Source organism: Candoia aspera, chromosome 6 (assembly GCF_035149785.1).
Source record: "Candoia aspera isolate rCanAsp1 chromosome 6, rCanAsp1.hap2, whole genome shotgun sequence".
Classification (NCBI taxonomy): domain Eukaryota; kingdom Metazoa; phylum Chordata; class Lepidosauria; order Squamata; family Boidae; genus Candoia; species Candoia aspera.
Window position 1 is genome coordinate 53,095,036 of NC_086158.1, and position 72,089 is coordinate 53,167,124.

The 72,089-nt window shown below is 38.1% G+C and overlaps 1 protein-coding gene across 2 annotated transcripts; it reads right to left on the reverse strand.

Moving 5' to 3' along the window:
* Positions 1-6,659: 6,659 nt before the first annotated feature.
* XPNPEP1 (X-prolyl aminopeptidase 1) lies at positions 6,660-41,044 on the reverse strand. 2 transcript variants are annotated; one of them, XM_063307140.1, is made up of 20 exons: positions 40,945-41,044; positions 37,151-37,271; positions 36,265-36,328; positions 33,570-33,674; positions 32,778-32,870; positions 31,430-31,573; positions 30,954-31,049; positions 29,186-29,267; positions 28,133-28,343; positions 26,413-26,502; positions 26,151-26,201; positions 25,120-25,178; positions 24,343-24,420; positions 21,826-21,897; positions 17,669-17,729; positions 12,982-13,051; positions 11,943-12,116; positions 10,996-11,072; positions 10,109-10,207; positions 6,660-8,287 (listed from the first exon to the last, which is right to left on the reverse strand). In XM_063307140.1, exons 2-20 carry the CDS (start codon positions 37,265-37,267, stop codon positions 8,159-8,161), a joined length of 1,872 nt encoding a protein of 623 aa, XP_063163210.1. In that variant the 5' UTR covers positions 37,268-37,271; positions 40,945-41,044; the 3' UTR covers positions 6,660-8,158. The 2 variants fall into 2 exon arrangements, with proteins under 2 accessions (XP_063163210.1, XP_063163211.1); XM_063307141.1 differs by lacking the exon at positions 24,343-24,420.
* Between the last annotated feature and the right edge of the window lie 31,045 nt (positions 41,045-72,089).

A 72,089-nucleotide genomic window follows, 5' to 3' on the forward strand; every position in this document is an offset into this window, starting at 1 on the left:
CAAAAAAGGGAAACACTAAAGAATGTTCAAACTATCGAACAGTGGCACTCATCTCACATGCCAGTAAGGTAATGCTCAAGATCCTGCAAGGTAGACTTCAGCAGTTCATGGAGCGAGAATTGCCAGATGTACAAGCTGGGTTTAGAAAAGGCAGAGGAACTAGAGACCAAATTGCCAATATCCGCTGGATAATGGAAAAAGCCAGGGAGTTTCAGAAAAACATCTATTTCTGTTTTATTGACTATTCTAAAGCCTTTGACTGTGTGGACCATAACAAATTGTGGCAAGTTCTTAGTGGTATGGGGATACCAAGTCATCTTGTATGCCTCCTGAAGAATCTGTATAACGACCAAGTAGCAACAGTAAGAACAGACCACGGAACAACAGACTGGTTTAAGATTGGGAAAGGAGTACGGCAGGGCTGTATCCTCTCACCCTACCTATTCAACTTGTACGCAGAACACATCATGCGACAAGCTGGCCTTGAGGAATCCAAGGCTGGAGTTAAAATCTCTGGAAGAAACATTAACAATCTCAGATATGCAGATGATACCACTTTGATGGCTGAAAGTGAAGAGGAACTGAGGAGCCTTATGATGAAGGTGAAAGAAGAAAGTGCAAAAGCTGGTTTGCAGCTAAACCTCAAAAAAACCAAGATTATGGCAACCAGCTTGATTGATAACTGGCAAATAGAGGGAGAAAATGTAGAAGCAGTGAAAGACTTTGTATTCCTAGGTGCGAAGATTACTGCAGATGCTGACTGCAGTCAGGAAATCAGAAGACGCTTAATCCTTGGAAGAAGAGCAATGAAAAATCTCGATAAAATAGTTAAGAGCAGAGACATCACACTGACAACAAAGGTCCGCATAATTAAAGCAATGGTGTTCCCCGTAGTAACATATGGCTGCGAGAGCTGGACCATAAGGAAGGCTGAGCGAAGGAAGATAGATGCTTTTGAACTGTGGTGTTGGAGGAAAATTCTGAGAGTGCCTTGGACTGCAAGAAGATCAAACCAGTCCATCCTCCAGGAAATAAAGCCAGACTGCTCACTTGAGGGAATGATATTAAAGGCCAAACTGAAATACTTTGGCCACATAATGAGAAGACAGGACACCCTGGAGAAGATGCTGATGCTAGGGAGAGTGGAAGGCAAAAGGAAGAGGGGCCGACCAAGGGCAAGGTGGATGGATGATATTCTAGAGGTGACGGAATCGTCCCTGAGGGAGCTGGGGGTGTTGACGACCGACAGGAAGCTCTGGCGTGGGCTGGTCCATGAAGTCACGAAGAGTCGGAAGCGACTAAACGAATAAACAACAACAAGGTTAAACAATTGTATTAGTATTATTAAACAACTGCAATGTTAATATAATGTATAATTGAATGTGTTTTCATTGATAATACTATAATGAGGGACAAATATGTGAAAATTTAACATGACTTTTTGTGTTCTTAATTAGTATTACTATCTGATGAATGGAATGTAGCTTGTTGGTTTGACTGCATTTAGGGCAGGAAGAGAATTTCTTAGTATGTTAATTTTTTTCTCTCAGATAAAAAGCCTAAAATTACAGAGGCAACAGCCAAATTTTTAACTAAGGCTTAAAAACAATGTCTTTCCGATAAATTAATAAGTTTCAGGTTTTAAATGTTTTATGTAGTATCAATCAATTTATTTTATCTGTTAAAACTGTTTTATCTTATGCCAAACTTTTAATTATATCTGTACTTTGCTATTTGGATCTTTTGGCTATAAATTCAAATTTATATTAGTATTAGTAATTTAGGGCAACCTATCCTGGGGAGAGGAGAAGAATTAAACAATTCACAATTTTTAAAATGGTCTGCCCTTTTTGCACTTCTTCCATACTAAAATGCATCAGGCTTCTGTCTTTTAATAGCATCAATATGATATATATTTAATAGTCCCACTTCTGGGACTGAAGTATTAACATTTCTTATGAGCCATTAGATTTACACCTGCTAACTTCCTTCCTTGAAAATCAGAAAGTTATCCTTGGTGATTCAGAGGGTGGCCTCAATCATAGGTAACCAGTAGAAATCACAGTAATGTTACATGTATCATATCATTACCCAAACAACACAGAGTGTATGATTTGCATCAGTCACATCACAGCGTCATGTCACAAATGATGTACAGTACAGAATCCACATCATTTGCATGATGACATTAATTATATCAATTGCTCCACTTGTTCCCTGCAGATGCCACAACAGTTTGCTAGACTTTTAAAAAAAAGACTGGTTCTGATATTTCTCCTTGGCATTTAGTATTCTCACTGGAACTGGTCTCTGTGAGAGGCTTAGCATCTGCGAAAGCAGTCTCCCAAACCAACTCTAATTGCTTCGGCACCATATAATAGCAAGCTTCCACATGTGGTGATACTTATAGTTGGAGACATGGAAGTAACTGTATACTTCTTCACCAGAAAAATGTTAGTTTAACCTGGATACTCTTTAGTTCATTATTATTTTCCCCTTAACAATCAGACCATTGTCTTAATAATATGCAACCAACTAGTGTACTCTTTTTAATACCTTATAATCAGCTGCAATTAATTTGTGAAATGGTGTACTTCTGTCCTTATGGATTGAGTACAAATTTTAATAGAGCTGTACAGTAGTTCAGATTTGAAAGGAATGAGATGTTTTGAACTGGCCCATTTTATGAATTGAATTGGCATAATCTAGCTTCTCATTTTCAGCCAATGTCATTTCAGTCATCTCTTTACCTGCTTCAGGTGGGTGGGGAAAGTCACTTAGGCCAATCCTGTTCAGTGCCCTAGAAGCTTCTCTGTCCCAGAGGCTAACAAGGCACCCAAAACATAACTGCCATCAGATAGCAGCGAAAATTCCCAAGCACTCTCTGGAAACCCTCTGGATCCATTTGTGACCCATCTTAATTAGCCCTTCTTCCCTGTTACCCAGCTTGGTAGCCCCTTTGTCACAAGAAAGTGGTATGTTTATGAAAAGGTACTAATGGAGATATCCCCAGAACCAGATCATATCTCATCTGCTCTAAGATAAAAGCCAGGATCTAGTAACATAAACCAGCAATGTAAGTCAGACAAGTGATGACCTGGGACTAGCCCATTGTTGTCAAGGTGACCATGAAGTACTGGGCTGCCTCCAATCCCAGAGAGTGGAAGTTAAAATCACTCAGTACCAACAATCTGGGTGAATCCATCCCTGAAAAACAGTTCAGGCAAGGGATTATGACTGATGCAAGACACAAAACCTGTCTGGACAAATCTCCATGAAGTGGATTCACCCCTCCTCCTCCACCCAGATCTCAGTGACACATGGCAAATCTGCCCTCCAGTTTTGCTGTTCAGTATATTCCCAGGAGAAAAACAGATGTACAGTAGGTGTAGTGATTCCCTGTTGTGTGTATACCATCGCCTGATTTGGGATCAAACTCATTGGTGGAGGAGTATGTTCATTGGATTGTTACTCCACATATGCTGGATTATGATGCATTATTATTGTTAAAATAACTTCTCAGAGCGATGCTTTACTCACAATCCCTGATCCACTGTGACTGTTTAAGAACGTTGCCGTTGAACTTTCTGTATACAATTATCTCTTTTTTTCAGGGTGAATTGCCAAAGATTTTAATGGGATATTGTTTTAATGCACTAGTTACCACTCAATATCTTCGTTAAATGTGGATGTTAAGATTTAAACAGGCACTCTGATGAGACTATTACAGAAAGTACTAAATTCAGTAATTCATCCCTCACAATTAGGTTTCATGAAAGTGTTTCAAGCCTCAGGCAGCATTAAACTTTTAATGGACATATTAGCTTTATATGCTGACACACATAACACAGCTGTTTTGGCATCATTAGATGCAGAAAAACCATTAGAAGCAGATGGTACAAATCAGGTTTCTGGTGCAAATGATAAAAGAATCTGTAGAATTTATTTCTTGGATTAAAATGTATTATTCCAATCCCTCTGTTTGTATAATTTGGAAGGGGATTATTTCTCCTGGAACACATCAAGCATGTCCTGGATTTCCTTTAATACTTCATTTGGTGCTGGACGCTCTGAGGATATCCAAGGAATACATGGACCTGAATTGGAATACAAGTTCTTACTCTATGATGATGGTATTTGGGGCTACTTAATGATTGTCAGAAATGATTCTCTAAATCCACTGAAACTGTACAATTACATGAGATATATTCCTGGTATACAGTTTACTGGAATAAGTCTAATATTATGTCCATTGGAAATAAGGTATATTTGCTCAGATGGCAGCCTTTGCTTGCATATTCCAAAACCAAGCTCAGATTCTGTAACTCTCCTGCCTTGGAAAGTGATGTTTAATACCTGTGTAAACCAATATATTCTTTCAAAACTGCTACAATTACTTTCTGCCTAAAATCATTCATATGCTCCTGCCACCCTCTGGGAACATTAAGATGATCACCCAGAACAGGAGTGGGACAAGGTATAGCAGTAAGCAATAGAGACAGAGTAGCCCCATTTCTGTTTTTGATTGATTATACTGACTCTTAAGCATTTGCCCAAATGGTCTTTGTCTGGAGCCTTGCTTTAGGCGAATGCTTGCTTTGTTCAGGGTATATACTTATACTGCTTATTAACCCTTGAAGTGAGGCTGTCTGGTGAACAGAAGAGTTGGCTCAGTGATATGAGGGAAAACATGTAGCCTTACAAGCAACCGGGGAAAGACGTGATGTAGTGAACAGCAGGCCCATGAAAAGCTGCAGAGAGGGGCCTCATTTCAAGGGTTTGTGCAAAGCATCCCTTCAAAGTCATTCCACTGAAACAATGTGCCTTCTTGGTTTGCCTTTTTCACATCTTTGGCTGATGCTTCTAATAAGCAGAAGAGGCTTTTGCACATGTGCTGTGCGTATGCAGAGGACATTTCTTCCAGTACAGATAGTGGAAGCATTGGAAAAAGCTTGCGTATATGCTCAGGCTATGTGCAAAAGACTATTTGGCCTATTGATAGTGCCAATTGAGGCTGTCAAATGATGCAGAATGGTTCAACAACACAAACTGCATTCTCTCCATGCTCAATAGAGTCGCACTGCTTCGGTGATGCAAAATGCTTTTTTAAAGTGACTACTGCCAACTTCACACAAACCCTTGGTGGTTAACACATCAGGTTGCAATGAAGATCTCTCAGACCCACACAGGACTGTGAAATTCATTAGACGTGTGATTTTTGGGCTTACCCCTTTCAGTGGAGCAGTGAAGAAAATGTGGAACAATTTTCCCCCGCCCCGTGAATTCTTTTGAGAAAAGTGGGAAAACACCATGATAAAGAAATGAAATCTCCCTTTAATGTTTTTCTACTGTTACTGTGTGCCAGTTCTTTCGCTGCTCCTTTGTACCATAGTATACATTTGTGATACATGAAGATAAAGGGACATAGGGATACAAATTTTCTGATGAAAAAGTTGTGGGCCTTAAAATTTACAGTGCTGCTTGTTGGTTTACCTCATGCTTTGCTTTGAATGCACTGGGATTAGAATCACAGGTTCAGACTCATAGATCAGGAAAGGGTCATTCTGGCCACCAATGTCATACTCCCCAATAACAATGTCCTCAGAACATCCTGATCGGACTCCCATCCATCTTCATCGAACCCATGTCAACAGACTGAGAGTCACCAGAACCCCAGAGGGGAGAGGGTGTTTAGGCTAGGCATTTATGGCCCAAGGCCATCTGGCCGAGTACCATCCGGGCCATCTATTGGCAGAGGGGGGAGTACATGCTTTGATGGGTAGAAGGCGGGGGAAAGTAGAGAATGTGAATTTTAAATTGTAGAACATGTGGGAAAGAAGACATTTGCAACTTTGCTTTGTACCAGACACTTCGTTTCATTAAACAGTGAAAAAGATCCTAAGTCTCAGAACTGTCCTTGAGTGAATGCTTGAGTGTGTGGATCTTTACAACCAAATCCAAACCACTGCTCAGTGTAGGAATCCAAATTACACCATACCCAACTGATGGCTGTCTAGTGAGGGGGATCTAGTGAAGACCCAGTGAAGGGACATTTTATCACTTTCTAGTAATTGGTACCACTATTGTTAGGAAGTTTTTCCTATCAGTTGAAATTGGCTCTGGTAACCTACATCTTATTATTCATGTTCTACACCCTCGAAGGATAGAGAACATGTCTTGATCTCCTGCTGTTTGACATTTTTTTCAAGTATTTGAAGAATATTATGGTGTCCTACTCCAAGCTAAGCATTTCTTTTGATAGGATTTGATAGATTCTCTGAACCTGCCCCAGTTTGTCTGAATCATCCTCAAGTGTGGTGCCTAGAACTGGCCAAAATATTTTGAGGTGGGGTATGACAGTGCAGATTGAAGTGGAGCAACTACTTTCCATGATTTGGAAAGTGTACTATTGTTGATGCAACCTAAAACTACAATTGTATTTTGTCTTGTTTTGGTAGCCCTATCACACTACTGCTGTCATACTTGGTTTTAAGTCAACTACTACTACATTCTCCCTCTCCAAGCTGCATTGCTCTGTATATAGTGTGGCAGTTGAAGCATTTTCATATTCCTCATGAAGAACTATTTCAGTAAATGTCTCTTAAATTTCAAATACCAAATGCTGGTATTCTGTAAGTCATCACTTTAACAAGCTTGAATTATTAAGATTTTGTATTTTTAATTAATTGATACATCTGAACATTATCATAGTCCTCCATGGAAAAGTGTGCTTTGCAACACACACAAATTGAACTAGGGACCCTTCCCCAATCTGGGACACATAAAATGTGGTAAACTACAACTCTCATCATTTCCAGTATAGCCAAAGGGGACAGACAATCTGAGCTCTCTCTGTGGGTCTGCTTCTGCATACTCAGGATGCTCTTAGTGCAGAGAGTTGCATATAGAATGGCACAAAAATAGCATGTACTGAGAATCAAAGCTTTGCTGCCAGCTCCTTTCTCATGCTTTGAAATACCTAGTATAATCTACTTTAATTATAGGGATTTGACATTCTATTGACCCCAAGTTATCACAAAAAATGTTGGACTAAACTTAATAGTAAGGAGTCAACATTTGTAGATCTTGGAGCTCTTGCAGACTAAAAAGAAAAAGAATCCCATACAGGATTCATTCAAACATTCAAAAGACCCTTGCATTTGCTGATACTGTTTACTTATTACACACATTTAGAACCTAGAGAAATACAAAGTCATGAGAGAATTCTGTTGTGTTATGTTGCATGCTTCAACAAGGTGGGTATTATTACCTGTGTCCAAAACAGTTTCAGAATTTGTAATGTACAAAAAAGACACCCACCGTGCCATCCCCTGTTTTCCCTGACATTACTCAATTGCAGATTGCTCCATTTATTATTTGGATCTATTGAAAATAAATTGCTCAAACTTCGTTGAGATGGCATGAGGCTATCAGGACATATTCTGCTAAGGCTGCAGTCCTAAGTGTCTTTGAATAAAAGCCACTGAATGCAAGGGGCTTAGTTCAGAGGAGACAGCCATAGGGTTGCAGCCAGCATGCACTAGATGGTGTATGATCTGTGATGAATGCTCCAGATGCAAGGTATTGCTTGGCATTACCTTTACTGAATGGTAAACATGCATGTAATTAGCTGCCTTTCTAAAGCGTGAGATGCAGCTAAGCCAGATACTAAAATCTTTCAGGGATGGTTATGATGAATGCTATTTTTTGGGAAACCTAGATCTATACAGACAACAATTTTAACAGACATGTGTACCTTTGATGCAGTACCATTCTTCCTTAACATTTGACAAAATTGCCACCAAGAGTCAAGTCACATTATGGTAACTCACATTTCTTACTTTGGACTGGGCTGTTTATGCAAGCAAATTGATCAATCAGATCCAGAGATCAGTCCCACTAACCCATCTTCTCACTCTTTAAGACACAGATTTCACAGCTCTGAATTTAATTTTGTTCATTATCAAAAGGGAAAAAAGAGAGAATATCACAGGGGAATAAATCCTCTCACCTTCTACCTTGCCCATTCTTCCTCTTCTATTTCTCTTGATTATTATCTTTAAAAAATTCATGCCTTCCCCAAATCATTATTGTAAAGCCAAACCAGTCCTGCACATGTAATTTTAAAAAAGAATTGCATCCAAAAAGAGAAACACTGTTAGTGTATTTGAGAGATTGGCTCTGTTTCTCTAATGAGCCACTGGAGAGCTTCATGTCTTCCTTGTCGTTCAAGTTCTGCCCCGATCACCTCTCTGCATTTTCTGTGGTAGTCATTCAGCCAGTCACACTAAAAGGAGGGAAAAAGAAAGAAACTGTCTGCCAGGGGGAAAAAAAAAAAGCAAAATGCATCTTGCTCTCTAGCCCCCTTGGAGGAAAATGGGTGTATGCAACATTTGTACTGACTTTCTAAAAACCTCAAACAGGCAAAGTGCAACTTCAGGAGAAAATTATTTTGTATAGCATTCATTCCAAATGCTATACAAAACCTGAGTTTGGAGTTTGATGAGAAATCATCATCATCACCATTATCATCAACTATTAAACTAGTATGCGGCCCAACTCTCAATGATTCTGGGAGGTTCACAACAATCAAATAAACCAAAAAAATAAAATAAAATCAATAAAATCAATAAAGCATAAAAGAAAGATAAAAGATGGCAAGCACAATGAAGTGAGGGGTCTGGGTGAAGAGCCAGGTCTTCACAGCTCTTCTAAACAACAGCAGAGTGGGGCCACCCGGATCTCATGGGGGATGTTGTTCCAGAGGACAGGCGCCACTACACAGACAGTTATGTGGCAGGATACAATGTTAAGAAATCTGTCAGATATATTGTGCTCCATTTATTCCGTGACACACTATTTTAATTTGTCATCCATCCACATACTGTATGTGTGTATGTATTTGTTAATCCCATTTATGCTGGTCTATGACTGTAATAGATTTGATTTGATTTGATCCTATAAATTGGATGCATGATTTATATAGAATATATAGCAAGATTGACCTCTTGCTGCTGTGAGTCTGATATTAATTTTTTTGGTTTTGAGTCTTAAACTGACCAGTGTTTGCTGTGAATAAGTAGGGTTTGTTCAGGATTCCAATTACGTAGCCTTATTTTCAAAAATTCTGCTCTTATCCATTAGTAGCATCTGCACAATTTGCTAGTGTTGTTTTGCCCACTGAATGCCCAATGCTCAGTACTTATAGTAGGCTTTTAGGGGAGGGATCAGGATATTTTTCATCGTTAAAGGCTTTTATACTTCTGCAAGAAGCTTCTAACTCTCTAATGTATGTTCTGGTTACATGCTTAGGAAATTCAGCTCATTATAGTAAGATATGAATGGAGCACATAATAATATTGCTGACCCAAGTTACAATTAATAGCCTTCACCCTGCTAAAGTTTCAATGCTATTGGCATACTTTCTGTGATTGTTATTCATATGTGAATCTATTCACATTGCAAAGGAGAATGGTGGTACAGGTAAAGAAGCATATGCCCCTCCCCAAAGCTAACTTTGCAGTTCCCTACTAACATCTCCAAATTTTTCCTGGCCCTCAATAGGCATTTACAGAGTCTCTGCAGTTGTCTAGTCCCTTCAGCAAGTGTATTTGTTGTATGATAGCTAGATTATGTTTGGTAACCTCAATGGCTAAAAAATCTCATATAACTTGCATAATTTTAATCTGTGGTTTTACATTTTTATATCCTGTTTTTGTTTTGAGTGCTTGCCAGAGTAGAAAAGCAGGGGATACATACACACACATACACATACATTTAAAACCACTTTAAATTTACTGAGAATAGGTTAATGGAGAGTTTTTTCTCTAGTCTTTCTTTGGGTTGGTCATCTTAAAGTCAGGGCTGTCTTCCTTTTCCTGAAATCTTTGTAAATCAGGAGGTTCTCCTACCCAACCACCCTGAACTCTTTCTCCAAATACCAACCCCCAGTGTTATTTATTCTATCTTCCAGCCAAGTTTTATAACAGAAATGACTGAGATATGACTGGCTGTAAATAAGAGATGAGTACTGTCATTTTGATCTGATTTCAAACGTCAGCATAAAAGCTTCCAAATAAAACACAGCGCAATTTATTATCTCTCTTACCTCTTTTTGGGTCAGTAAGTGAACGTGTATCATTTTAGTTTGGATCGGGACCAGGGTCAATGGTTCAAAAGTCAAACTCCCTCTGTTGCTGAAGTTATGCTGTGAAAGAGAAAAAATAACATAGTCATCGGAGGGTTTTTTTCCCTGCAAATGTCACATAAAGAGGAACAGAGATAAGTATGTGGGAAACTGCCAGACTGTCTTGCTCTGTTCTAAAGAAATACAGTGTGTTTAAATACAAACGAAGGGCATAGGGAAATGAACACTTCTGTTCTGATCAAATATAAAATTTCTGGGTTTTGTCAGCAATCAGTTAAGCTGAATAGTCAAACTCTGTGAAGTGATGAGCAGACTGAAGGCATGTCTTGGGTGCTCTCATACAATGATTGTCATTTCAGTTTCAAAACACATACACTGATGATATTCTTCAGTATGATCTGCTCCAGTCCCAACACAGCTTACTTTGTATTTTCTTGAAGCATGGGACTACAGATAGCCACCACCTTATTTCCTAAGCAAACCAATATAGTTGGTATGGGCCCAGGGATTCTTGGAAATAAGGAGACTTTGCAGCATGCCAATTTTCCATTAATTTTTCTTTAATAAAAAAGAATCAAAGAAAATTAACAGCCATCTGGGCCAGAAACTTGGTAGGCATCGAAAGAAATGTTCAAAGCCACATTGGTGCCCAAAGCCCTCACACTGCTCATCCCAGAGGGATTAGGATACTTTCCAAAATCATGTTGTCTTCTGAGCCATATGCTGGGAACTATATACTGTAAGAGTAAAGGGCCTGTTTATTTTGGATTAAGCTTCTAAATACACCATCTGAGAGGCACTACACAGAAAAGTCATGCTATGGATTAATAAAATGTTAGATTAATTACCTTTGTTTTAGCAGGAACAACAATGACTACATTTTCAATTCGGATTCCAAAAGACCCATCTTCATAATAACCAGGTTCTAAGGAGACATAGTTATGGGGAAAAAAGAACATTTAAAATAAAACTCACATAAAAATCAAGCTTTCTAAGAAATATTCCTTGAAAAACCTGAGTATTAATGGTCAAGCAGGGATTCACAGAGATACGGAAAATGTCCATCTCCTCTTCAAGCACAAATGCTGGATTAGGCTTCTACTGCAGCCTAATCAAATTTAAGAATCCATTTTGCTGAAGTATAAATTCAAAACCCTCTGCTATAAAAGTCACAACAGTATAAAAAGGACAGGGATCATGTTCAGCAAGACATTTCAGTAGCAGTATTTATTGGCCATCCACTCCTCAAATTTCACATAGCTGATAAACTGCCCAGAGTCATTGCTATACGAGATGGGCGGTGTAGAAATATGATTGATTGATTGGTAAATAAATAACTAAATAAAAAGAAAGTGTACCATGTTTAGTAAATCCAGTATCAGCTCAGGCCTCAGTGCACACAAAATGGATGGATGAACCATCCCAGTGGCTAAAAGTCTGTTACCTAATCTAGGAAACCATCTTGCAGATGTCCCTTGTCAGAAACAGAGTAGTTGACCTTACAGAACTATTTTAAGGATTATTGAGATACAGTGTAGTATGTGTAAAAAAGTCTGAATGCTTGAAGTTACTTCATAAATACAAAGTAGAATGATAATTATATATTCATGTGTATTTTCTGAGGAAATACCACCATATTCTTGTTCTTCCCTGTAAAATACATGGAACCAAAAGTATATAAGGCTTAAACATTGTTATACCAATAAATAGTCCAGAAGGGGAAAAAAAAGCAAAACACAGTTGCCCAATATGGGCTATACATATCTTCATATAAAAATCAACAGGGACAACTTACCATCAGAAACAATCATTCCAGCTTCCAGAGGTTCATCTGCAAATGTTTTGTAACTAATGCCACATGGACCTTCATGGACATTGAGGAAGGCACCAACTCCATGACCTGTGCCATGCAAGTAATCTAAGCCTTGATCCCACAATGCAGAGCGAGCAAAGGAGTCCAGGAGATGACCTACATACCAAAGTAGAAGTTACCAAGATACAAATATTTAACAACTCCCAAACTGTCCTTGTTACAGCTATTTTTTTACTACTCTATAATCAAGAAAGCCAAGTAATAGGAAATAGTTTGGGGAACAAAGTGTTCTGTTTCTTCTTTGGAACATGCTGATCTAGCCATTACATCTAGTGATTTTCCCTAAATTAATTCTCTGAACAGAAAATAATTTGTGGTGTTCTGGATTGGGTATCAGAGATGAAAGATGGCCAGGCCATGTCTAGCATCACAAATTCTTTCGAGTTCAAAGAATTAACTTCTGAAAAATTGCCAGAATAGCATGATCCAGAAGAGGTCATGCTCAGAGGTCAACTAAATGTTGTGGACCTCTGGAAAGTTCCAAATCTACAATAAGAATTGCACATTGGTACAAAATAATGAAGACAAGAGTTTACTTGGTTATAGTTTCTACTGTAACATATTGAAAGTACAACACACATGCCAGCTAAAAGCTTCTACAAAAATCTGGTGAAGTGTTATTGTTTGTAAACCCTAGTTTATACTTTAAAACAGTATGCGAACTCAATCAATTGTGGCTCAGGGAAAAATATTGTTAATGGCTTAACACAATGAGTGAATGCACCAGGAGACACAACAGGTGGCCCAAAGTCACCAAGTGAGTCACTTAAAGCTGAGCCACTCAGAGGTGAATGAGGATTTGAACTGAGCTCTCTACTGATGCAGTCTATCATTCTAATCACTTGGAGTTAATGACCTAAATGCCTCCTTCCAATTCCAACTGAATAATAAAAATGAAGACATCACCACAGCTGGTGATGATCATTTCAACAGAAGATGCTGAAAAGGTAAAACAACCAACCTTTGGTTCCATTAGGAAATATGGCTGCACTGACAGCTATGTGGCCCTTCAGAACATAGGTAAAACACTCCTGCAAAGAAAGGGACATAGTAAATAAAACAAATAAAAACAAATGTCTAGTCTACAGGTCATTGGTGGCCCAGAATAAGTCTTTATACATTTCTGGGCTGACATCTGTCAATATATTTGAGGTTGAGTTGATGTTGCAGTTAATTTTGATGGATAATGAAGAGCAGTATAATCCACAAATCTCTCTAAGACTGAGGGATGGGGGCTGTAGGGTAAAAGATCAAGTTTTCATACATTCAGCCTTTACATGGACTTGCCATAAATGTTCTTGGTTCTGCTATACATTGGTATTCAGCATTTCTGTCACTGACCAGAAGAAAATTATTAAGCTACTGTATGTCAGTACACTGCACATACTTCTTAATTTGAGAGATATGGGAAATGGTACATTGGTTTGCAAAGTAGTTTCTAAGTTAGAGATCCTAGCTTACACAGAGTAGTATGAGCACCATGGGAGTACAACAGGGCTATGGGTGTGTTCTGGTAGACTGGTCAAAATATGCCGAACTGATTGGCACTATGTCCCTATCCTTACCAGAGAATGCTGCATGGGTACAACTAATGCTGGTAACTTAATCTGCTCTTTCTATAATTTTATATAAAAATCGCTATGGATTGGTGCCAAGATGGGTGTGGAGTGGTCTCTATTCATGGGCCTTCTCTTGATGGTCTATGGTGTATGGAGATTGCAACCTGGAATGTAATAGGAGTAAGCACTAAGGAACATGAATTAACAAATGAAATCAAAGAAGATTAGGTAGGTTCTGAGCCTGTGAAACTAAGAAAAAAGAGAAGGATATCACAGATCTAAATGAAGGTGGCTTGATCTTATGGCACTGATGAATACCTGCATGTAAATAAAGATGAAGGTTTAATTATGAATGAAAGTTACAATGTATGTCAAAAAATCTGAATATGTTTGGGGAAATTTGTGCGGCATTCTGAATAAATGTTTTCAGGAGAAAAAAGTCTGTTAAGATGACATGGATGGACAGTTGAGAACTAAATGTAAGAATACAGAAAATGTGACTGGGCCATTCAGAAACTAAATAGTGAATGACAGTGGTGATTACTTGCTTAGAAAAAGGTCTAAGTAATTTAAGCCTCTCCCAGTGTACATATGAAAAAGGAATTAATAAAAAAGTATGACTAATGTGATAGTTTACAGTGAAAGACTGACAGAATTATAGAAGCATGTAATGGTGATGGGAGGTCCTGAACATGGGACATTATTTAGTAGTGTCGAGATTGGAACAGAAAAGCAACAAAACAAACAAAACAAAACAAAGCTGAGAGTAAAAGTACTTTACATGATGGTTTGCCATTATCTATTTTTATATGTATTGTCTTTTATCTGTAAGCTATCCAGAGTCATCAGGCAGTTGGGCAGCCTTGAAATTGGATGGATGGATGGATGGATGGATGGAGAATGACTGCAGGAAGCTGCTTGGAACAGAGTAAAAGCAATTATTTTATTTATTTATTTATTTAACACATTTATATAGCTGCCCATCTTGTACCAAACTCTGGGCGGCTCACAACAATGCAATGTTACAAAGGGGTAAGGTTGTCCTGATTACCAGGAAACACACTGAGACGAGGACTTGGTCTCTAATATTTATTAGTAGTACTTAACAAGAATCCTAACAAACTGAGAAGGCGTGGGAAAACCCAGCCATATAAACCCCAAAGGTTAAGGCGGTCCCGATCTGTGTCTCTTTGAATGGCTGAACAGTTCCTCAGTGCTACGCATGCGCTTGACAATCTGGGTGGGAGCCCCCTGCTCGCCATCCTTACTCATGACAAAGGTTACTCGAACGGTTGGTATGAAAAATAGTATTTGCTATAATTAGGAAGTGAAAGAAGCTGTGACAGAAAAATATGCATGTAAAAGGAAAAAATGTGTATAGAGAAAAAACAGTGTAATATACTGTATAGAGAGAAAAAACTTAAATGAGAAAATGTTGGAAAGAATGTTTTAGAGATTTATATAGCAAAGATATTGACAAGTCAAGGCACAGAATTGGAACAAATGCTATAAATGCTCGTATCCAAGAAAAAAATTGAAAAGGAAGTTGTAAATGCTGTGAAAATGTAGAAGAATGCTAAGGATGCAAGTATAGACACTGTAATCAAAGGAATATTAAAATATACATATGGTTTGCTTGTGCATTGGCTATGTGATCTGTTTAATACATAGCTGAAGATACATCTATGCCTGACAACTGGAAAAATGACATTGTTGTTTACACAAAGGGAAAAGTTACAATAGTGAATGCAAAAATGCAAAATTGCAAAAATGACTGAGGTATTAGTTTGTTAAGCACGCCTGGGAAGGTATTTGGTAAAATTCTGAGAGAAAGGATATGAGGAATAACAATGGCCCAAATTTGGGAAGTATACTACAGCTTGATATGAAGCAGGGGATGTACAGACCAAATTTTGGCTTTTCAGCAGGTCACAGAGAAATGTATAAATGTGAGACATGTAGTTTATTACACATTTATTGATTTAGAGAAGTGTACGATTAAGTGAATAGGCTTGAATGATCCAGAATTACAGAAAGTTTCCTGAATATATTGATGGTTCATTGCAGAATGCAATAAGAACAGAATCTGACAGAAGTAAACCATGCATGAGAATAAATGGAATGCTTAGTAAATAGTTCAATATTAAGTAGGGACCAAGCCAAGGATGTGTGATGTCCTCTTGAAGGTTTAATGTATTTATGGATAAATGGATAAGGAATAATTAAGGTTATGTTCAAAATGTTTGATCACTTTGTCAATGAATATATACAGATGATGGAATGCTGATGGCTTAGGACATGAATGGTTTATAAAGAATATTAGATAGATTGTATGATGCAACAAGAAATAGGAAATAAAAAATTAACATATTAAAGACCAAGAGAGTTATGTTTGACACAAGAAATGGAATGAACAATTGTAAGACACAGACGTAAGTGATGAAAAATTAAGCAAGTAGATGCATTTTTGTATCCTGGTAAAATGTTTGCCAAAGACAGGAAAATGGATGGATGAATTCTGATAGAAAGATAGTGGTTAATATATAGTTCGCATTAAGGAATGAGTGTTTGTCAAAAGTAGTGAATGTCGGTGTGTATAAGAGTGTGTTTCTGCCCACTTTTACTGTATAGGGAAGTGAGAGCTAGTTATGTCAGGAAAAACAAAGCTGAATGCAGTGGGAATGGAGTACTTAAGAAGTTGTGTGGTAAAAGAAGATAAAGGGTAAAGAATAAATAGGCAATAAATGATTGAATATAAAAGTGGGTAACTAATGCAAAAGAACTACCTTGAAGTGGTTTGAGGATATAGAAAGAATGAATGAGGATCAAATTGCAAAGCAAATACATAAAGAGTGAATGTATTGAGAGGAAGGGGAAAACCAAGGTAGTCATGATTAGGTAGAGTTGATGAGTTCCTCAAAAAAGAGAAATGAGTTTAATGAATTGAAGGTGCTATATGAATGTGGTGGAAACAAGGATGATTTGTATAGCTAGAAAGATATGGAGATATAATCAACTGTGTGGTTATAAACTAGATTTAGCTGTATTTCTTCTTGTTACCTGCCTTTAATTTCCTTTGCTTACTACTTACCCTTTTTCTGTGCTTTATATAATGTTGCTTACACCAAAACAATAGCATTTTATGTATTAACTTAAAAATAAAAATTAGGATAGGTTTGCTAATGAAAAAACAAACTGAGTCCAATCTAACCTGCTGCATCTCTTCAAAGTAGCTGCAAAAATAATTGGTTTGATAACTACTGCAAAGGGGAAAAAACTGAAAACAAGTTGACATGTGCTGATGTTGTTTTTGGAACATTATTTTTCCCTAACACAAAACTGTAGGTTATATTATTTAAAAAATAGATTTTTCTCTTCATTTTCTCTTTTCAATTATTTGTTAAATCTTTAAAGTTAACTTCAGAAGAAATCCATTATGAAAATGTAATCTTTATATTTTTAAAATGGACCAATTGCATTGATTTTATCATTAAGGTCAAGCAGATCAAAATAAAAGGTAATGTGTAAAGCCTGTGGATAAAAACAAGCTATGTAGAGCTTATGTTCAGTAGTGCTCTGGAAGATAAGATAACAAACACACCAGCTAGGCAACACAGTAATTAGGGATCTGTGAATCTACCCACAGACAGAGTTGGAATAATACAGAAATGCTGGAACAGGCTGCACTTGTGCATATGAATTAGGAAAATGTACACTTTGAGGAAACATGGCACTGCAGCTATAGGAAGACTTGGGAGTTTGCTAGATGCCGTCATCAATTCTGTTGAGTTACTTGTTTGCTGTTTCCCTAAGATTGTCAGTTTAATGGTTTCCGCCTACAGAACTCTTTCAAAGAATTGCCCCTCCTTTGTGGAGGCTGGTGTCCATGAGGGTGAATGGCCTTGGATGCCTAAGGCTGGATATGTTATCTGAAACATTTAAGGGACAATTCATATGATCAGGATTATCTGATTCTCAGATAGTTCCCTGCATTAAATGAACACAATGCAGCAAAGTATGTAACCCATAATGTTTACTGCTTAAAAACTTTTGGAGAGAGGCAATTAAGAAAAAAATATTTTTGTATACCTTCTCATACATTGAGGGGTTGCCAAAATGCATAGTCCTTGTCACATCTGTAGTTCCATCCCTTCCAAAAAAAAAAAAAAGGCAAAAGAAATTAGCAAAAAGAACTTCTTAAAAAAATGCTGCTAATATTAAAAAAATCAATAACATAATGAAAGAAGAATATATTTCATAGATGTTTTCAAATAGTTTTATACAATAAATAAGACTTCACAAGAATATCCACTGCTTGCCCTGAGCACTTGTAAGAGGCCTTTTCATTGCTGAGAAATAGTACTACACAATAAAATTATCTCAGAGAGACACTGAAAGAACAATGGCTCTCCTTCAGCATTTCAGAATTTGAATAAGATTATTCATCAAGGAACTTTATGCATCAGCTTCCTTTGGAATCTAAAATGCAGAAATGGTCTACCAAATGGCAGGATGAAGAAATAATCAATAGATACTGTTGTGCTGGTTTTATGCTTGATTCTGATGGTTTGCATTAGTTGTACTGAAACAATTGCTATTAATAACTTTATATATTTTTCGTTTTTCATATGCCTAGGTTCTTACCTTGCACAAAGCCACCATTTGTTTTAATTGTGCTTTGTTACCAGCCATGTAGCATTGTTCAGGCAACATGCTAAGCCACATATCAGGGCTTACAAACAACAATGAATGGATTTTTGCAACATACTAAACCAAAACCAACCAATTCGTATTATGACTTACCATAATATGCAAATCTAGGGGATATCTTTGAATTATTTTGATTTATAACTTATGTAATCTGTCTAGCAAACCTCCAAGACAGCATAAAATGTATAACTAAAAATGAAATAACACAGAGGGTGGAATACCAGAATAGGGAAAATAACTGCAGCAGTAGCAACTTTTCAAACATTGCAATGGTACGTGAGAATGAGCTTGGGGGGTGGGGAGATGCCACCTAGGGAACGATCAGAGGGGTGGAGCCCATAGCTGCATAACAGGCAGAGAAAGAAACTCAGAAAGGAACCTCCCTAACTTATCAGGCTGTAAAAAGAGACGGTGGGAAATTTGTACTTCCAGACTTGCAAGATTCTGTTAATGTAGCCTTACAATAAAGTAGAATTAACTCATCTAGTAATGTTTCCTGTCTGGTCTACCTGGGAAGGCTGACACACACACTAGCAGGTGATCTCCAAACTCCTTAAATACAATGTTTCTGTGATGGAACGTATCCCTGAGGAGTGGGGTGATGTGATGGAGCTTGGAGCTCACAAATATTTCAGTCACAAGCTGATACTGAAAGACTTTTCAAATTAATTTGAAACACATTAAAAAAAAATTAATACTGCAACTTCCAAAAATTTGGCTTCCTCCCCCTATAAATTGGTATGCTCAAAAGCACTTTCCCACTAATGTGCCAGCACAGTAGAACAAAATAAAAAAGAAAAGAAATTCTATTCTAACCAATCTATTGTGTTTCCCTCTGGCCTTTTTGGCACTGGCACCTCTCCTGCTCTCTGCCTATGGAACATTCCAATCTGGAGAACCGTCTGCATGCTGTTGTTGTCAGGCTGAGGCTGTTCAGAATGTTTAAGACTTGGCTTCAATGCAAGAAGCTGTACTGAATGATCTGGAGCTCCTCCTAGTTCTGCAACTGCATGCAAGGATGTCTCTTTAAGTAAGACTGAAGCATGATTTCAAAAATGTTACGAGATTTGGTACAAGAAAGTTTTTCTAGAGAAAAAGGGAAGTAGAAGATGTAAATTTCCTTATGTTGAACCAACTAACACTGGAGAAACAAATCCTGTTAAAATACTTTAAAAAATAAAAAAGAAAGAAAGGGGGTGGGAGGAAGGAGGGTACTGTGCTTTCATAGGGCTCTAGAACCACAGATCTTAACTTCCTTAAAATGACAGTAGTAAAGAATGATTTGGAAGCATAATAGCCATTAGATATATGGAATTATTTCTGTTCCAAACTTTTGATTTGATTTGATTTACTCATTCTATATGATTCAATTCCAAAAATCAAATTACCCAAATTCATTTGGAAAAATTCGAAGGAATCCCACCAATTTCAATTTGGAAATTTAATCCAAATTATCAGTCTGATTCAGTAATTATGAGCAACTTAGTAAGACTCCAAAGCCAGATTACAAAGTAATTACAAAATAGAAAGCAAATATTAAAGTTCTCCAGAATTTATTGGATGTTTGGCAAACAATAAAAAGAAGTGGATGTAAAAACATGGAAATCTGGATCCAATGGGAAAAAGTATTCAAAGTTCACCTAATACTATTATTTTGTCTACTTGCTGGATTATACCTATAAAGAATACAATCCTGCCTTAGTCTTTACTTAAAAGACTCGCCTTGTTAATAAAGTAAATCTTTCATTTGTACAATTCCTCAGAAGCCTTTACTAATCTGGTATGTTCTACATGCCCTGAACAGCAGTCTTAAGATTGACAGTCAGCAGACCCAATGAGGATTCTGAGAATTGTTATCAGCATATCTGGAAAGTGACATGTTAGGAGGGGCTGTTCTATAGGTTTATACACACTTTGGCAGAAAATTTGGGGACTTAAATTATTTCAGACCACTTACAAATTCATGAATATTTATGGACATTAGATTGAAGTAAGACATTTTTCCAAGTTGGTTATGTTTAAACAGAGTTCCAGGCATTCTGCCCCACTCATGACCTGACATGAAAAGTCCTTCAATTGGCATTGCAATATCAGCTAGTTTAGCTCTGCTGTCCTCACAGCTTGGAAAATGTTATGGATGGCTAACTCATTATTCTCAAGTGGCTGCTTCTCATTGTAAAACTGAGAGAACCAATAATTAGACTGTCTGAGAAGAGAAAGATCCCATTGTATGTCTTATCAAAGAGCATTCACACAGCTCCCATTCAAAGCCCTGCCAAGAATGTTGGCTAGCAAAAATGCCAAAATTCTGAAGAAACAATTTTCTCCTGAAGAGGTCAAGTCTGCAACATTCTTCAAACTTGAATAAAACAGTTTAAATCTTTATTAAATCTTTCCAAAATGGGCTAAGGGAGTAGGCTACAATTTGAGCCATCCCCAGTTCAATTCTCACTTCTGCCATGAGCTCAGTAGGCAGCCTTGGGAAAGTTACTCTCTCTCAGCCTCAGTTTCCCATATGCAGCAACACTGAGAAGATTGCCTTTTCACAAGATTACAGCTAGAAGACTGATGTTAAGTACTCTGAATGCTTGAAACGCTACAAATGTTAAGCATTCTAGCCTGTAGCCAAACTTCAACAAATTTATGTTTTCCCCCTCAAACTTAACATTATTAAACTTTTATATGTTTTCTTGGGAACTGGGGTCTTCTAAAGTAGTAATATCCAGGCAGGGGGCAATGCTCTATTTCAAACTTGATTCATCATAAGGAAAACAAACAAACAGATAAAGGTAAAATAAAAAACCAAATTCAACTTAACTATATACAAGGCTGCCAGTGATTTCAACAGAAATTTATCTTGTCTGCAAAGTTTGATTATATCTTTTGTTACAGTATGCCAAATGTCCCTCTGCCATTTATAGCCTCATTCTACTCTTAAGCATCCCTTAAACTAAACTTAAGCTAAACTTCTGCATCCCCAAATGCTTTCTTGAAGAGCCAAGTCTTCATGGTCCTTCAAAAGTAGGAATACAATAGAAAGTAGCAGGCAATGTTAGTAGACAAATAATGAAAATAGACAAATAATGTTATTCTGATGTTTTTCCCATTGCACTATTTTATTCTTTGTTTACAGAAAGCATATGTTCAGAAAAAAAATTGGTCTCTGCTATTGCAGCATCTCAGCAATACTATCGTATGGCAAACATCAACATCTTCTGCATTCCTACAAAACCTCTGCTAAAATATTAACTGCCTAGCCATTAGAGCTCAGGTACAGCATCCATGCAAACAAGAAATCACAATGGAATAGAAGATGAAATAAATTGTTAGTTTAAAAAAATGTTTACCTACCCTTGTCAGAATAATACAGTAATTTGACTCATGATTTTCTTGATGCTGTGTTTCTTTAGAACAAACCTGAGGTTACTTACAGAGTTTATCCTTACTTAATGTAGGTCAGAAGGGGGACTTAATGTGGTAACAGATTTATTGGTTTGAAATAGGAGCATAAGCTGCAGGAATAATAACCCACTTACTTGTACTGAGCACCAGAATCCAAGAGATAGATCTCATTCAAGGACAAAGTCCTATTTGTTTCAGGAGAAGGCCTATTCAATAATAATAATACAAATTTAATGTTTCAACATCCTGTTTCAGGAATAGAGTTTGTGGAAGTTATTGCTTAAATTATACAGTTAGGTGATTAACTTCGCCACGTGTATATCACGCCTGATACTAACACAGGAATGATGTCTTAGATATAAGTCTTGGTATACACAAGGTTCACATATAACCCAGACCTGGATAGGCATGAAGGGGGCTGTTCCCTCTCAGAAATCTGGCATCAACCAAGAAGTCAGGGCAGAGGTGGTGGAGTAGCTACTATCATCTAGGACACTCTGAATTAGAGGACCTACCCCACATATACTTCGATGTGAGACCCTGATTGATAACTAGAGATCAGTTGGGATTACTGACCACTTTACCAACCTCCCTGTCAGAAGTTCATTTGCAGGTTTGCTGTGAGGAATATGCTACACATTTGTCAGATAAAGTCCAACAGATTTGTTCCAAGCTGGAGTCTGGCTTTGAAGTAGAACCCATGGAGGTGACTCAGTCTGGCTCTGTTATATGAGATGAGTTTGATCTTGTTAGTCCTGATGAAAGGACAGGTTCTTGGAACAGTAAGCTCAGCCACATGCATATTAGACCCATGTTCCTCTGATTAGCTAAGTCTACCTGGAAGATAACATGCAGTTTGGTCCTGGCAGTGGAGAATTCATCCTTGAGGAAGAGGGTTATCCTGCTGATGTTGAATGAGGCGACGGTTCACCAACTCCTCAAGAAGCCATCGCTAAACTCAGCCACAATGGACAACTTCCATCCTGTCTCTTAATTTTTTTTTCTTTTAGGGGAAGGTTGTTGAGAAAATGGTTGCCCTGCAGCTTCAGAGGACCCTGGAGGAAGTAAATTATCTGGACCCCTTTCAATCAGGTTTCAGACCTTGCTGATCAAAACAATTGATTGCACTTGTGGATAACTTCTGGCAGGAGCAGGATGGGTGTGGTACATCCATCCTAGCTCTCCTTGATCTCTCAGTGGCTTTCAATACCAGCGTGGTCCAGGAGTTGGGGGGATGTACAATGTTGCACTGGTAAGTGGGGAGATGTCTAATCCTAGGCTCCTTTTGTGTGAAGTGCCTCAGAGTCCAATTCTCTCTCCACTTAATTTAACTTCTATGTGAGGGTTCTGGATAAGGTCATCTGACATCACCAGTGAGGTATCATCAGTATGCTGATGATACCCAGCTCTACATTTCTACGCTGGCCAGCCAAGTGATGTTGCAGGTGTCTTGTCTTGGTGTCTGAAGCTGTGAGGGCCAGGATGGGGAAGAACAGGCTATAGCTCAACCCTAGCAAGACTGAGTGGCATTGAGTCTGAGGGCCCCTGGATCTGGTGATTTTCCATCTTTTGTTCCAGACATGGTTGCACTCATGACTCCTCTTCGAAGAACAAGTGGCAGCCCTGGCTAGGAGGGCCTTAGCAATCTTCGGCACCAATTGTGCCCTTCCTGGACCAAGAGGCACTGGTCACAGTAAATTATGTCTTGGTCACCTCCCAAATTAATTATTGCAATGCTGTCTACATGGGGCTCCCCTTGAAGAAGATCTGGAAGCTTCAGCTGGTCCAGAATGCAATGGTGTGGGCAGTTATAGGCTCATTTTGATGCATTCATGTTACACCTCTGCTGTGAGAGCTGCACTGGCTCCGAATGTGCTTCTGGGTCAATTCAAGGTGCTAAACCTATAAAGCCTTTTGTGGCATAGTACCAGATTATTAGTGGGATTGCCTCTCCCTGATCATTTCTACTGACCCCATCCGATCAGGCAAAAAAGTCGTGCTGCAGGACTCATCTATTGGAGAATATCATCTTGTGGGACCCAGAAAGTGGGATTTTTCTGTCACAGCACTTGATCTTTGGGGCATCTTAAGGGTTAAGATTAGGTTCGCCCTGACCCTGCCAGCCTTCCAAAAAGCCTTAAAGATCTGGATATGTTCCTTGGCATTGGAGTTTAGGAGGTCAGCTGGACCCTTCTATGGCAACAATCACAAAAATTCTGACAGTTTCTTGGTAATAGTTTTAAACATCCAAGCAGCCAGAAGAGAAAGCAACCAAATCTTATAGTCAGCCAATATTAAGGTTCCTACCTCTAGGTGGTCATGGCACATACCTGGTTCTTTTTTGTTGCTTCTCCCACAAACAGGTATAAAGACAGTCCAAAAGAAAACAAAGACTCTAATTCTCTAATCACCACATGAGCTAAATAGCCAGAAGTCTAGAATAATGCTACCGCCCATGGAGATTATCATTTCAGGTCTAAGAAGCCTCAAACAAAGTAGGGACCATATTTGACAAGTTGGAATGCTGGGAAAAAGTTTGCTCATAGCAACCCAGTTATAGTCATCAATTGTCCCTTAATTTGAGCTAAGCTGCTAGATACTATCACACTTTACAATCAGCAGTTAAGTGCAACAACTTTTATTGCTCTTACTTGTAGTGAATGATAGCACCATTTGGGCCTGTACTTGAAATGGTAGCAAAGCTCAAGTCAACAAAATTATCTTGATGGCTGAAAGAGACATACATTTCATGAATAAGAATAATCAAATCACTGTAAACAATCTCAAGAGTCTTCCTAGCCATGTTCCCTTCAGTTGCCTTTTCTGTACCCTATTTGCCCATTCTCTTTCGCTAGGACTGTCATTCCCCTTTAGCTGGGTAGGATTTGAAATGCTAAGAATTGTTAGAGGGAGAAGATACACAACTCTGAATGTTAAGAGACCAAGACCAACCAAGGTCTTCATCTTTCACTATTGCAGTTCAGTGAGGGCAGTTGACCTCCGCATTAGGCATGCAGAACCCAATGACTCTGGATTGGCCATACAAGTCAGTCCCCCCAGGGGCTCCATCCATCTACAATAGTTGTTAGCTGGACCGCTGTAGACTAGATTCTATACCCAAGTTTATTATTTTTTTCTTAAAAGTAGAGTTGAGTTTATAGTACTCAAAATATTTTAATTTTTAAAATTAAAAATGGCTAAAATCTTGCAAGATAGCCAAAAGGTACAAGATATCTGTTGTCATATGAACTCTCATGAGTTTTTGTGACTAATTTTATTTTTAAAAGCACAATCTCTTCATTTTTTTTGGCATATGCAAATTTCTTCATTTTTGGCATGTGAAGTATCTAACAGTTCCTGCCATCTGTAAAGTTTGCTGAACCTGGATTGCAGTAATCCATGACATCCTGCTTTAGTCTTTTTCTTACCTACGAAACTCCTCTGCTTTATCTGCTGCTATGATTTCTGTAATGTTGCCTTTGGGAACCTGGCAGATGTCAGACAAGGTTGCATTAAATCAGTTCAGTAGCATTTCCTCAGGCAGACTTTTTTTAAAAAATTTTCTCAGACCTATATGTTACCTAATATGCCACTGTCAGCTTCCCTCCCCTTCATAACATTCCAGCCTTCAATATTTGGAGTGACAAAGTGATGTAAGCATCAATTACAAAGTGCTATGAAGGACATAAATAATCTGGAGCATTCAGTCCTGGACATGGGATGGTTGCTCTCATGGATGACCTGTGGTAGGGCTTGGGGAGAGAAGTATGACCATATTTGTCCTACTGGACTTTCAATACACAGTAGGGCAGCCTTCAACACTATTGACCACACTACCCTTTGGGACTACCTGTGAGAGCTGGAAGTTGGCAGCATCATTTTACAGTAGGTCTACGCCTTCCTGAGTTGCAAATTTTGTTGGTGATGGCAGGAGGGGAGAGGCCAGGCCCTTGTGCATTTCATTATTAGGTGCCCCAGAATTTGACTTTTCTGAACTTTTGCTTAACATCTACATGGCTGGATATAAAGGTTGGAGGAGTCATTCAGCAGTTCTGAGTGAGGTATCATCAATATGCAAATGATACCCAGATAGCTTCATCCTGTGTCAAATGGAAGATATGGCAGAAGTCCCTACTTCTGCATGGGGAAAAACAGGCTCAGCCTCAACCCAAACAAGACAGAGTGGCTATTAATTAAGAAACTTACTGACTGCAGGATAACAGATTGTGCTCTCCCAGGGAATATAGTCCCACAACTTGAAGGCCCTTCTGGGCTCATAGCACACATTACACCTCTGCTGCACCTCTGCTCACAACATACATTACACCTCCCACATTAGGCCTACATGGCTCAAGGTTGGTTATATGTCTTTCCTAGATCCATGATGCTGTTATGCTATTCATGTAAGCGTTCACTCCAAGTAATACTCCTCTCATAACAAAATTCCGTAAAGCCATACCTCCTTCTCCAGCCAATTAAATAGCTCACACAATGCAACAGCATCCTTAATCTGTTATTAAAAAGAGAGAAAACACTTAAAAGTGTAAAAGAATTTGGAAAAATCCATCTAGTGGTTACCATATATATCAGCAGGCAATTGCAATGAAAATAATTCTTCCCACAGCCAGCATGCCTCCACTCTGCAAATATGAGCAGAACTTATAATTTTCAATCTTTTGAGAAGAAGACGGTTACTTTAGGAAACTGGGCAAATCACTTACATGAGCCTTCCTCATGCCTTCAGCTTCCGTCACATTCTTTACAGCTTTTGCCATGCAGATGGGAGTGTAGGGGGTGAGGTAGCGATGATCCTGATATACAGACAAAACAAAACAAAACAAAACATAAAAGCAGAGTTTGGTGAGGACTCTAAGTACCTAATGATCCAGTGGTGGCATGGCCACTATACTAAGCTACATTTTCGAATGCTTCAACATCATCTCTGTGCTTGGATCATAATCTGGTCATTTATCCATCCTCAGACTCCATATTTTTTGCATTTATATCCTTCTTGAATAAAGCTCAGAGCATCAAAATGCTAAAAGATAAGAAAGAAAAGGGTGGAGCTGTTACAATATTTTGACTCATTTTTCTCTCATGTGAGAGAGATACTAATTGCAAAAGGCAGAATGAAAGGGCATGATTAATGCTTGAAATTAAGAGACATGATCATGGAATAACTCTTTATTCAGAAATAATTTAAATTTCCAGGGTCAGAAGAACTGCATAATAGGCTACTGAAGGAACGTGCTGGTGGTCTGGCCAAACCTTTATATATCATCTGCAAGAAATTCTGGAAAACTGGCAGACAACTAGAAGAAAGCAAATGTTGCCCCAATCTTCAAAAAGGGGAGAAAGAAAGATCCAAGGAATTATGAATCGGGAACATACCACAAATAAATTAATTTATAAGCATCTTGAAAACTATGTGGTAATTGCCAGAAGTCAGCATGGATTTATCAAGAACAACTACCAAATCAATCTTATCTTATTACTTTTTTAAAAAAAAATCAGGTAACTTTTGTGGAAATTCTATAGCAGAGTTTTTCAACCCTGGAAAATTTAAGATGTCTATACTTCAATTCTCAGAATTCCTCAGCCAGCCTCTGGAAGTTGAAGTCCAGACATCTTAAATTTGCCAAGGCTGAAAAACATTGTTCTATAGATATAATGCATTTTAATTTCAGCAAGGCATTAGACACAGTATTCCATAACATTCTGATTAGCAAGCTAGTTAAGCATGAGCTTTAGTTTAATTAATTAATTAATTGTAAGCATGAGAATTAAGGAGAAACAGGTTCAGGCGTCACATACTTATCATTTTTTGTATTAATGACTTAGATGTAGAGGTGAACAGGATGCTTATTCTATCTGCAAATGATAGAAGTTGGGTAAAATAGCTAATTATGAGAGGAGAGAATCAAAATGATATTCACAGATTAAAGAAATGGGCTGAAGGTAAGACATTTAAGAAGGACAAATGCAAAATTCTTCACTTAGGAAGGCGAGTGTACAGAGAATACCAAACTTGATAAGAGTACTTGTAAAAAGGGTTTGGGAAGACTGATTGCAAACTGAATATGAGTCAGTGGTAGGATATGACCACAAAAACAGCAAATGCAATTTAGGCTGCTGAGTTTCTTTCATTTCAAAACTGTAAAATAAATAAATAAATATTTTACTTCTCCAGCCTTATCAACAGCAAAACTTCTCTCCCTCCCTCCCTCCCTCTCTCTTTCTCTCTCTCTCTCCCCTTTAGATATTGATTATCTCAATTGCCTGTTTTCTAATTCAGCATCCTTTTTGAATAAATTATTTTAATGAAAGCACAAGCAGCTTCCAAGATGTTGGCTTCAGACTTAACAGCTAAAGAGAAGGCTTGTGCAGACACACAGAAAAGAAAGCTGGAAGTATCTGGAGGAATTGTTAGTACGTACACACCTTGGGAATGGCCTGAGTCAAGGCATAGCTGGCTTTATCACTGAGCCAAACTTTCTCATGCGGAGAGAGAGTTTCACAAATTGATTTCAGAACTGTTAGGATGGAATCATATGGCAGTACTTGTATGTGCAATTCAGGGTCCTGAGCAGAATCCAGGAACAGATGCTCTCTCACATTTGGGTCTACTAAGCGATTGCCATCAATAAACAACCTAAAAGAGAAGAGTGGGAAAAGAAACAAGGATGAAATTTCTGGGATAACCTGCCCCTTTAATAAAGGGGTGACAATGATTCAACTGTGTCTTTACATTTATGGAGGATCACTGGGAAGGCCCAGGGATCTTTCCGAAAGAGCGTGAAGTCCTGCCTTCATTCCACTGACATTTAACATTTAACCGATGGGGTTTTCAGAACCCTGTGACATGTTAATCTGCAACAGTAGCTTTAAGACAACTGTATCATGGCCCAAAGAATGCAAGCTAAATCTATTTCATGATACATTAATACAATCATTTATTGATAAATCACTACAATACCTTAGAGGACAAGAGCTCTCACAAAAGTAAATTTAAGACATATTAAATAGGGATGCATATCCAAATCAGATTCACCTCAGGGCATGGTTTAATTGTTATTCAAACTCTAAGTTTGATACATAAAATTCTGTACAACTGAAGCATTTTTTAAGTGCAAGTACCAATAAAATGTTGGGTGGTAATTTAATGCAATGTTTCTACATTAACAATGTTTGAGTAAAGAATGATGAAGTCTAGCAGACCCTGGATATTGTTACTATTAATGAAAGCTAATATAACATGAAGCAAGAATTATCACAGGAAATCAATCAAGAGCTTCAAAATGAAAGGAAATTGCTTAATGGGCTTTAAAGGCCTCATATATTACATCCATTAATACTGATTTTGGTAATACATATACTTGTCAATACAAACAACACTTTGTTTTGAAAGATTGTATGTACATTTTTAAAAATAAAATAAAATAAAATACTGCCAAATGTTAGCGAAACTAGTGAGGAAGCTATAGTTCTTCTTACCTGATAGTATCTATCCCTATGATAGCATAAGTAAAGAACACTGGATTATATTCCACATCAGACCCTCTAAGATTAAAGAGCCCTATAACACAATAAAAAGGTAGTGTTACAGCCTGGATTAACATTCAACCAACCTTTCAACCAACAACATCCTGATCCAGATACTGTAGAAGGAAAATAGACAAAGCTGTACCCTTTCAGAGATTCTGCCACAAGATGGCACTATAAGTGTACACTACGAAGTGCTTTCAAGTTGTGGTTAACACATAAACCAAGTTGGCTGAAATACATTTGTTCAACTTTGTTTTTCCACATCTTCATTACAAAAATATGCTTGTGCACGCAATAATAAAGTATGAAGTAATGAGTGAACTTGTTGCATGGAAGTATTATGTGAAGGCACACATTTTGATGTACACAGTTCAGAAAGTTCAAAAAACTGCTAAAATATCTTGAATATTTTTCAAAAGTACATTTGTAGCACCTATACGCCAATTCACATATTTCCTTTCTCCATATAACCAAGATCCCAAAGAGAGTTAGTAATGACTGAATGGGGAGGTAAAAAATAGTGTGTGTATATCCTGGTGTATTAAAGGTTTTCTTTTACATACTGTAAACTTTTCACCAGCAGAGTTAATACTTCCCAAATGTAAACCAAACCAAAAATGTGAAACATTCTACCTAATCCTGGCCCATTAAGTGACTGAGGGCATTTTTCCCAATATATGAGCAGGCAGTAAATAGAATAATTGCTTTATCTGTACAGGAGCTAATTTCCTTATAGTAAGAGGCAGCCCAAGGAGCCAAGCATGACTGAAGTTGTTCCTTCACTGAAAATATGCCAGGAGTCAAAAACCAGTTCACACTCTTCCAAACAAGAAGAGGTGATAGACTGAAGCTGAAAGAGGGTGATTTGCTCATTAAATGGCTCCACTGCTCTACAGGAAGACTTCAGTTCAAATCCCACATACTTTTTATTGGGCCACATTATGCACACCTGAGGCAGCAGGCATTCCCCTAACCCTTGGGTATGGGTCCTGGAGACCTCCAAAGTTGTTACCAAATTGCAGATAAAGCAGGAAATGATTAAAAACACAACTGGGAAGTAATTGTACCAATAGTATTTAATTAAAATGAGAATCAAATTACATCAAACTTAGTTTTGGCCTAGCCTTCTTTCTGGAGCCTTTCATAGCAGCCCATCCAAAGCCTGAGCACAGCCCAAGAAAAATCACTCGGCCTTGCTTTAGGCAGGCATACAGCTAAGGCTGTCAGCTCTATGCAGTCTGCTCTTGGAAGCTTAGGAGTGGAAGCTTCAAGAAAGCCATAATTATCTTCAAGACCTGGGGCTTTTTCACCCATCTAATGCTGACTGCTTAGCAATATTGGGAACCACCAGCCTCCTTCTCTTCATTGTTGATTGCCATTGATCAACCAATTCCTTGATCTCTGCATTTCAAAGGGGCTGCTACTGACCGGCTGGATTTTCATACCGCGCTAAGTCACAGTATGGTTCATCTGATCTAGGCTCAGGATGTTATGGGAAGTCAGCTATGTAATTTATAAATCTTGGTTTTACAGCTCACTATATTTTATGAGTCCAGCCTATTATGGTTTTTTTCAACAAGCTGTGAGTAGGCAAACCATGGTCTAAGAAACAATGGGGTAATTGTCTGGACATACTGCTGGACTTTTCACTCCCGATGCACAGAAATCACTCAATATAGCAATAAAATAATGCTGAATGGCCCATACTGGTACTCACAAGCCACATCATCCAAAGCTGTCACAACAAACCAGAGAGCCTTCCTCTCAGCCATTTTGCCCCGCAGAGCTGTAATCTTTTCTTTCCAACTGATCCCTGCAACAGGCAACTGAAATTAGAGCTCAGCCAAACTGCAATTCGGAGCCATGTACAACAAAGCACTTCTTGCTGCAAATGGAGAGTGTTTACCTATATTTCATGACCAGGGCCTGAACCATTTTTATATGAATTAGCAAATATTAACGTGACAATAATGGTTTCAAAATCTCATGCTGCCCCAACCCATTTCTTGTGCCTCTGGTCCAGGTAGAACTAAACAGGAAGCCTGCTAAGGTTGTCATTTCATCATCCACAGCAATATTTCTGACCTGATGCCTGCCAGATGTTGGCTAGAAATTCAGAAAATTTGGAGGGTATCGTATTAGGAAACCATGTTCAGTGCTAATATCAGCAAACATAACTGGATTCTTCCTTACCTGTGAAGCTGAGATCTAGTGTCATCAGAGGCTTACATGGTCGTGGTGGCCGGTCTGCCCATATGGAATCAATCAAATTATCTTTGACTGGCACAAGAACGTGGCCAGCACATTTCAGAACTCTGGACATCCTCTTCCACTGGTCTGAAAGATGCAGAGAGAACCAATCTGCCATATTCTTGGGTTCTGGAGTACATTCATCCTTCACCAATCTGCATCCTTCCAGCTGTTGTAAATTCTACTCCCATCAGTTCCAGCTTTGTGTTCAATGATAATGGGAGTTGTAGTCTACAACATCTGGAAGGACTTAGGTTAAGAAAGATGGTTTAAATTAAATATTGTCCCAACCACCTTCTCCCCTCAAACAACTGGCAAAATACACCAGTAACTGACATTGTCTAAACACACAGACAGTATTCCCCACAGTTGAAGGTAGAATAGAGATGTATTATACTACCCTTTTTAAAGGAGTAATATTTGTTATTCCATATGGAATAAAAAATGGAGATGAATGGACAATTTTTGCAAAAGATTTGCAAAGTGCAATGTGATTGTAGAAGGGAACAAATAGTAAAAATAATGTTGGAGAGAACTGATTATTATGAACAAGTCTGACATACCTATTAGATTTGTTGGCAGTTGAAAACTTACTCTTCTGTTATACCAGGTTATTTTATTGCCTTCTGAGAAAAATGTTCATTTCTGTGGGCCATGATTTCTAGCATGTTTTTCATCCCACTCCAATTACTGATGTATGTAGTAATGAACAACCACTTCTCTCTAGTGTTAAAAATGCAAGGTAGGTAGCTAAAAATTCCCCATCCCTCAATAGTGTTCCAAATCTGCTGGATCCTAACTAACAGCAGGTACAATTTGCATCTAAATATTTTGTTTTACTTATCTCCACCAATCTCCTTATACCCTTAAACAACAAATGATATAGGGAGAATGTGAGTATTTTAAAATATTGCAAGCCTATGACTAAATTAAAAAAAAACTAAATGAATTCAGCTAATATGCATAGTACATTTCTATTGCATAATTATATTTTAAAGCTGAGGAATTTGATAGTTTTAATGAAGATATCTGGATAATTTAGGTAGGATAGTCCAGATGCAGACCTATTCAGAAATATGTTCCAGTCAATTCAGTGGGGTTTCCTGCCAGGTAAGTGTGCTCAGCTATGGATCAACTAAAAGCAATGGGAAAAGTTAGCCATGCTTTATATTCCACTGATTGCATATAGAACAAAGTTGATTGGGGTCCCCCTGAAGGTGCATAGTGGATGAGGGCAAGATGGGAAAATTTAACCCTTTACACTAAGACGAAAGCATTGGGACAAACTCACCAGCAGGAATAATAGAAGGATCCACTCCAACTTTGGAACCTTGGGGAAGTACATTCACAAGCCAGTCCTCCTGAGTAGGAGTGTCTTTCAGCCCTGTAGGGAGGAACCCACAAAAGACAAGATTGCAAACACTAAAGCAAGGCCAGCACAGAGACCTTGAAAACAAGATAAACTGGATGGGATAATAGCCTTGCTTCCTACATGGAAATCACTGCATTCTCTTGGATGGACAAAGTCATCCTGGGAAAGTAAAACAGCAAGCCCTATTTCTGTAACATTCACATGAAGCAGCAGGGTCAACATCCTCTTTAAAATATTACATTAAAATACCATGAATATTAATTTTATTTATATTCTGATTTCTGCCTGCAGGCCACTCAGCATGGCAGAAACTGCCATGTAAGAATGTGTCAGCTAGTAACAAATACAACTCCTTGTCTGAAGAACATAACGTAAAGTGCTGGTTCAAATAAAGCAGGTATGTGTGACATTTATCAGGCTGAGGGCCTCCACTAGTCTTGTAGCATGCCAGGGGACAACTTTCCAAACAGCAGGTAGAATCAGGTTAAAAGTTGAATGTTATCTAATTTCACTTACATAAATTATATGAATTAAACAGAACTTGTTCTTATGCTTAATAATTTCCCCTTTTTCTCCTATTAAACATATTACAGTTTAATATATTACAGGTTGATGGTATGCAAACAGAGGTTTCCAAAGCTTCAAGTTGGACACTTCTGAGATAAAATAAATTTCTGGGGGAAAAAAACCCTGTTTTGGGTTCACACACACCCATCTTCATGAGTGTCCAATTGGAATCCATTTGTTGGGTTGCCTGAAGGAAGTAGCGTCCATCTGTCCACATGGCTGCATCTTGCTCTGTTATAATGGCAGTTCCTGTTAGAAAGCAGAGAAGATAGCAGAATTAGGAGACACCAACAGTCATTGCTCTCACTTAATAAATCCAAGAAAAGAAAATATTAATCAGCTGGGAAACAATTTGTTCTAAAACTTCTGAAGCCCAGTTGGATTTCTGGAGTTTTTGCTAAAAAAAGTCTAAGAAGAAGGAAGCTACTTCTCCTTGCCTGTTAGGCCAAGCCACTGATGACTTGTAAGTTTAAAACTCCTGCCATGAATGTGTCCTGCAGTATGAAAAAGGAAATAATAATAAAATGCTGATCCTGTAAGACAAAGTTCTTTGTGCCAAAGCAGCAGAAAAGGCTGGAAACAAAAGATGATTAAAAGTATCTGAATGGTCATTGAAGATCAAACCATTAAAATATGTCACTTCAGCAAAGTAAGGGAAAATGCCAATCAGGGCACTGTGATAGGCACTGTGATCTATGATTAAGAGATGGCAATTCACTGGATGATTTGATTCCCGCTAATTAGAGGGCCACCAGAGCTATATATACCTGACTTGTTAATTGGCTAATCTTATTTTGCTTAGCAGGCAAACAGGAAGCCATACAAAAGGTGACTTGACAATGTTAGCACTGCATGTTAATCAGTTGCACAGCTTGAAACTAAACCTAGATCTTAAGACTACAGTGTAATGCTTGAAGCCACAGGAAATGTTGCTAAACAGAACATGCTGTTCTGATGCAAGTCTCCCTCTCTCTCTCTCTCTCTCTCACACACACACACACACACAAACACAAACACACACTAATGTTCAGATGCAAAAAATGTTCTTTAGGGAGACCAAACTTGGCTAACTGTTATTGTTTACTGCAAATCTCTGAGTACAAGCATCCTATTTTCATTGGCCTTGGTCAGAGAAATAGGAAAGCTGCAATTGCTCTATGAAATAGCTAACAGGATTTTTGTTTTATTGGAGGGTCATCTAAGGGTCAGCAAAAGCTCATTACTGCCCTAATATTACATCACCAATCCAGCTGGTGTGCATGCTGAAAGGAAAAGCAACAATTCAAAGCTTTCAAATCTTTCTCTACCCAGCATGTAAACTGCAGAACCAAACAGTTCTTCAGAAATGAGCGAATCACTGTTTCTCTCTCTTGTACACCTACATACAAATGATTATCAATACTGTTATAATTTCTCCTCTCCAATATACAAGAGAGAGAGGATGGGGGGAGGGAGGGGAAAGGAAAAGGAAAAGGAACGGTCTCCAACTATGTCTAAGGCTGCAGTCTGATGTGTACTTACCTGAATGCAACCCCATTCTGGATAAGACATGGGTGGAATTGCATTATAAGGCTACAATCTCATTCACACTTTTCAGAAGTAATCTCAGTAGGGATTACTTTGAATAAATATGCATAGGATTTTATTTGAACACATGGAAAAAGAAAGCAAGGTTGTGGGGAATGCATATGAATGTGGCCAAGATTTGAGTGTAATATATCCAGATATGCAATGGGTGCACAATTTGCAGCCATAAAGTGATAGTCTCCTTATGTCATCTGGCCTACTTGGATTCAAAACCCTGAAAGAAAGCAATTCAAACCTTTAGAAAGTGTGATCTATCCCTTCTCTGATAACCTGTTTTGTGTCAGGAACAGAAAAAAAAATGGGGGTGGGTGGGTAGAAAAAACAAAAATGGGTGGTCCTACAGACCATCCTACTAAAATGATGTCCACCATGAAGAGTCAGAAGTGAATGAACAAGTCCCCATCTTTCACCTTATCCTTGTCCACAGCCTGTCCATCATTGGCATGTGGCCTCAACAGATTACCCATTATCTGTGCTCCATAAAGGAAAAAATGTTGAAAAGCTGTAAAATATCATCATACAAGGAGGAAGCTGACATGTGGTCTCCAAGAAAGTTTTCTACTTACTTTAATCAATGAATATGGGATTAATACAACATCAAAGCCTGTGAAAGTAGTTTAAACAGTCAAGTTTTATGGATAGTTCTCTACAAACTCCTGCTGCCTACATGCCTTTCACTGGCGTTATTTGTGTGAAAAAATAAAAGGAAAATAAACTATCAGTTTTGATGTACAACTTTCTCAGTGAGCACATGGGATTGCCAAATATTAAAAACAGATGACTAGAACACTCACTTAATGCATCTGATGTATCTATATCTCTCCACACATAACTAAATACATGCCAATGGCTCAATGCATACTAATGGCAGCATAAATAACATTTTATGTATAGAAGTTTATGCAGAGAGCATGCAACTTTTGATTTCCCAGGTTAAGTCAAAACTGAAACTAAACCAAAAAGAAACACAAAACATCTGGAATGTCTGCTTACTTTTTTTTAATGCTAAGTGATATCTTGGGGACTATATTTTACAGGTGTCTGTCTGAACAAAGATCATATACATGTAAAAAAAAAGACAAAAAGGGATATTCAAAAGAAAAGAAATATACAGCAGTTTAGCTTGTCTCTATAACTTAGTGAGAGACACGAAGGCTCCCATTTTGGGCCCCGTTCATATGAAGAGATGTTTGGCATTGAAATCTTAAGAACTGCCAACTTTAACAGACTGAACACAATTCTAGAAACTTACCTGCTGAGCCATTAAACCCACAAATGAACTCCCTTCGGCAGTCACAAGGTGCAATGTATTCACTCTGAGGAAGGGAAAATAAAAAAGCGAAGCTAAGGATGATCAAAGGGACCAAAAGTAATAGAAAATAGACATAGATTAGCTTTGCTTTCCTACTGTTATTCTTTCAGTCTTGAAACACACACACACAAAGATCTTGGTAAATTCCTCATCAGACGTCTTTGTATCATTAAGAATATAGTTCAACAACAACAAAAATAATACAGTTCTTCCACTGGATAATCCCAGATCTGTCTCCAACCTTCCCTTTCTCTTCCAATGTCAGTTAACCATTTAGTATTACAGCTACAGTATATGGTGATTAATCTTAACTATGATTATTTGAAACATATTTCATACCATTTAAAGAAAATTATTTCTACTAATAACGGTTAAAATGGGAACTCCACTAGGCTGGTGGTGCTGAGGGACCTTAACTTGCCTTCCCCTGATGAGGGGTCTGGAGTGACCTGAGAGTTCATGGCCACCATGACAGCTATGGACCTGATCCAACTTACTGTGCTGTGCTTTACATTGAAGAACTGTTTGTCTACAAGTACAGTGTAATTGTCTGCAATGAAGTCTTTGCAAGCTTGAACACCAATCATGCGATGTTTGGGATTGCATGGAAAATTCAAATATACAGTTCTATATAAAAAGGCTACCACACTGCAGTTGTGCCTTGTTAATGATCACTGATAATTTCACTGATACCACAGCACAAATTACAACTGGGAATGCTGTTTACTGCAATCGGTTTGGTGAGAGTTACACTTTTTTCTTTGTCTGAATTGGGCTTTGGTGTTTTTTCTGAACAGCATTTCCCAAGCAGAAGACAATTCAATACCTGATGAGCATCTCCCGAGGGCACAATGTAGGCTTGAATGGGTTCAGAAACATATTTGGAATTTTTCATCACCTGCCGAAGCTGCTTAAGCAGTTCTGTAGTTATTTTCGGAAGCATGGTCCTACCAGAAAAACAACAAGTTAAAAGCCCTGTTGATTTTGTACTGAAGATTTCAAATTCCAAAAAATACTTCCAGAATTCTCAAGTAGAAATTTTCAAGTGAAATTGCTTGAATCTCTCTATCTTTTATAGTCTTTCCCCATCTTGCATAGTGCAGATATGCTAGAATAGCAGCCTATGGAATTACCACTTATTGTGGTCTTGACTTGACTTTGAAAAGACTCTGTGTGTATGTGTGCGCGCACACACACATACCTTTGAGACAGTCTTGACTCCTGGTGACTGGACAAGTCCCTGTAGTTTTCTTGGCAAGATTTCAGAAGTGGTTTGCCATTGCCTGCTTCCTAGGGCTGAGAGAGAGTGAGTGGTCCAAAGTCACCTAGCTGGACAGGACTAAAACTCATGGTCTCTAGTTTCTAGACCAGTGCCTTAGCCACTACACCAAACTGGCCCTCTATGAAAAGACTAGCAGACAAGAAAGAGAGGTCTTGGAAACACATTCTATATTTTTAGGGTACAACAGAAAAGGCCATAATCTTGATTCACTGCAGAACAGCTTTCTCCAATAGTAGAATTCTTTGAGTTTTCGATTCAGCACATCTTCCACAAAGTGCCCAGTCACAGAAAGACTGGTGTAGTTCATCATGGACCCAAGTGCTTTAGACTGGTTGCACAATTACTTCCTCGATAAGTTCTCACGGATCTTACGTTAATAATTTTGAATTATTTGGCAGTGGATAGCTGATAAAGGGCAGCCTGGAAGAAGCTGTATGTAAAGGAAATATTTGGAGTTAAAAAGCAACAGATGCTTTGAGACATGAGAGAAGGGCAAGGACACAGAACAGGAAGGAAATAATTCACAAGCTGCTGCTGCTTTCAGTCATAGAGAATGTTCTGGGAGCCATCACCTTGTCCATGTTATTACACTTCCTTGCCAGGAATAAACAGTAGGCTCTACAAGCCAGGATTACTTAAGGATTGCTTTCCAAGGTGGGGGTAAATACTTGTTTGTTCTGAAAGTTTGAATCTAGCACTATTAGCCATATTACATTCCACAATCCCTTCCAAACTCAAGAAAGCATAGATTAGTAGTTAATGTGTTGAACTAGGACAAGGGAGACTCAAATTTAAATTTACATTCATGCCCAAAACTTAGCATGTAAGCTTGGAATACTTTCTTAGGCTGATTTCTTAGATTGACCTACCTCAAAAGGTTATTGCCCCTAAAGGCATACACTACTTCTGGAGCAGTTTAGCAGCTCCAATCTGGAACATGAAAATTTTCTTTATATATCTATTTATCATATGCCCATTATTCTGAAAAAGAGCTCCACATAGCAGTATGCCACTCATATGCAGCACTAAAATGTTACATTCTATGTTGTATATACCTAACATTCTACCTGACAATCCTACTTAGCAGTTTATGTTACTAAGTCTTACGGTAAACTATTTTCAATAACACCATCTAGAAATTTGAGGCCTAATTACAAAGAAAATAAAACAGAAAAACAATGAAGTATTACTATTCTTTGCCCCCTCTGTTTTCTCACAGACAAAACAGAGTTAAGATCTAGCTCTTTTAAAGTATTTCTTTCCAGACTTTTCAGGGATTGGGTACACCTTTTGTCCAAACAAGACTTTTGTGATTATTTTTTTTACCATGTAGTTGTGTTGCATACTGGAACAAGGTACAATGTCTTCTCAGCCATCAACTGAAGACCAATGCTCAAAATTGTTCCTTATAAGACTACCTTGGTTAATATTCTGATTTGTCCTCACACAATTCTAGCTCATAATTATAAATCTGGAGGCTCGAACATCAGCTATGCATTCTCAAATGACTCCATTGCCTAAATGACAGATCTCACTGGACCATCAGATGGAATATTTGCTATAAAAAGTACTACTGACATATTTTCAGATTAACCAAGAGTTGTACCTATATGATTAATTTGGCAGATGGTGGATATTTCTTCAGAAACCCAGAAGAAAGGAAAATCTGACATGTTCAACAAACTACTCATACACAAATTGTCCTTAAATAAACTTCTGCAAAGTTACTGTGTTTCATTTACCATGGTGCAGTAACCAGAAGGCATTTTTTTCCTAATTCAAGAATTTTCTACCTGATCAAGATAATTATATTTCTAAGGTGACACTTTTGTCCCTTGGAAGATTATGCTGTGCTAAAGGAGGTTTGGAGAGGGTGGGAGGGTATTACTCTAATATTGCAAAAGAAGAAACTGCCAGAGCAAATTCATTCTTCTTCAGACCATTTAGAAGAAATTGCGGTCCTCTAGAAAATTATCATCTAAGAACATCTTCCATTTGCTGATGCTCCCCAAATGTACGTCAACTCCCAGAATTTCCAGCCACATGGGAATATCATCTCAACAGATCTGGTGAAACAAGGTAGAAAAGGCTGACTTAGCATCTTGTGCATTCGTCAGAGGCATTTTTCCCTGGCAGCCACTCCTAAAGCATTTTTTTCTCCTGCATTCCCTTACAGGATTCTATTTATTATCCCTGCACAAGTCATGGTGCTTCAACAAGCATTAGATCAACTGAAGCTATTGCTGTTTGATAGAAATTCTACTGCTGATGAATTTGCCTGCAAGTCCCCACTCTAATATGTACCAGGGCCATTGATCAACTAATGAAGCAGAAACTGCCTCTAGCAGGCAAAAATCAATTTGAAACATGGCATCTACTATACCCTAACCAAGCTTTGACAACAGCATAGTAAACTGCCAATAAAGATGACTGAAATACAGTTTCAAAATTGAGGTACTAGTCTTCTGCTGAGATGAAGAATCTAAGGGTGCTCCCCATTCTTCAGAACAAGTATTTTAATTTAGCAACATTGTGAAATATATGATAGCAAATAAGCTAGGTGTAAGAGTGATGTTTCAGTATCATTCAAGTGCCTAATATATTTAAACCAGATGAGTCACTAATTATATATTCTTTTGTCTCAAATCAGTCTCTGTTTTAGAACCACACTTTATGACCAAGTCAACATTCTATCCACTTTCAAATACCTATTTTTATGAAGACTAAATAATGGCTACAAAGATATTATTTGATTTTACTTCTTTAAAAATTATACCCTTGGATTTCTATCTCTGTTCCATGTTCCCTAGGGCTTTTGAGACGTTATCCAATTTTTCTGCCAAATGAAACAAGCACAACTTTTCTTACAGATGGTTAGATACCATGGAAGGAAGGAAGGAAGGAAGGAAGGAAGGAAGGAAGGAAGGAAGGAAGGAAGGAAGGAAAGGTGGACCCACCCACTGGTCTCTTTTCTTTTATGTCATGTGCCTACCACCCACTCTGCATCTTGAGAGGAACACATTAACTTCAAATTATGTATCTCCAAGGCCTCTGCCATCACACTATTCAACTTCTAGCAAAAGGGCTGTCCTTTTTCCCATTTCTTCTGGATGGGTCATTAGACCAAAGTTCTGTATTCTGAAGCATACAGATCACTTCCCTCATTTCATACCATACTGATTACAACCAGGCAGTAAGTTTGATATTAAAGAAGCAAGCAATAACACAAGCAGTATTCTAAAGTCAAACAAAACTGAAATTAAGTATTTGTATCACTATAAAATAATCTTTCCCAAGCATTATTCAACATCACCTTCTCTATATGGCCCACAGTTTACCTGTTCCAGGTAGTTATCCCTCCGAAGCCCAAATTTCCCAGCCTTGGATAGTGAAATCACTCCTCTGTTCTGTTCTTGCTCTTCATTAACTCAGCAATGCCTGGCAAAGCAAAGGGCAAAACTTCAAAGGTAAGGAGACTTTGGCCACAATAACCTCTTTCTTCTCATAATGGATAATTGCAGATAATGACTGTTGCAGAAATAGACTGCACCGGTTCACAATAGCAGAACAGAAGGCAGCCTGACATTGCAGAGGGGAGTAGGTTGGACTTCACTCTAGATTATTCAGCCAGAAAGCCCAAGGCCATGTCAAACTCTTAAAATATTTCACAGGATTGGATTGTTCAGAATATAACAACCACATGTACTGCACTCAGTTTCCTGAGGAAAACACAATGAGGTTATAGGCACCAGCCTTCTCCAACTTAGACCAACTGCCATAATTCCCAACCAACAAATCAGAAGGGCAAGGAGAACAATGTGCATTTTATAGGAAGACATTGTGAGCTATTCTGAAGAAAAAAGATACAGAGAATTACTTATTCATTAACTTTTGTTCCAGGAACAGGTATCAGTCATTGACCCCTTGATGTGCTACCAGTAGGAAGAATTACAAAAAAAAGGAATATTTTTTTCAGGGTTCCCACCTGAACCCATGCCTCCCAGAGACTACTGCACAACATGAGCAAGGAACTGATTCCTTTTTTCCCCTATAATACATTCCTTGCTTTATTTACTGTAGCTTACTCCCATCATCCCCTCAAGGAACTCGGCATAGCTTACCACTCAATACTTGCACTCCCCAGGAAGTTGCCTTAATTTGAACACTTCTTACACTGTAATTTCATACTTCTTTGTGAGTATCCTTATTGCTGTTCCTTGGAATGGGGAGGGTAAAGAAGAAGAAGACAGAAGGACTACTCAGAAGGCCAAAGGGAGGAGAAGAAACTTGGCATTCTAGCCACCACCTCATTTCATCCCTGTTGTCATCATTTCCTTGCTGTGCTGGTTTTTGCAGTGAAGGAAAAAGGTTTTGCAATGAAGAAAAAAAATAGGGATGAAGTGAAGTGGTGGCTGGGAAGAGGCAAATCTCAGGAGCTAGGAGAGGTGGAGTTCCCACCAATGGGAAACCACTGGCCTTGCAACTTCAGAGGAAATGGTGCAATAATGGATTTGCAGTGTTACTTCTCAGACAGCACCTGAGTAGAAAATAAGAAGCTTAGCTGCCGAAAATTTCCCCAAGATAGGCAGTGTCATGAGGACAGAAGAGGGCAACACCAAATCCAGACAAGTGCATCCTTTTTGCATGGAAGGTGCCTTAGTCTAGCATCTCAACTACTATGCCACATGAGTTTTAGTTAATTGATATAATTCCCTCACTGCTTATCTATTAAGACTAATCAAAGCAGTATATGAAATATAATTAAATCAAGACAACAGGATCATACATTCAGTTAAATAATAAGTAATGTCAATATTATTAGTTATATTGCACCTATTCTCTTTGATTTGCAAATTAATTTCTAAAAACTAACACTAGAAAGGCAAAAGAGACAAGACAACTATTTTAAGCCTTCATTTCAGAAACTAATGTCACTGAATCTTTTCAAATTTTCCTTTAAAATGACACTAGAAAGATGAACTCTTCATAATATACAGGGAATAATGAAATGAGAGAAACAAAGATTGTACTTTAGGGGGATCTGCCATCAAGTCCTTTCTGTAGCACAATTAAAACAAATGAACAGCCCAATCCTATGAATATTTCCTCAGAAATATTGTGTTTCAAATGGCTTATTCTTAGGGTGCCCATCATTTAAGTTTAACCCTGGAGAGTTAAGGGTTTACACTGGATAACTAGCATTTAAAATTGTGCAAGTTTCTGATTTCTCTGCTATGAAAAGTATGTTGAGAGTTGAAGTTTAAAAGTATGGATTTAAAGTAAATCAGATGAGGGGTCATGTTTGTTTGGTTTGTTTATCAAAATTATATGGCTGTCCATTTCACAAGAAGTGACTCTGAGCGGCGTACAATTAAATAAAACAATAAAGATATAAAAACAATTAAAGATATAAAACGGTCCTTGTTAAAAAAAAATATACAAACCGCCAAACGCAGGAGAGACTAAATACTAACCACAATGATGGAGCCATCTTAGAATATCATCGGTCCCCGTTTTGGGTTTGGGGTGGAGGAAAAGAAATTTTAATTAATGCTAGAACAAAATTGTTTCAGGTACTGGCCTAGAAAGCAGGAGACTGTGAGTTCTAGGCCTCCATTAGGCTAGAAGGCCAGCTGGGTGACTTTAGGCCAGTCACTCTTTCTCAGCTCAGCCCACCTGTGGTGTGGTGTTTATTATTTGTTTAAGGCCCCGTTTTGTTTTGTTGATTTTGTTGTTTATTACATAATTTTAGTCTGGGCTGACTGTCTGATTTAGTGTTTTTAGCTGCTTTTTGTTTTTTCTAGTTTTGTATGCCACCCAGAGTCCACTGGAGTTGGGCAGCCAATACATTTCAATAATAATAATAATAATAATAATAATAATAATAATAATAATAATAGGTATGTTTGCCACCTGGTGTTATGTCAATAATATTTATTTATTTATATTTTATTTCTATCCCTTTATTATTTTTTTATAAATAACTCAAGGCGGTGAACATACCTAATACTCCTTCCTCCTCCTATTTTCCCCACAACAACAACCTTGTGAGGAGAGTTGGGCTAAGAGAAAGTGACTGGCCCAAGGTCACCCAGCCGGCTTTCATGCCTAAGGCGGGATTAGAACTTGCAGACTCCTGGTTTCTATATGGAAATAATTTTTGGCATTCAAAGGAAGCTTTTTCTAATAACTGAAGCTGGCCAGCAAGGTGGGGAGTACTAGAGAAATTCACTTTTCCACAAGAAATGCTCAAACAAAAGTGTTATTTCAGCAGGCAAAGGCCCCATTGAAGTTTCTGAGATTTATTTCTGAATGAATATACATAGAATTGTTGTTTATTCGTTTAGTCGCTTCCGACTCTTCGTGACTTCATGGACCAGCCCACGCCAGAGCTTCTTGTCGGTCGTCAACACCCCCTGCTCCCCCAGGGACAAGTCCGTCACCTCTAGAATATCATTCATCCATCTTGCCCTTGGTCGGCCCCTCTTCTTTTTGCCTTCCACTCTCCCTAGCATCAGCATCTTCTCCAGGGTGTCCTGTCTTCTCATGATGTGGCCAAAGTATTTCAGTTTTGCCTTTAATATCATTCCCTCAAGTGAGTAGTCTGGCTTTATTTCCTGGAGGATGGACTGGTTTGATCTTCTTGCAGTCCAAGGCACTCTCAGAATTTTCCTCCAACACCACAGTTCAAAAGCATCTATCTTCCTTCGCTCAGCCTTCCTTATGGTCCAGCTCTCACAGCCATATGTTACTACAGGGAACACCATTGCTTTAACTATGCGGGCCTTTGTTGTCAGTGTGATGTCTCTGCTCTTAACTATTTTATCGAGATTGGTCATTGCTCTTCTCCCAAGGATTAAGCGTCTTCTGATTTCCTGACTGCAGTCAGCATCTGCAGTAATCTTTGCACCTAGGAATACAAAGTCTTTCACTGCTTCTACATTTTCTCCCTCTATTTGCCAGTTATCAATCAAGCTGGTTGCCATAATCTTGGTTTTTTTGAGGTTTAGCTGCAAACCAGCTTTTGCACTTTCTTCTTTCACCTTCATCATAAGGCTCCTCAGTTCCTCTTCACTTTCAGCCATCATAGTGGTATCATCTGCATATCTGAGATTGTTAATATTTCTTCCAGAGATTTTAACTCCAGCCTTGGATTCCTCAAGGCCAGCTTGTCGCATGATGTGTTCTGCATACAAGTTGAATAGGTAGGGTGAGAGTATACAGCCCTGCCGTACTCCTTTCCCAATCTTAAACCAGTCCGTTGTTCCGTGGTCTGTTCTTACTGTTGCTACTTGGTTGTTATACAGATTCTTCAGGAGGCATACAAGATGACTTGGTATCCCCATAGCGCTAAGAACTTGCCACAATTTGTTATGGTCCACACAGTCAAAGGCTTTAGAATAGTCAATAAAACAGAAATAGATGTTTTTCTGAAACTCCCTGGCTTTTTCCATTATCCAGCGGACATTGGCAATTTGGTCTCTAGTTCCTCTGCCTTTTCTAAACCCAGCTTGTACATCTGGCAATTCTCGCTCCATGAACTGCTGAAGTCTACCTTGCAGGATCTTGAGCATTACCTTACTGGCATGTGAAATGAGTGCCACTGTTCGATAGTATACATAGAATTAGAGAAGACTATTCATGCATATGCATTTCTGGTTGTCTTGGAAGAAATTTAAACCCTACCATTTATCTGAAGCCTCAAACGATTTTAATTACAACACTTCCGATTTTCTGTGAATTCCTGAAATCTTAGATACAGTATTCCATTCCAGACGCACCAAATGAGCTTCGTTTATAGAACCCCTGCAGTCCATCTGGTTCATCATTGTTCGAGCCGCATCCCCATACTCCCGGAACCCGAGGATCCCCACCGTGCCTTCTTCGCCAGCTCACGTATGCATCCCATCCCATTTGTAAAAACAGCATCGCTCATGCCTCAACCTCTGAATTTCTCACCTGATACTTTGCAGGAAGGGGCTCTCATGACAGCGGTTCCGGAAACTGCCATGCACAACTGACGTCTCGGACCTCGTGAACAGGGGAGGGCGGAGCTATGAGCCGAGCACACCGCCTGGCTTCGCTTCTTCGGTGAGGGACGTCGTCGTTGTTCCCATTCGTACTTTCCCCGGGCGGGCTGGGCTGGCTTTTCCGGCAGAACGATCGGATCCGCAGGTGCCGGTCCGCTTTGTTCGCACCTCCTATAGAGCTGAGCCCATTCTTTGCCCTTTCCTTTAACAGCCGCGGGGCAATGTATTCAAATTTAGAGAAAAGCGGGGGAGTCCCGGATTATCCACTGGGATTCGGAAGACATAAATCAAAAGCTAGCCACATTTCAGCCGTGTGCTTTGTGCGAACATCGCCTTTATAGTTTTTAAAATCAAAGCTTATGGCTTTGTGTTTTACTAGCCACTATGGATTGGTCAACAAAGCATGACTAAATAAACCATGATTTAGCAGATTGTGTGGACTAGCCCACGTGTCTTCCTAATGTGTTCTGCAGGCAGAGATTTAAATGGAGATGCATTTCTTTTTGCTATCTCCCATGCTGTCCCTTCTGAACGTCTATCTGTTGCACTAAGTTGGCAAGGGAGAGGACTCCTGGAGGACACTCCAACATGCTGTCTTCCAGATAGATTGGATCAGAACTCTCATCATCCACATAAGCTTTTTTCCCCAACATGTTATTGCCAAGGAGCAGAGAATTTCTTTTGTAGTCTAAGAAATCTGGGGAACATCAGATTGCTGTAATATTTCTTGGCTTCACATGGTATTCTTTGTTTCAATAAGTTAAATTTATATCTATTAAGTATATATTTAAATAATTCAACTCTACTTGAACAATAATAAAATCACATGCAAAATCATAACAAATCTGAACAGATAAAACAATTTGGCAATAGCTTTCAAATGCTATATATGGGGGGAGCAAAAGATTTAGGTGCAGATCTTTTAGAGATAAGACAGCATAATTGAAAAAGTGCTGCTTTTGGTTGCAAATCTTGCAACCAAACCTTGCCCAGGTATTTTCTGGGTCACTTCCTTTTCCCTTACCGACAAATCCTGTCTATACAATCTCCCAAGACTGGGCATTGGTATCATATTCCAGTTCCTGCCAACAGTATTATGAATTCCTGTGGCACAATTTCCAGGATACAAGAGGAAGAGGTTGATAGTTATTTGCAGCTCTATTAAGCAAGCTTTTTGCCTGTTGTGCAAATCACATCACTGATATAACCACTCACTTTCATTTTAGCATTTTCTTTTATCTCTTAGCTAATACCTTCTGCATGCCTGGCAGTTAATCAGTTGATTTCCATCCCTTCCTTTCATTTGCCTCCCAAAATGTAGCCTAAGAAGTACAGCAGTTGGAACACAGCAGTTCATAGCAGCACATAGTAAAGAAAACAAGCCTCATCAAAGAAGGGGAGAGGAAAAAGTCAACTATTCCTTTGCATTTGATAGTCGGCCACTCAATAGCCAACCCACTGTGCTTGTTTATTAGGCTGGTCTAAAAACTATTTCTTCCTTCTGATTTTTTTTCAAATTACTCTCAGCCATTGGGATTTACCTAAGCCTATGGTTTTTGGGTAGCTTTATTTTTCCTACAAATCCACCAAAGCTCAATATGTAAATGTGCTGGATAATGTCTTGAAGGCTTTCTGCCTATTTTGCTAACACACTAAACCATTTTGTGGTTAGAGTAGTGTACAGTTGTGGTATGTGAATTGCAAAGATCTTGGCAACTGCTAGATGCCAGCAAAGAATTGATTGTTCTCTCTTTGTTGACCTTTAGTGGTTACTTGGATTTCTGTGACCCAGATAACATTCCAAACCTGGCTTACACCTTCATTATAATTGGCATGATTGCAAGGCATGCCTAGCCAAGCATGGTCCTATCTTTCTACTATTTTTATACAAAAAACCCTTCCTTTTTCTTTGTGCTGGAATGTTTCCACCTTTATTAGAAACTCCTGCTTAGTTCAGCAGCCCATGGAGGCAATGCATTTTCCCACTGGAGAAGATTCTTGCCTCCCCACACCTTTCTGCTATGGGAATCAATCAACGTTACAACCACTGTTTTCTCTCCTCCTGCCCAGTTGATTTGTAGAAGCTTCAAATATATACATATATGAATGATTCAAAACTGGTCTTTCTGTATCTTCCCCTAACATCTATCCAGCATAATTACATATTGCGATGGTCATATTGGGAAAGGCACTGAATGGAAGAATGCTAGCATGCCACCATTACATCGGTGCCATGCCTCAGCAGAATTTGGAATGTAACAAAGTGTGAGATTTCATAGTCCCTTCTTTATCAATCTTTCCCAACAGTGACTCCTCATTTGGAACAAATTCCTTGGCAGATCACAGACAAATGTTAAAAAAAAGGTTTGTGTTTTGGCATACAGAGGGTTAACATTTAAGAAGAAGAAAAGTGAGAGCACTAATGGACTGAGTTTAATGCTGCAAACTCTAGGCCTGCGAAACTACAGACCTGCCTCAGTTAATAATATTTCCAAATTGATATAAATCTTTAAAAAGTGGCAAAAAACCAACTTCAAGCTGCATTGTGAAGGCTTGGAAACTGGAAAAGCTGGTGGCCTAGAAATGCCCTTAGATTGGGAACAGCTACTTTAACTGATACTCAAGCTACATACAGTATGTGGCTGTCACTTGTCATTACTTTTACAAGTAATTACTTTTAAAATCATTTTAAAAAGCTGTGGGAGTCTCAGGGTCAAAGCCACCATGAACATGCTGCAGGAAGACTCAACCTCCTCTTTCCCCATTTCATCTCCCCACACACCTGGGGGATATAAAAGAAGGAGAATGTAACTACTGAACTACTCTTACGTATTTATGTATTTATTTTGCAGAGCACAGAAGAAAAGGTAAACTTCAAAGTTACTCTCTCACCAAGGTTCGGACAAAACAGGGAACTGGAATAAAGTATGCTGTTTTACAACTAATCTTAAAATGAAGTGAGTTTTAGGTGTACCACTTGACCACATTTTGACACATGGGCCAGATTCAAACAACATTGTGTACAATATTTTAAACTAGTTGGTGGTTAAGTGTCTTGTATGAACACTACTAATGCCAGAAGGCAGAACACCTGCAAAGCAGAACAGCAGGAAAGGCATCTATTCTTCATCCCCATCCTTCTGAGCATATTCTTGTTGAAAGAGAGACCAGAGAAGTGATAGTCTTCTTGACTGGCTGTTCCAGCAGTTGGACTGTCAGAAAGAAAGCAAGAAAGCTGAGAGTTGGCAGCACCTAGCCAACTTTGGCTGATTCCAAATGCTTGACAGTCAACCATGTGAACAAAGTATTAATACTAAGCATAGGCATTTGAGGTAAGGGAGTCATAGCAATGAGGTGCAAACACCACCATGTGTACTTTTTTGTGACTCAAACGACAAGTGTGAAACAGTGGAGCTTTCATTATGATGTCACACAATTCATTTCATTATTTTGACATCATCATAGTTAGCAACAGATGCTTACGACAGCAAACAGCAAATCTTAATATTACTTTCAGTCTTCCCTTCAGTTTGCTCTGGTTCTCAGCTTACAAAACAGATATGAATCTGGATCCAGAGAACACAACTACATAGCCAAACCTGTTTTGAATTCCCAAACAGCAACCTGCTCTGCAACTATACAAACAATGTACGAAAGAGAAGTCTCTAATGAGGTATGTAAAGCCTGCTGGTCATAGATTAAATATACCATTGGAAATGACCAGTTGTTAAGCATTTCTGAAATAGGGTTTAGCATTCTGGTCTTCTTGCGAAGGAGAGATGCATGGCTCCAAATAGGCACGCTGGGAATAATAGGAAGACAAATCTAATTTGAGCTCCTCGGTAGTTGAGTTTACACGCATCACATTGTGCTATATTGTAGTTTGATTTGGGCTTATTGGGATACATGAACTAGCCACTATGGTTTGTAAAACATGTTTTATGGCTTGGTGCAACAGTCGAGACAACTGTGGCTTATTAAGAGATGCGACTCTAGCAAATGTGTTGCCCAGAGTATTTGAGACCTGTGTCCTCATCCATTTATTACATCAAGCACATATATTTGTAGAGAATGAATCAGTCTTTACTGCTAGTTCAATGTCATCCATAAACTAGTCCGTTTTTGTTAGACTGCATTAGAAAATTCTTCATATCCTGTGCCTGCTGATTCTCACATAAGGATTCACAACGTTGTCTAATTTCATTTTTGATATTTTTTTAGGTATAATTTGATTCCGCTTTTCTTGGTATTTCAAGAATGTGATAACAAGCTTTCCAAATAGATTTATATTTATCTTTCACTTTCCTCCTCCCTCTATACCTCACCTAGCTTCAGAATGACTGGAGTGCAAATTTCCCATTTCCCATTTTTCTCTCACAGGTGGCAGCCTGCAAGTTTCTTTGGCCTGGAGAAAACCTTTACAGGTGGTTTTTCACTTAGCTCCTTTGATAAGAATAGTTTGTTACAGATGACCACTAACATGAAATTGCAAATGGAACGGCTGTGACTGAAGGCAAAAGGACTTGCAATGTGGGACTTTTTTAGGTAATTGTTTCCAGGTTAAAGCAAAGTTGCTATACTCTGGAGCAGGGTTTCTCAACCAGGATTCCATGGAACCCTAGGGTTCTGTGAGAGGTCACTAGGGGTTCCCTGGGAGATCACAATTTATTTAGAAAATTATTTCAAATTTGGCAACTTTAAATTAAAGAGGTAAGTTTCATTCTTTATTTTTAGTTTAAGAACACTGCTAATGCATACAGTATATACAGGCCTACACATGAAACAAATATAATAATTTTGTAACTTCTGGCCTATATTGGAGCCTAAATGTGCAGCAGTTCCCCAAGGCCTGAAAAATATTTCAAGAGTTCCTTCAGAGTCAAAAGGTTGAGAAAGGCTGTTCGGTGTTGGAAGTTATCACATTTGCATGTGAATTAACATGTAAATTGAGTTGTCCCACAGTGCAACTCTGAGGAAGCTGTTTGTTGCCACTCCCACTTCCTTTCCCTCTCTTCCTTCTTCTCCACCAGAAGCAAGCACACGGATGTGTGCTGCTCTTCTCCATTCTGGGCACCATGTGGCGGGCCTGGAATTCCCGTTTCTTCCATGCAGCTCTTGGCAGCTGTAGGGCTGAGAGTTTAGGGCAAAACTAAGTATTTAGAAAGGAAAGAAGAACAAAGGAACATCTTTTCCACCAAGATGGATGTAGCAGAAGCAACAGTAAAGTCAGTAATAAATTCTTTTACTTCTTAATCTAATATGTCTAAGCGTGTGATTCTTTATGCTTGGGAGGGCTGAGTGTGTAAGATCCATAATCTGTGTTTCTCTGGCATGCTCATTGAAGCTATTTTAAAGATAATCTTTTTCTGTGCCAGCTTCTCAGCTGTGTTATAAGCTCTGTTCCAATTCAGTTGGTCCTAGCAGGCCACTAAATTGTCTTCACTCTGGAGTTACCACTTCCCCCAGGATTTACAGTATGGCTTATAGAAGAATACAATCATGTCATTTTCAGCAGCCCCCAATTTATAACTGTAAGAGGAAGCAAAGCATATCATCTGCTTGACTTTATTGCTAACTGGATAAATCTGGGAGGAATTTCCTTCCATCCATCAACTAAGTGGCAAATTCAGGAAAATGTTATGGCTCTATGATTGTGAAGTTTGATCAGTTGATGCCTGGAGGATTTTTTCCCTTTTGTTCTAAAAAAAAAAAACCTTACTGAGAAATTGGTAACTGAGTATTATTAAGAAAATTATATAAGGGTTATTAACTGTACTTTCCCAGATTATTGCAACAGAACAATGGAGGACTTCATAATTTAGAGAAAGAAGATCAGGCATTATGTAGCTAAATTAGACCGAAGAAGCTAAAGATGAATAACCAAATTTCATACCTCTTGAAACAATAGCACCAGGTTACTGTGCATTCTGATCACCTGGATCAATGGTTCCTCCCCTTTGAGGATTGGGGGTATTTTCTTAAAATAGTTACCATAGGAATGTAGCCAGGCCCAAAATGTCCATTTACCAGAAGGCAAACTTGTGGCCTTGTGTTCCCCCTTCTCGCCTCCCAGGGTGCTCTGTACCACCTCTACAGTATTTGCTTTATCTTTTTTTCTGGGCAGATAGTGCATTACTAAACACAAGAGTGATGCACATTTGTAAAAGATTTCAAAAGAAATGCTTTGGACCTCTCATGAGTACAGCACCTCTCTGCTATTCTTTAAAGCAGCCTCTCTTTTTCAGACCATGCCAGCCTGAAAAAAGTGCCAACTGCATGGTCACCTTAGCTTTACTGAGTGGACTCCTTTAAGCAATTGCACTGATTTCAGGCTTGCTCAAAAGCCTTTAAAAAGTCTGTTTTAATGACTAGAAGAGAGGCACCAAAACAATTTTTCAGAATCATTTGGGAAATATGTACAGTCCTACTAATTAAAACATTACTGTGCTGCCTCTTATTTTTATTTTCTAAGGATTCTTCCAGAGTATATGCATGTCAGAGAAGAATTCTGGGAAATAAAGGTGATACTTGAAGCTGGCCTTACTTTGCATGTCTTTCTGAGTGTTTTTCAAACTCAGCAACTTTCAGATTGTTGGCTGGGAAATTCTGGGAGCTAAATCCCTACATATTAAAGTTGCTGAGTTTGAAAAACACTGATTTAAATTAATCTAAATAATTTAATAGCCAATTTTGGCTCAGAGTCACTAGAATTCAGACGGAATATGCATTTAATAAATTGTTATTGTTATTATTATTATTATTTCCAGAGTTTTCTTCCCCATGCCACTTCTCCTACTCAGGGGAAAAATGGGGTTGTAGAGATAATTTAGTACTCAGGATAAAATAAATTCCCTAGACAGACGCAAGTAGGGTTTCACTTATGGTATTTCTTACTGAATGTAACAGAACGTGTCCATTTGTAAATTATTACAATAGCATTATTGGCAATGAATGTACTGCAGCATTTACAATAATTTCCAAATAGGAGTACATGTGTGTTCATGCTAGAAGTTGTGTATTGGTTTGGAAGGTAGCATCCTCCCCCTTCCCCCAATATCTTAAGGTTGTTTCAGAGAGACTTTTGTTATTTAGTGAGAAGCTTAAAAGCTTAAAGGTGTGGCATGGGTTTACAGGACCACAGTGAGGATCCAGGCAAGATAAAAATAGAATAATACAGCCCTTAAGCAAGAATAAGGAAATAATACTTAATTACAAGCAACTGTGAATGAAGGACATGCTTTTTGTGCCTTGGATAATATGGCTTTCTCTCAGCAAAACATAAGAACTGGAAAAAAAAACGTTATTTCCCACCAAGAGATGCAAATTGTTTTTCTCTGAAAATAACTAAATCCTGTAGACGTTAACTAGGGAGTAAATCTCACTGAACCCTGAAGTCTGTAAATATTCACCCTTAGTTAGTGGCATATTGTTCAAGACAACCAACAATGAAAAGAAAATGTATCAGAATATGTTAACATGGGTTAGCTCTAAATCATAAAAATCGCACTGCAAAAGAAGTTCTAAAAAGCAACACTGAACTGCTAATCTCTGCCAGCAAACTAACCAAAGCTCGTTTTCTAGAGAAAAACAATGGGTGGTGGTAGAAATCTTATGGAATGAGTCAGAGAAAAGGAAAAGCTCCTCCTCCTGCCATCTCTTCTCTAAATCCCCTTCCAAAGCGGTTTTTTTTTCCCTCTGGGAAGAGCAACCATCTGGTTTTTGTCACATGCATATGTGAATGATGTGCAGTTCCTCCTTGTATATCGACATTGCATTAAGATTGCCACTTGAAATAAATTTAGCCTAACCTTCTCCTCCTCCCACAGTGTTTCCCTTGGTAACTCCTCATTATTCCCACCCTTCAGACATTTTGCTTATGACCTTCATTCCCTGAAGAAATACAGGATCTCCATGTTCCAGGAAAATGTGGAGGGTGGCTGAGTGAATTGGACGTTTGATTGTATCAGAGTTTCTAGCTTATTGAAAGGATTGTAACAAGCTGATATATTTAACAGATAGCTCTGTGTAAATCTTAAAGGTATAATTGTTTCCTCAGTGCATCTGCATTGTCAATGGAATATTTCTAGTACATCAAGAGTTTTGAAAGAAAGCTATTTGTCTCCTTTTGTCCAAAGAAGTTTAAAATTATACATTGATATACAATAACTGTGGTGCAGTTTGTGGGCATTTTATAGTTCTTCCTCCAGCATAGCTATCAATTGTTCTTTCACTGAATAACCTTTCAGTGAAATAAAAGGCATATTTTAATAAACCTATTTCTGCAACAAAGCATTTAACAGAATTTCATATTGAACATAAGGATCTGAAATTGATTTAAACATTAATTATTTGGGTATCACATTATATGAGGCAAAAATGTTATTTCACTTTAGATAGTAGGAACTGAACTGAATAAAGAGGTTGCTTTTTCCTTCTGCTTCAAGAACGGAAACATGGGTCCCCCAACTTTTTTGATGGGAAAGAGCATATGGAATGTTACCCACATGTTGTTGGTATTCTTGGAAACTGGCTGCTGAGGACGGATTTTCCCATTCAGGAAATGGTCAGTACAGTATTGTAATCAACTACAATTTATGGAATGATTCCTATGCCTTTATTTCTTAGTAGTTGAGCATAACTCCAAAGCATAGGGCTGCAACTGCCAATCATTTTTTATTTTCTGTGTAACCTAATGGAACCTCTTTGGATTCCAAAGGCATAACTGGAAATAAAGATGATGATGGAGATTTACATTTTGTTTTGCAGCAAGGCAGTTTCCCAGTTTTAAATTTAAAACTGTTTCAACTGTAAAAAAAGATAAATCAGGGATCCTGGTGATGCCCCCAGATGCTGTATTGGGTACCTCTGAATTAAAAGTTCTACACTGGAAAAAAGTTTTTGCTTTTTCCAAAGCCTATAAATCTGAGCTACCTTTTCATGTTACGATATTGTCTTCAATCAATCCAGATATATGAATGATCACCAAACACTGCTGAGCAATATTTATCCCTCTCTAGTGACCTTTCTGGTCAGGATACTAGGAGTTGTAACTCAGCAACATCTAGAGTGCTGTACATCATGCACCTGTGACTAGGACTTCAAACATGGATGGAATAAATAAGTTGCAAAACAAAATTAATAAGCACATAAGCAATAAAAGGTGGGAAGTTATCTAATACTAAATCAGTAGCAAACCATGAAATATTTTCTGTCAGTGAGTGGCAAAGAAATAGTATTTTTTTAAAAAAAATTGGGGTAGCATCTGCCACTACAGCAGATTTAATATCAAGAATAAGAAACAGCACACAGCTGTCTTTGAAGGTAAAAGTATGGCAGATTTATGTTCTTTATTGTTCAGATAGTATACAGAAGCCTAGCTATTATTGATATGAAGATCATCTTACAAAATGATGTAAGATGACTATAAAATGCCCACAAACTGCACCACAGGAACCATGTAGCAGAAAAAGAACAGTTTTTTGCCTTTGAAACTAAAAGGAAGGAAAGAAAGGAAACTAAAGGATAGAAAGGAAGGGCTGTATAGCAGGATTAAGTAACAGAATGGTTCAGTTGGCTTTGATCCTTTAGTAAGGCAAGAGTGTTCAAATGCAAAAAAGAGAAATGAATTTGTTTTACAGCTGAAACAAGTGATGTATATACTCACAGAACAGAACTCGGAGTTTTCTTCATGCATTCAAAACTATCTAAGTACCTAAGCACTTAAAATCATCACATTGAGAAATTGACCTATGTTCAGTAATATGTTGGCCTCATATTCTTATAATGAAACACAATTCCTGATATTTAGGCATGGAAAAATACCAAGTAATTAAAAAATGTTTTACACAGCTTGGCGATTATACCTACAATTTTTTGGATTGTTAACAGTTTTAATCTTTTATGGACGATAGCACCAATTCAACAGGCCAGCCAGTGTTTTACAGAATAGGAAAAGTCAGATTTAACTTTGTAGAGCAGCAAAAAAAAAGTAGAAAGGGCAGGTCACAGCGAGCTGATCAAATGGACCGACATTACAGAAGAAAGTCTTGTTAAAACCATTGCTTTCCAAAGTCAGAACAAAATGAAACAATAAAAATAGGCTCTGTGTTCTTCGGAGAAATCAGTAGGAAACATTTATCTGTTTCAAACATCAGAATACCAACCAGAAATAACTAAAATGACAAATTTACCCCTGGCTAAATCATAATTCCCATTCTTCAGGGCTGATGTTTTTATATTTTAGAACTGTGTTATAAAACATTTTAATTACAAACACCATTTCCATGGTTGGCAACAAGGACTTTAGAGCCAGGCTAGATAGGTTTGCGTGAAACTTGAAAAATATTAGATTGGAGTGCTGGACCATATAAAAATAAACATCTTAAGAATGAGATAATTAATTGGCAAATGTAAAGGTGTATAACACAAAATATTCCAAAATATGCTAACCGAATTAGGTAAGACTTGTTTTAAGCAAATTTAATTTTTAAAATTGGATTAGGTAAAGGTAAAGGTTTCCCTTGACATTAAGTCCAGTCGTGTCTGACTCTAGGGGGCGGTGCTCATCTCTGTTTCAAAGCCGAAGAGCCGGCGTTTGTCCATAGACACTTCCGTGGTCATGTGGCCGGCATGACTAAAAGGAACCCCATTACCTGCCCGCCAAAGCGGTACCTATTAATCTACTCACATTGGCATGTTTTCGAACTGCTAGGTTGGCAGGAGCTGGGACTAGCAATGGGAGCTCACCACATCACACGGATTCGAACCGCCGACCTTCCAATTGGCAAACTCAGCAGCTCAGCAGTTTAACCCGCAGCGCCACCACGTCCCACAAAATTGGATTAGTTGAGTTAAATTATGGTAAGCATTCAAGAAAGTGGCACTGCATGGGTTCTGATCAAGTATTTGTGGTTTCTAGTTAGTCTGCTAAGCTAATGACAAGCTAGTCCCATTTGTAAGATGACCTTCAACTCCAAGAAATTTATTTTCAGTCAGGCTTTAGCTACTGTGACACAACAGTAACAACTAAAGAGACCAAAGACAAACTGATCAGACTATATAGGCTAATTATTGTATCAGTGACATTTGCCTTTATTTAATTTACCTTCAAAAATATATAACTGATATTCCATAGGAAAAAACAACAATAGTTAAAGAAGAAGGATGACCTGGCTCTGACTCTCTCTCTCTTTCTTTTTAGTGATGCAACTAACACGCACATGCAATAAATGTAGGGTTTGTATTCCCTTCTTTTGAAAACCTATATAATAATGAATAGTTGACATGTCATTTTAAAAGACAGTTAAAGCAAATCACCAATGGTCCGGAAACAATAACCCATACCACCAAACCTTCTATCCCAAAAGCTTTTTGTTTCTTCTATGGACTCAGTCTTGCAACACTTTTTCACACACTGGTAAGCCAAATGTAGTTTTAAAAAAGGCCCCAAGGCAGATCCAGACAACTCCAGGCATTTTTCGTTTCGTTGTGCTTCACTTTTTTGAACTTCACAGATACTACATTTTTTTCACAAATGGAAGGTTTGTGGCAACCCTGCGTAGAGCAAGTCTATCGGTGCCATTTTTCCAACAACATTTGCTCACTTCATGTCTCTGTGTCACATTTTGATCATTCTCACAATATTTCAAACTTTTTCATTATTATTAATCAGATGACGATTAGCATTTTTAGCATTAAAGTATTTTTAATTAAGGTATGTACATTGTTTCTTTAGACATAATGCTATTGCACACTTAATAGACTACAGTATAGTATAAACCTAACTTTTATATGCACTGGGAAATTAAAAAAAATATAGCTTACTTTATTGCGATATTCACTTCATTGTGGTGGTCTGGAACTGAACCCGCAATATCTCCAAGGTAGGCCTATATAGGCTTAAAAATCTTTGGTTATAGTTTCTAAATCATATGTTAATTGTCAATTGACAAGTGAAAGCACTTAATTGACCTTTATAATTTTTTAGCCCCAAAGCATGCTAATGAGTGTCTTAGCTCATTGCTGCATTTTGAATAATGAAATATTTAAATGAACCATCTATCCAGTTTAAGTATTTAAGAGCTCTTAATTTTAAGAGCAACATTTGAACAGTACCACATGATCAGTGGTGCATTTTGGGTTAGGCGATAGTCTGGATAGTGATATAAACTTTGAAGGGCTTTATAAAGGTTTGGGTAAGAGCTGATAGCAATTAGTTACCTAAGGTCTTGATCATAAAAGGACACCATAAGGATGTATCTTGGCCTTTCAGTACCTGAGTACTGTGGTCACCTTTTAAAAGGAAACTATTTCTTTCCAGTAAATATTGAAACAGCCAATATATCTCGACTTCTGGTGGGGACATGAAGGACTGAACAGCTGTGCCTGTGGGCTCAGCGGGCATAACTGACAATGCAGCAGGTTTTTTGGGCTCAGGCAGGTTTTTCCTGAAGCCTAGGAGTGTTTTTCCTGAAAAAGGAAAACAACTGGAATCACCCCATCTATCCTCCAGACGGCTGCTTGCACCCAGAAGATCACAAACAGCATTTGCACTCAACTGGTAAAAGCTAGCCTGGAGGCTGGGACATCACCACTTCCAAGCCATGCTGTAGCCTTAAAGGGACACTAAGACCAGCCACCCCATTTCTAAAGCACCCAATTTATATTTCTTTTAAGTACGCATACCCTAAGAGAGGATTTTTACAGACAACAGAAGCAGGTTCTCTTGGTGTTTATCATTATTTTGGGGGTCAATTTTTTTAAAAAAAAATCTTTTTAAGTTTTAGACTTTGTTTTCCATCCAAATATTAAGGAGGATTGAGAATAAATTATTGTCTCCCTGTTATTATTTTTGTACTAAATTTGAAGTTATTAGCATTTTACTACATATTGATTTGGCTGTTTTGAGAAGTTTTCTGCTTCTACTTTCCCTGGGAAACTGTCTGCATATCTCACTTTTGCTTATGTAAACATAATCAGGAATTCTTTCATATCTTCAGCTTTCACTGGTTAAGCTCCTAGGAATTGCCATAATCTACTGTGTGAGACATGGAGGATTTTAAGCAGACTTTCTCTGGCTTCCAACAAGATTTTAAACAGATTCTTCCTAATTCCTACCAAGTTTTTATGCAAGGCATTCAGGACTTTGTGGAAAACATGAGGTCTAAAATGTGTCATCTGGTTGGGGATGTTGTGGATGAAACTGAGGAATTTAACAGCAACAGAAATGTCTCTTCTAAGAGTGAGATCGGGATTTCTGTTGAAATGCTGGATGAAGATCGGATAGTCGAGTTGAAGAAATTAAAGGGAGAGATCGAGTTGCAAGCCATAAATTGATCTTCTGATGGAACGCCATGGAAAAAAATGGGTTATTATGTATGGGAGGTCTCCTGAGGAGAAGTTGGAGCTTTTGAGGGAAGCAGTTGGGCTGTTTGATTTTTTTTTAAGAAAAAAGCTCTGTGTGCCTTGTGGGGATATGTAAATGCTCTGGTTTATTCTGAAGTGGGATAAGCATTTAAGAATATTTATCTGGATTGTTTTTAGGGTTTGGCTGATTTCATTTATCTTTAACAATTTGGATTAAGATTATTAAGATATAATTAAAATGTCTGGTTTTGGGTTTAATATGATTAAGATTATTAAAATTGTTGTATTATCAAGTACAATGGCAGACAATTTATATCTTTTTTTAGTTTGATCTTTGTTATAGTAGACAGGAATGTCTACAATAGTAGTAGGAAAGAAATAATTAAATAAATGTTATCTTTGGGGGGAAGTTGATTAGGAAGTTTATATACAGTATATATATTTATTTTAATGTAAGGGGAGGGAGCAACTGTATTTAGTGATATTTATAATGTGCCAATGAAAGGATTTATAGAAATAATGTGATCTTGGTTTAATATAGAGTAAGGGTGTAATGACCAGCATGCTCAAGCATTCACTCAAAAACAGTCTAGAGACTTGGCTCAATTAACTGTTTAATGAAGCGAAGCATTCTGATACAAGGAAAAAGTTGCAAATGGGTGTTTCCCAAGCATTTTACAGTTTAAAATCACAAACCTCTGATTTCCCACCCCCCAACTCCCCACCTAGGCATGCACCCCTCCCCGGTACCAGCAGATGGCTTGAATGGTTTCTGCCCATTGACCTTGGCAAGGGGCATCTAACCCAAGCAATATAATTCACACTCCAATCTCATTCCCCCTCCCTGCTGGCGACTCGCAGTCTGCTGACACAGGTTTCTGGATTTCTTCAAAATAGAAGCGAGTTCGATCAGATGTTGTATTGACATTTGGTTGAGGAGTCTGACGAAGGAATTGATTATGGAAAATTGTGATATATCCTTGCTGTTAAAAGTTGGAAGTCACCACTTTTTGTAATTTTGAAAAATTTTCTCTTGTGTTTCTATACTATTCTAGTTTTTTCTTTGTTTTCTTTGTTTTTTGTTTTTCTGTAGCTTTTATCTTTGCTTGAAACTTAATAAAATTCTTATATAAAAAAAGAAACAGCCAATATATCTCTTTTTACATATAGCTGATACTATAGTATTATAAATTCTCATTTCCAAATCAGTTCATATTTTGTTACTGTCAAATAATCAACTGAAGATCAATTATGATACCATGAAAGAAAAATAATTGAACAAATAGATTTCATAAATGGCCCCTTAGTGGTATTAGAAGTGGTTATAAGCTTTAATTACTTAGTGACATTTTCATTTAACAAGTTTGTGACCACAATGGGTTGGACTGTTTTCTTCTTATATTTTGAGGGGGAATTTTGGAGACATCACAGATTTTTAAACTATATTAACCCAACTGTAAGACTTACACAGTTGTTTTCATATGTTTGCTGCCTGAGCATGGTAAGATGTTGTGCCATCAGTTTTGAATAGTAGCAGTCAGAATTGGCTCATGGACTAGAAAAAAGGCACTTAAGTACTGCATGCAGTTCTGGGGCTGCAGGTTGCCAGCCTGACATGGATTAAGAAAATTATCTTCTGCTAGAAAAGAATTGAATTATTAAAAATCAAACCAAATGAGCCACCATTGATTTTTCTGGTTGCAAATCATTTCCCAAGAAACTTTAGAGCAGCAATAGGCTTTGAGGAGTCAGGAACTGGCCTTGCTAACATAAATTCTTATTATAGTACTGCAAATTAGTTTTTCATTTCCATATTAACATAATTTTGGAAATAATAGAAACAAAAGGTGCTATTCCAAATGCTGAAAGAATTTAATGTGAAAATAAGTATGGTAATTTCGATATATATAGTTGTTTTTACACTACAGAGTCATAATTATTCTATTCGGAATCCTTAAATCTCTGAGCACCTGATATAGAAAAAACTAAAAGTTGCCTTCATAGATGCTTGGAGTGGTGGATCACATTGTATCACTCTGAATGTTAATTTATTGATGGTGGAGGAGCTTACACATTTATATTTGATGTAAAATGTACTTTGAAATACAAGTTAAATATATTTCTTCATTACTGTTAAATTCCAAAATGGAATATTGTTAAAATCGAAAAGGAAAACTAGTGTATCTGCGATCAGATCAAAGCCATTCTCTCACATTTAGAAGATAAAAATTACATAGTGCTTTTAAAATGCATCTTAAGTTAACTGTTTGGGCAAAGATGTACTGTACTTTTTTAAACAAATAATTTTCTTTTTTGCGCTATATAACAGAAGTAAATATAAATCAAACTTATGATCATTTGTACTTCTTTCCATAACAATGTATCTTTACTTCAATCTTATTCTATCAAGGTAACATTCAATAAGAAATTCAGGGTTTAGAAGCCATTATTTTAACTGTATGGTGACTGGCTACTTAATAATACAATAATATCTACTTTTGTTGCTCACTTTTCAGAAAAAATAAACAACATTAAGTTCAACAGGTCCTGAAATCTGATCTTTTCGATTACAGTGGCCAAGTCATGACTTGACCCTCGAATGGGATGGCTGTCCAATAGCCTTGTCTCATATTTATTACAAAGAAGTAGCCCCAAACATTTTAGTGTCCCCCCCCCAAAAAAACACACACTTTCAAATGATGCCCCTCATGTTGGTAAAAAATATATATGTAGCAGAAAAACTGTGACAACTTGCTGTCTTTTGAAGTAGCTTGATTTTTGCCTTGTGAGATAGAATACCTCATCTTATTTAATGGTAGAAATTCCACAAAAGTGGTCATACAGATTTCTGACTGAACTGTTCGAAGCATGTTTTCCTCTCCTTATCTATTGGTTTGATTATGTGCTATCCAGTTGGTGTCAGCTCTTAATGACCACATAGATTTTTCTCTAAGACGATCTGTCCCCAACCTGGACTTTCAGGTTTTCCAATGGGGCACCCAACACTGCTGTAATTGAGTCTATCTATCTAGATGTTGGCCATTCTTTTCTTCTATCTTAGCATTATAGATTTCTGCAGAGAGCTGGTTCTTCACATAATGTCTCACATATGATAATTTGAGCATGGACATTTGTGCTTCACTCACCTCAGGAGTCTTCTCCAACCTTAGAGTTTAACATTGTTAGTATACTGCTTCTTCAAAGTCCATTGATGAAAAAGTCTTATCACTGATCTCTCAGCTGCTATGCTTCCACTAGGCCACATGGAAAAGAAACATTAGTAGGTAGAAATTGGAGTTTGAAAATAAGCAGGATGATTATCCATTTTTAAGGACATTAATAAACCTACTGGAAGCAAAAGATTCACAAATACAGATATATGCTATATTCATTCTAATGTAATTTAGATTGAGCAAAGTTAACATGAATGATTAGCATGGATATAAATGAGAACTTGCTGTGATTAATCTTCCTCCTAGCAGTCTACTCTTTGCAATATTTGAATAATGCATGGAGAATAATTTAAATGCCTGGGAGTAGAATGAGATTTCCAGTAAACTCAAGAATATTTGATGCTAAATTCTGGGCTTTTAGAAGCCTAAAAGCTCCTGCAACTAATATAAAATATTGTTGTTGTTGTTTATTCATTTAGTCGCTTCCGACTCTTCATGACTTCATGGACCAGCCCACGCCAGAGCTTCCTGTTGGTTGTCAACACCCCCAGCTCCCCCAGGGACGAGTCCGTCACCTCTAGAATACCATCTATCCATCTTGCCCTTGGTCAGCCCCTCTTCCTTTTGCCTTCCACTCTCCCTAGCATCAGCATCTTCTCCAGGGTGTCCTGTCTTCTCATGATGTGGCCAAAGTACTTCAGTTTGGCCTTTAATATCATTCCCTCAAGTGAGTAGTCTGGCTTTATTTCCTGGAGGATGGACTGGTTTGATCTTCTTGCAGTCCAAGGCACTCTCAGAATTTTCCTCCAACACCACAGTTCAAAAGCATCTATCTTCCTTCTCTCAGCCTTCCTTATGGTCCAGCTCTCGCAGCCATATGACTACGGGAAACACCATTGCTTTAACTATGCGGGCCTTTGTTGTCAGTGTGACGTCTCTGCTCTTAACTATTTTATCGAGATTTGTCATTGCTCTTCTCCCAAGGATTAAGCGTCTTCTGATTTCCTGACTGCAGTCAGCATCCGCAGTAATCTTCACACCTAGAAATACAAAGGCTTTCACTGCTTCTACATTTTCTCCCTCTATTTGCCAGTTATCAATCAAGCTGGTTGCCATAATCTTGGTTTTTTTGAGGTTTAGCTGCAAGCCAGCTTTTGCACTTTCTTCTTTCACCTTCATCATAAGGCTCCTCAGTTCCTCTTCGCTTTCAGCCATCAAAGTGGTATCATCTGCATATCTGAGATTGTTAATGTTTCTTCCAGCGATTTTAACTCCAGCCTTGGATTCCTTAAGCCCAGCATGTTGCATGATGTGTTCTGCATACAAGTTGAATAGGTAGGGTGAGAGTATACAGCCCTGCCGTACTCCTTTCCCAATCTTAAACCAGTCCGTTGTTCCGTGGTCTGTTCTTACTGTTGCTACTTGGTCGTTATACAGATTCTTCAGGAGGCATACAAGATGACTTGGTATCCCCATAGTGCTAAGAACTTGCCACAATTTGTTATGGTCCACACAGTCAAAGGCTTTAGAATAGTCAATAAAACAGAAATAGATGTTTTTCTGAAACTCCCTGGCTTTTTCCATTATCCAGCGGATATTGGCAATTTGGTCCCTAGTTCCTCTGCCTTTTCTAAACCCAGCTTGTGCATCTGGCAATTCTCGCTCCATGAATTGCTGAAGTCTACCTTGCAGGATCTTGAGCATTACCTTACTGGCATGTGAGATGAGTGCCACTGTTCGATAGTTTGAACATTCTTTAGTGTTCCCCTTTTTTGGTATGGGGATATAAGTTGATTTTTTCCAGTCTGATGGCCATTCTTGTGTTTTCCAAATTTGCTGGCATATAGCATGCATTACCTTGACAGCATCATCTTGCAAGATTTTGAACAGTTCAGCTGGGATGCTGTCGTCTCCTGCTGCCTTGTTATTAGCAATGCTTCTTAAGGCCCATTCAACCTCACTCTTCAGGATGTCTGGCTCTAGCTCACTGACCACACCATCAAAGCTATCCCCGATACTGTTATCCTTCCTATACAGGTCTTCTGTATATTCTTGCCACCTTTTCTTGATCTCTTCTTCTTCTGTTAGGTCCTTGCCATCTTTGTTTTTGATCATACCCATTTTGGCCTGGAATTTACCTCCGATGTTTCTAATTTTCTGTAAGAGGTCTCTTGTCCTTCCTATTCTGTTGTCTTCTTCCACTTCCGCGCATTGCTTGTTTAAAAATAATTCCTTATCTCTTCTGGCTAACCTCTGGAATTTTGCATTTAATTGGGCATATCTCCCCCTATCACTGTTGCCTTTTGCTTTCCTTCTTTCTTGGGCTACTTCTAGTGTCTCAGCAGACAGCCATTTTGCCTTCTTGGTTTTCTCTTTCTTTGGGATGTATTTTGTTGCCGCCTCCTGAACAATGTTGCAAACTTCTGTCCATAGTTCTTCCGGGACTCTATCTACTAAATCTAGTCCCTTAAATCTATTCTTCACCTCCACTGCATATTCCTTAGGAATATTAGTGAGCTCATATCTAGCTGATCTGTGGGTCTTCCCTAATCTCTTGAGTCTGATCCTAAATTGTGCAATAAGAAGTTCATGATCTGAACTACAGCCAGCTCCAGGTCTTGTTTTTACTGACTGTATAGATGTCCGCCACCTTTGGCTACAAAGGATGTAGTCAATCTGATTTCGGTGTTGTCCATCTGGGGAAGTCCATGTATAAAGCTGTCTCTTAGGTTGTTGGAAGAGAGTGTTTGTTATACAGAGTGAGTTGTCTTGGCAAAATTCTATCAGCCTATGTCCTGCTTCGTTTTGTTCTCCCAGGCCATGCTTACCTGTAATTCCAGGTGTCATTTGACTGCCCACCTTAGCATTCCAGTCTCCTGTGATGAAAATAACATCTCTTTTAGGCGTGTTGTCCAGTAGGTGCTGCAGATCCTCATAGAACTACTTCAGCTTCTTCAGCATCTGTGGTTGGGGCATATATTTGGATCACTGTAATGTTAGATAGCTTGCCCTGAATTCGAATTGAGATCATTCTGTCATTTTTTGGATTGTATCTGTCATGAGTAAGGATGGCGAGCAGGGGGCTCCCTTCCAGACTGTTAAGTGCATGCGTAGCACTGAGGAATTGGTGAGCCATTCCAAGAGGCACAGATTGGGACCGCCTTAACCTGCGTGTTTTATATGGCTGGGTTTTTTCCCATGCTTGTTCAGTTTGTTAGGATTACTGTTACGTATTAGCAAATAAACATTAGAGAACAGTTCCCTGTCTCAGAGTGTTTCCTGGGAGTCAGGACAGTATCCAAGCACTGCTTTAGCCAGTTTACTATTAATTATGAAGGCTACTCCATTTCTTCTGTGGTCCTCTTGTCCACAGTAGTAGATCTGGTGGTCATTTGATGTGAAGTGGCCCATTCCAGTCCATTTCAGTTCACTGATGCCCAAAATGTCGATCTTGAATCTTGACATCTCACTAATAACCACATCCAATTTGGCCTGGCTCATAGATCTTACATTCCAGGTTCCAATGGTGTGCTGATCCTTAGAACATCGGATTCGCCGTTCACCACCAGCACCGTCGGCCGCTAGCCGTCCTTTCGGCTTTGAGTTAGCTGCGTCATCATGTCTGGGGCTAGTTGAACTCATCCTCTGTTCCTCCCCAGTAGCATTTTGACCATCTTCCGACCTGGGGGTCTCATTTTCCGATGGTATACCGACATATCTCTGGTTGTACTGATCCATTTAGTTTTCACGGCAAGAATACTGGGGTGGGTTGCCATTACTTTCCCCAGGGATCGCGTTTAGTCTGACCTCTCTGTCATGACCTTCCCGTCTTGGGTGGCCCTTCACGGTTTAGCTCATGGCATCACTGAGGTGCTCAAGCTCCAGCACCACGACAAGGTAATGATCCTTTGCTGAAGTATAAAATATTAAAATAATTAATTCATCAGTTATATTTCATTATTTAGGGTATAAATACACTATTAGAGCCACTTGGTCTGGGTTATATCTGCAGGTTCATTTTCAAATTGTTTTGTATGTTCATGTGTACCCATACGTGCATATAGCAGTTGAAGCTGGGGAAATAAAATTGTACTTTTCCTAACCCATTTGGATTGTTGTTTTTTTTCCCTAAAAAGCAGGATGTGATATCAGAAGATAATAATGTCCGGCGTTGCAGAGGATGTTACCCTTTTGTTATCCTACCCATATCAGGAAATAAACAACTCCTTATCAGTACTCTTAAATGTCACACCTTTGTGACCCCTTTAAAAAGTATGTTCTAATCCCATCTCTCTTGCTACTGCAGCTCACTTCCAAACACCACCTCCAAAATCAATACAGATGGGGAAAAAAGTGCTCAAATATTTTTGGAAGCATTCTAGGGAGGGAAATGACTAACAGGATTTATTCTGCAGCAAGGCTGTAAGTCTATTTTATATATCTATATATTATTTGGCAGCAGCTAGAGAATTTAACATCCTGAGAATCTTCATTGTTAGGGATTTTTCTGAAATAGTATTTTATGGCTGAAAAATGAAGGATCTTAAGACTTACAACCAATGATATTAGTAATAATTTCAGTACTGCATAAAAACTAAAAGCTGTCCTGGCCATAGGGTAAAAGAAATGCTTCACATTGCTTCATATCCCAGTTGTTTATTACACTTGAATGCAGATCTTCCTACCAAGTGCACAAACTAGCTTTCCCAGCAACATGATGCTTAATCTAACCTAGGAGAGCTCAAGGTCAGAGTTCAATAATTGCATTACAGTTATCTGCCTTTAGCTCTCTTATCCAGCATCTATAATCATGTCTCACATACTTCCAACATCCATACCTTTCCCTATTCCTGTTCTGAAACAATTTTAACAGCAAAATCTCATTGAGCATATTACAAAAAGGAAGCTTTTTTTTCCTTGCTTGGTCTTCATAGATGTGCCATCTTGGTTGGGTCAAGCACCATATTGGCCTTTGACTCAGGGACCATACTGCACAAATGGGGCCAGTTCCCAAATTTGGCAGTGCTACTGACAAATGAAAAGCAAATGTTATTTGCACAATAAACATCCTTTTATTTTACAATTTAAGTAAAGGCACTACACATCTTTTAGCCAGATATCTTTAATGCTATTCAAGAGCAAATTCAGAATCCTGGAACCTGTAAGAATTTCCCACCCTGATTTATGGTTAAGTAATTAAGATAGAGTCTCTTTAAATGATCTAAGTACCTCCTCCCAGGTTTCTTTTCACCTGGGCTAGGCTGCTGATTATGAGATGAGCTGCCAGGTGATTCACCTGCTATCTTTAGATTGCTTATGTCTGCTCTCTTCCATTTCTTTCTCAGCCTCTCCAAAATCTTTCACATTTAGAATCACCTGATTTCATGTAATTAGGTAATTCCAAGGACATCACTGCACTTGTTCTTTGCACCTCTCCAAATCACTCATACACTGTTCAGTCCCACTTCATGGTCTGCTTTCACTAGCTGAGCCAACTGATTTCTAGTGGTGCAGTGCAGAATTACACTACAGGTAACTTCCATTTAGCAACACTGCAACTCTGCACATCTTGAGACTGACTCATTTCTCCACTGGTGAGAACTTTTGCTTTATCCTACTATTTGATCCCAGGTCTCAAACCACCCTTGCATGCTTTTGGCAGAGGTTCAGCAACCACATTTTGCAAGTCTGTTAAATGCAGGCCCTTTTTTGTGTGTGCGCATAGTCAATTATTCCTGTCTTCACACAAACCCTAGTGTAGGAAGTAAGCAAAATCTCTTTTTAATACAATTCAGTTGCAGAATGGCACAAAACAGGAATGTTAAGACAGCAAAATGTAATGCATCCTCAATTTCAGGTACAGTGTATAATTTCTAAAAAAATCTACAGAGAATTTCCCTTTCATTTTATTCCTTCCATTCAGTCTAAAGATATGCTACACTATTTTTGTAAATCTATCTCAAATTAGTAAAGGTAAAGGTAAATTACTAGCCTACAAAACCCAGCAGCAGCAATAACAATTTCAAACTGAGAGTATCTGGATGACTGACTGAACACTGTGGGAATCAGATTGTATATTGAAAGAAGTTTTGGCTCTTAGTCTCAGAGGTCAAATACAGGAAGTTGAAGCTTAGGTCACATATCACGCTAAGCCCTTATTTGCCTAAGCATGTTTTACATTTGGCTGGGTTCATACCACATGCTAAACCAAAACCAAACCAACCACATTATGGTTTAATGTAATGTGCAAGCCTAAGCATCAATGCACTTAGAAAGTTGATTTCATTTACTATCTTCATGCAGCAGATGAAAGGGGCTGATATTGAGCTATGATGAGAGAGGAGGTGAAATTCCATTTCTGCTGAAGTTAAAAGCTTTCTGGAGCAGATTCAAGAGTGAATAGTTTGTGGAGCTTCTGCTTTGTTGTAGAAATCTCAAAACTAAACAATTCAAATTAGATGTCCTTGTCATAATGTTGCTGATAGTTCCCTGTGTGGCACCAGTCTGGCGCCCTCTCTGGTGCTTCAGAGCCACCTATCCCCTCTTTGTTATATAGGTACCTTTCTCAATGGATAGCTGCTGTCTGCTAATATCCAGCCCAAGTCCAAAGAAGCTCCCTACCCACTGCCCCAGAAATATCCAAAATATTGATGTCCTGATTTTGACATCAGACAGTTTTTGAGTACTTTTAGACAGCCAAGTGCCAACCAATCCCTAGCCAGAAATACTAGCTCTTTTACTGCTATCCATTGAAGAAACATGTCTGAGACAAGGAGGTGAGGAAGGTGAATTCCTTGATAAAAAGTTTTTTTTTCCTGTCTCTCTTTATCTCCTTTTTGTTCCATTGGGCTAAAACTTCAAGATGGATTGTGGAATCAAGAACTTTCAAAGTTCACTTTCATTTCTGTTTGCACCAGTCCCCAAATACGCAGATTGCCTTGTAGAATTCTAACTGTAAATATTTTCATCTATGGAATAAATACAAAGTTTGTAAGTGATTTCATGTCATCCTTGACATTAGTCTGTGGATTAGATTGGCATTGCTTTAAGCCCCCCCCCCCATGACTTTCATATTTCATTTTAAGCTGCTTGCATTTTTTTAAAAAAAATAAATTTATTTAAACTTCTGCAGGTTAAAAAAAAAGCAGAAGCTCATGAAAGAATCTTGCTCGTTGTCCAGTTACAACAACATACAGTATCCTAAAACAATCTCTATCTCCTCTTTCTCATAAACACCATACCCAGAGGCTGTGTTTATACAGATCATGTTAAATTTTTATGTGGTTTATTTGATTTTGGCTTAATGTATTGTAAGAACCCAGGAAGTGTATTTGTAAATCATAGGCTATGGTCAGTGTGTTGTATAAACTCAACCAACTTTACTTTGGTTGTGCTTAACTATGTTGAAAAGATGAGGACTCTCTCAAGCTTGATTTGTAGTGATTACATGGGCAGTTTCCTTGGAAACACAGTAGAAGTGGTTTGGTCCTGTCTTTGCCTAAGATGTTTGTTTGTTTCATTGATTGAGCGTTTGGGTTTTCCAGGGACCTCCCATCCAAACTTGCTTAGCATTTTTCAAGATCAACAAAGTTTGTCAGGTGCTGCTGCCTCTTACAAGGGAAAAAATACAGTTTCAAATTGAGCTTGATTTTACTACATGGATGCTATCATAATGTTTTCTTGGTAAAAATATAGAAGTAGTTTTCTGCTACATTCTTCCAGGATATTTTGTTTGTTTTACTTTCCAGTCCAGCCCATAACCCTATATTTCCTAGTGATCTCCCATTCCAATATTAACCACACCCAGATCTGCTTTGCTTCTGAGCCCAAGACAAGGTCACAAATAAATTCCTAATGGCTGGGTTCACCCAACTCAATAAAACAGACTCAAGTGAACCACAGTACAATGTATAAACTTATTTTTTGAGCTTTAACCCAAAAAATCTTTAGCCAGCTATAGTATAACCATTAGGTTTTTTAATTAGAAATGAAATGCATACATTCTGGTGGTATGGTTACTTACAGTATGATAAAGTTAAAGTAAATGTTGATTTTAAAAATCATTATATTAGGAATCCCATACTACAAATATGGAATAGATACAAACCTAGGCTATGCCAGAAAATAACTGCTGATTTTGGGATTTTGGGAAGAAGGAAACTATGATATGCAGTAGGGGTGGGTGGAGATGGTAATTGCTATGTTTGTAACTTCTACAAAGAAAATTGGAAGTTGCTTCTTTAGATCTTTCTTTTTCTTTCTTTTTTGTTATTCTTCACTTTTTCTCTTACCCTTTTATAATCTCTTCTTCTAGGTTTCTGTAGTTTTTTAAATCTTTGTATGCATTTCATTTTTTTTAATTAAAATATTTTACAATCTTGCCAAGAAGGGTAAACTACTAGCATGGAATAGGATCTCCATTAAAGAAAACAGTTATTCTGTCCCTACTTATTTTCTGAGTTCTTATACAGTATGATAGCCTTTCATAAACAGTAATAAAACCTGAAAGCCTTTTTACTTAACAGAACAATCATTGCTCCTTCTGTGTAAAAGCATTCAAGAATTTTGCTAAATTCCTCTCCAGTCCATTACTATAACCTTCTAATACAGAGAGAAATATCAGAGAACCTTACCATTAGATTTCTGCATCTGTATTTATTGAACTAGGGAATGGATGGAAAATGTATTTGTGTGAGTGTGCACACTCATGTGTTAACAGACTAGATGTGGAATTTATTCATTGCAGTATATTATAACATGTGGAAATTTTTATTTTAAAATTATGACAACACCCAGGTCCAAGGAACACTGTTCCCAGCTTTATTCATTCATCAAAACACTGCAATTGAAATGTGAACCTGTTGCTAATTTCCTTAATTTACCTGTTTCTGCCTGCCAATGGGAAAGATCTACATATAATATTAGCTTTAAAAAAGTAATGCCACTAGTCAACAAAACCTATTCTTTGTTTCAAGAGTGAGCCACTTGGACAAATAATTTTCACAGCTGACAAAAGCTAATTTGATCTGAAAGCATTCACAACTCAGTAAGTTATATTGCATTTCCTTCAGCTGCATGGGGAAATTACGGTTCTTTGGTAACAAAGGCTACAATATATTGCATGCTTAATTGGATGTAAATGCCACTGAATTTAGTGGGAATCGCTTCCAAATAAACATTTATGATAAGTCTATAATGATTGTAATCTGTATAACTTTATGAATAAGGTACATTGAATATAAGACTTACTTCAGAGTAAGCATGTAGAGGTAGGACCACACAGTTCAGTCATTTTCCATCTTTCAGTAAGTATATATATTAAAATAGTACCACCAGGCTGTAAATCTGTATTATTAATATATCTTGGAATATTTCTAATTACAACATTTTTCTTCAACGTCTCCTTTGGATGACTTTATGTTATCAGACTAGATATTTTTTCTCCATTTTTTAAAATCTGGTTTCCTTTTCAGTGCTTTTTTCCAAATAATATACCAGAAAATGGAGTCAGAATGTCTTTCAAAACAAGACAATAATAAAGTAGTCATCTCATACATAAAATCTGGTTGTTAGTTCTTCACTTCCAAAATATTGATACTTCGGCATTGCTTATCCTGTCAAAAGGTGGGTCTGGCAGTTTGGGGCAGATTCCAGTACAAGAATTATGTATTCATTTAAAGTGTAATAATAATTGTTTGCTATTTCAGTTTTTATATTTTCTTTTTTATTTCAGGACTCTATCAAAGGATGGGCTACAAATTGAAATAATAAAATAATCATATATGTTTCTTTTTCAAAAGGCAGGAGATCTTGTTGCTTTTTTCTGAAGAAAGAGAGAAAGAGAGAAAGAGAAAAAGAGAAAGAGAGAAAGAAAGAGAAAATCCTCAGCCAAAATTTTTGTTTTGTTTTGCTCTG

Excerpts from the sequence above, each read along its gene's own strand:
- XPNPEP1 (XM_063307140.1), bottom strand. The coding sequence starts at position 37,267 with ATGCTTCCGAAAATAACTACAGAACTGCTTAAGCAGCTTCGGCAGGTG. Across the intron at positions 25,179-26,150 it reads TTAATTGGCTGGAGAAGGAG|GTTCCCAAAGGCAACATTAC; the intron begins GTATGGCTTTAC and ends GACATCTGCCAG. Across the intron at positions 21,898-24,342 it reads GGTGCTATCATTCACTACAA|GCCTTCTCCTGAAACAAATA; the intron begins GTAAGAGCAATA and ends ATTATTGAATAG.